Source organism: Salvelinus sp. IW2-2015, linkage group LG4q.1:29, assembly GCF_002910315.2.
Source record: "Salvelinus sp. IW2-2015 linkage group LG4q.1:29, ASM291031v2, whole genome shotgun sequence".
Lineage (NCBI taxonomy): Eukaryota > Metazoa > Chordata > Actinopteri > Salmoniformes > Salmonidae > Salvelinus > Salvelinus sp. IW2-2015.
This window is the reverse complement of record NC_036842.1, coordinates 70,238,273-70,310,361: the sequence shown is the minus strand read 5'-3', so window position 1 is coordinate 70,310,361 and position 72,089 is coordinate 70,238,273. Positions and strand designations below refer to the sequence as shown.

General features: G+C 43.2%; 2 protein-coding genes and 1 long non-coding RNA gene across 7 annotated transcripts; 2 read left to right on the top strand and 1 right to left on the bottom strand.

Moving 5' to 3' along the window:
* Positions 1–12,887: 12,887 nt before the first annotated feature.
* On the top strand, positions 12,888–26,818 carry tmem17 (transmembrane protein 17). Of its 3 annotated transcripts, none has more exons than XM_023985553.2 (6): positions 12,888–13,093; positions 13,313–13,416; positions 13,516–13,629; positions 14,989–15,132; positions 20,410–20,543; positions 25,913–26,818. In XM_023985553.2, exons 1-5 carry the CDS (start codon positions 12,979–12,981, stop codon positions 20,509–20,511), a joined length of 579 nt encoding a protein of 192 aa, XP_023841321.1. In that variant the 5' UTR covers positions 12,888–12,978; the 3' UTR covers positions 20,512–20,543; positions 25,913–26,818. The 3 variants fall into 3 exon arrangements, with proteins under 3 accessions (XP_023841321.1, XP_070299182.1, XP_023841319.1); XM_070443081.1 differs by lacking the exon at positions 25,913–26,818 and adding an exon at positions 22,052–25,394; XM_023985551.2 differs by lacking the exon at positions 25,913–26,818 and having other exon boundaries at positions 20,410–20,742.
* A 1,957-nt stretch (positions 26,819–28,775) lies between these two features.
* Positions 28,776–46,498, bottom strand: LOC111962457 (uncharacterized). 2 transcript variants are annotated; one of them, XR_002877108.3, is made up of 5 exons: positions 46,105–46,498; positions 45,340–45,707; positions 44,865–45,253; positions 31,618–31,673; positions 28,776–31,349 (listed from the first exon to the last, which is right to left on the bottom strand). It is a non-coding gene; the product is annotated as an uncharacterized lncRNA (long non-coding RNA). The 2 variants fall into 2 exon arrangements; XR_002896299.2 differs by having other exon boundaries at positions 44,865–45,201.
* Positions 46,499–46,507: 9 nt separating this feature from the next.
* LOC139022480 (zinc finger protein 329-like) lies at positions 46,508–48,579 on the top strand. 2 transcript variants are annotated; one of them, XM_023985550.2, is made up of 2 exons: positions 46,508–46,845; positions 47,255–48,579. In XM_023985550.2, the coding sequence occupies exons 1-2, from the start codon at positions 46,794–46,796 to the stop codon at positions 48,346–48,348; spliced, it is 1,146 nt and encodes a 381-aa protein (XP_023841318.1). In that variant the 5' UTR covers positions 46,508–46,793; the 3' UTR covers positions 48,349–48,579. The 2 variants fall into 2 exon arrangements, with proteins under 2 accessions (XP_023841318.1, XP_023841317.1); XM_023985549.2 differs by having other exon boundaries at positions 46,508–47,068.
* Positions 48,580–72,089: the final 23,510 nt, after the last annotated feature.

Below are 72,089 nucleotides of genomic sequence, written 5' to 3'. Positions count from 1 at the left end.
AGAAACCACTACTAAAGGACACCAATAAGAGGAAGGGACTTGCTTAGGCCCAGAAACACGAGCAATGGACATTAGACCGTGGCAAATCTGTCCTTTGGTCTGATGAGTCCAAATTAGACATTTTTGGTTCCAACCGCCGTGGCTTTATTAGACGAAGAGCAGGTGAACGGATAATCTCTGCATGTGTGGTTCCCACCATGAAGAATGAAGGAGGAAGTGTGATGGTGTGGGGGTGCTTTGCTGTTGACACTGTCAGTGATTTATTTAGAATTCAAGGCACACTTAACCAGCATGGTTACCAAAGCATTCTGCAGCGATACGGCATCCCATCTGTTTTTCAACAGGACAATGACCCAACATACCTCCAGGCTGTGTAAGGGCTATTTGACCAATAAGGACAGTGATGGAGTGCTGCATCAGATGACCTGTGCTCCACAATCACCCAACCTCAACCCAATTAAGATGGTTTGGAATGAGTTGGACCGCAGAGTGAAGAAAAATCAGCCAACAAGTGCTCAGCATATGTGGGAATTCGTTTAAGACTGTTGGGAAAGCATTCCAGGTGAAGCTGGTTGAGAGAAGGCCAAGAGTGTGCAAAGCTTTCATAAAGGCAACGGGTGGCTACTTGAAGAATCTAAAATCTAAAATGGCTAATACATGATTCCATATGTGTTATTTCATAGTTTTGATGTCTTCACTATTATTCCACAATGTAGAAAATAGTAAAAATAAAGAAAAACCCTTGAATGAGTAGGTGTGTCAACTTTTGACTGGTACTGTATATACTAATCATTGTGTCTGTGCCATTATAGCGTCTGTGACATCATGGGCAGCGCAATTTTAAAGTGGTCACATTTGTTCTTCTTCATTGGCTGATTGCTCCCAACTCATAGGAATCCTCACCCAGTTGACTACTTTAAATGGTGGATGCCCTCATTGGCAATGTCCATGCTAAAACAGGTTATATCCATGATGAGTCCTCAATCTAACTCTGCGTTCAACTTAAATGTATGCAGCTGGCTATACACTTCTGTCCCCCGGTGACCGGCTCATAATTAAAACATCCTTCATTCAGGCTGCAAGGGTGTCGGTTTCCTCCTTAACTAACTTTAATGGTGAGCCACCACAAAAAAAGGGGAAAATATGCATGCTGTCTTAATAAAACACAATTTACTTCCTAATGTTCAGCCAATCAGGTTACAGTAGTCTGTTGTGGGCGGAACAAAGTGTCACTAGCCTGCGGCTATGGAACCCTGACCTGTTCAACGGACTTGCTACCTACCACCTTGTTGTGTTGCTGATCAAGTTTCTGCTGTTCTGCCTGCGACTATGTAACCCTGACCTGTCGTGCTACGTTCTCCCAGACCTGCCGTTTATGCCCCTGTGTCTCATGTACTCTTATATTCTCCACCCGGCACCACCAGAAGAGGACTGGCCACCCCTCAGAGCCTGATTCCTCTTTAGGTTTCTTCCTAGGTTCCTGCTTTTCTAGGGAGTTGTTCCTAGCCACAATGCTACTAGATCTGCATTGCTTGCTCTTTGAGGTTTTAGGCTCGGTTTCTGTATAATCACTTTGTGACAACTGCTGATGTAAAAGGGGCTTTATAAAGATAGTTGATTGATTGATTGATCTTCAACCAGGATGGTCAAGGGATCCAGCTTTTGTAAGAATTTACTTTTTGTATTAGGTTTAGAACAACTTACACAGCAGGTTAGGATAATTAGGTTAAGGTTCAGAAAAGGGTTAGGGTTAGCTAAAATTCAAACAAAAATATATGTTTTTTACTTTTGAATTAAATTTGACAAAAGATGGATCCCGTCTAGACATGACCACCTAGGATAGCCGGCTGCATGCATACATTCCAGTTGGATGCAGACAATGATGTGTATACGCATCATTGGACGCAGATGACAAATGATGTAAAGTAAATAATATGGCCATCTGCCGGACGGTTGGGCTAGGAATTGTCCATGTTTGGCTTGGGTGGACGAAGAGGTCAGTAACTCATCAAATGTGATACAACAATAAATTTGTAGATATATCTGCGCAGTATGTTTGTTATGTTTGTGTATGGTTCTCATGACTTAAGATTGGGTGTTGCGGGACCACTTGTCACATTGTCCAAGGTGTGTTTGTGTTTTGATAAACAATGCGTTCTGTCCAGATAAAGATGGTAATACAGTATTGAAACAGACCTACCACTGGCCAAATGTCTCTTTGTTTTCCTGTCCAACAGGAGTGCATCCCTCATACCACCCTCAGATCATCCCTCAGACCATAACTACTTTATTTTAGTTGGCTACTTGAGCAAAACTTAAATGTAATATAAGCTATTCTAGGAGCCTATTGTTTGTGTATGATCTTTATTCATTGTTCACTTGTTTTCCAGCAATGTCAGGTACAGGCAGGGATGACTGGGGCCTTCAGAAAGTAAAACACAGGGCCTTGAAAGTAATTTGAACATCACAGATATTCAAAATTCAAAAGGCACTCAGACATCTGAGGTATCTAACATCACAGATATACATTCCCACTGTGCCCATGAWAAAGTTAACTACATTACTTTAGTTGGCTACTTTGAGCAAAACTTGTATGTAATATAACTTATTCTGGGAGCCTAGTGTGTCTGTATGAACTATGAGCAATATGAGTCTGTCAGAGGTCGTCACACTGGATGTGGATGGTGATGGAGTCCTTGGTGGTCCACACAACGAAGAAGCAGGTGTCCCTTCCAGTGATTTGGAGGTGACCTTGGACTTGGTGCCAGTATGCATGGTCTTCACAGAGGCAGTAAGACCCTCTCTCCTTGATATAGAACTCCTTCGACCTCACTGCCTCTTCAATGGTAAGGTCCCTTGCACCATAGGGACAGTTGACCTCCACCACTGCTGTGGTGCCCACCAGACTATCCGGTGAGGCACTAAGGATCCCAGACCCTTTGACCAAAGCAAATCCATCCCTGTAGCAATTTTGAATTCCTTGATGCCCTCCTCTTCGTTATCTGTGCCCCACTTTACAGACAACACCCAATCCAACAACTGTCATCTGAGGACCCTTTTTAGCAGCGACGGGGTAAAGCATTTGGCACTAACCACTGCTCCATAATTGCTGGCCATCAACCTCCCTCTCCTCATGGTGTGCCAGTTGGGGTTGGTACGCTGTCCAACTGTTGCCTGTCGTATAGCCTCCTGGTGCTCCACCGACAGCGGCATGCCAGCCAGGATGCCTGCGTGCCCCAGGTGCCTTTGTTTTTAATGTCTGGTACAGACACGGATGACAGGGAGGGTAGTGATTGTTCTGGCTCAGGTTCAAGGAGACATGCCATGCCATTCCAATGAACCTGCCCCGGAGACGGTTCCTTAGCCACTGAAAATCCTCCTCTGTGGACTCCAGGAACAGAGGTGTCACGTTCTGACCATAGTTCTTGTGGTTTGTGCTTGTTTTAGTGTTGGTCAGGACGTGAGCTGGGTGGGCATTCTATGTTGTGTGTCTAGTTTGTCTGTTTCTGTGTTCGGCCTAATATGGTTCTCAATCAGAGGCAGCTGTCAATCGTTGTCCCTGATTGGGAATCATATATAGGTGGCTTGTTTTGTGTTSGGGYTTMGTGGGTYGTTGTTTCCTGTCTTTGTGTTTTCTATGCACCAGCTAGGACTGTATCGGTTTGCCACATTTATTATTTTGTATTTGTTAAGTGTTCACGTTTATCGTTCGTATTAAACATGTTGAGCACTGGCTACGCTGCGTGTTGGTCTGATCCCTGTTATACCCCCTCTTCTAGTGAAGAGAGGGAAGGCTGCCGTTACAAGAGGGTTGTAGTCTTCAGCCGGGTACATATCCTCCACTGACTGCACCTGGTTGGGCATGGCTGTCTTCCTCCACATGCATTCCACATCCGTACGGTCGATATTGTGAACTGCCAAAATACGCTGCATGGCTACACTTATGAGCTCCACGAAAGCATTTGCATGTGGTAGAAAGAATCCCCTGGTCACCTGCCAAGAGGAAGGATGTTAAGTGCCACATGCCTTTCAATGCATGACTTTGAACACCTTGAAATGCATTTGTTGTAAGAAATGTGCTATATAAATAAAGTTTGATTTGATTGATGACATTACAGCTGTAGAATATTTAGTCAACTGTAATTTTCACGAGGACAAGTGCAGTTTTCCCATTTAATTTAATTGACATACAGTGCATTCAGAAAGTATTCAGACCCCTTGACTTTATCCACATTTTGTTACGCCACAGCCTTATTCTAAAATGGAATAAATGTTTTTTTCCTCTCATCAATAACCCATAATGACAAAGCAATAACACGTTTAAAAAAAACGGAAATATCACATTTACATACGTATTCAGACCCTTTACACAGTACTTGTTGAAGAACCTTTGGCAGCGATTACAGCCTCGAGTCTTCTTGGGTATGACGCTACAAGCTTGGCACACCTATATTTGGGGTGTTTCTCCCATTCTTCTCTGCAGATCCTCTCAAGCTCTGTCAGGTTGGGTGGGGAGCGTTGCTGCACAGCTATTTTCAGGTCTCTCCAGAGATGTTCGATCAGGTTCAAGTCCGGGCTCTGGCTGGGCCACTCAAGGACATTCAGAGACTTGTCCCGAAGCCACTCCTGCATTGTCTTAGCTGTGTGCATAGGCTTGTTGTCCTGTTGGAAGGTGAACCTTCGCCCCAGTCTGAGGTCCTGAGCGCTCTGGAGCAGGTTTTCATCAAGGATCTCTCTGTACTTTGCTCTGATCATCTTTCCCTCGATCCTGACTAGTCTCCCAGTCCCTGTCTCTGAAAAACATCCTCACAGCATGATGCTGCCACCACCATGCTTCACAGTAGGGATGTTGCCAGGTTTCCTCCAGATGTGACGCTTGGCATTCAGGCCAAAGAGTTCAATATTGGTTTCATCAGACCAGAGAATCTTGTTTAGCTGACTTTTGGCAAACTCCAAGCGGGCTGTCATGTGCCTTTTACTGAGGAGGGGCTTCCATCTGGCCACTCTACCATAAAGGCCTTATGGGTGGAGTGCTGCAGAGATGGTTGTCCTTCTGGAAGGTTCTCCCATCTCCACAAAGGAACTCTAGAGTTTGGGTTCTTGGTCACCCCCCTGACCAAGGCCCTTCTCCCCCGATTGCTCAATTTGGCCTGGCTGCCAACTCTAGGAAGGGTCTTGGTGTTTCCAAACTTCTTCCATTTAAGAATGATGGAGGCCATTGCTTGGTTTTTGTCAACTGATGGACCTTTATAGACATGTGTGTGTCTTTCCAAATAATGTCCAATCAACTGAATTTACCACAGGTGGACTCCAATCAAGTTGTAGAAACATCTCAAGGATGGTCAATGGAAATAGGATGCACTTAAGCTCAATTTTGAGTCTCATAGCAAAGGGTCTGAATACTTAGGTAAAGAAGGTATTTCTGTTTTTTATTATTAATACATTTGCAAAAATGTCTAAAAACCTGTTTTTGCTTGTCATTATGGGGTATTGTGTGTAGATTGATGAGGGAACAAATGTATTTAATCATTTTTAGAATAAGGCTTTTAACGTAACAAAATGTGAAAAAAGTCAAGGGGTCTGAATACTTTCCAAATGCACTGTATCAATCATATAGTGCCCTCAAACTCAACTCTGGACCTTGAAGCCAGTTCCACTGCATTCTCTCATTGTTTCTCACACCAGGTGGGTGCAATTAATTATCAGGTAGAAAGGAAAACCAGCAGGCGCCAGACCTCGTATGGTAAGAGTTGAGTACCCCTGATATAGTGGGAAGGATCCTGTAAATCAAGACTGTGTGAATGCATGTACCACTGAATAAACAAACATTGTGTCTTTGAAGATTTTTCTCTGGTTATGCAACTACAATACAGGATGGATGTCTAAACAAATTCAATTCTGAATGTCAATAGATTTTTTGATTCATTCTCATCAATGACACCATTCTAGAACTGAGTTATAACTCATCGAAGTCTGGTATCCGGGGTAATCTGGTTAATGATTATATGATCGAATAAGTGGCTCTTTCCTTGTAGAATGTTGACAGCTGTATAGAACACATTGTATTGCTAAGATGCTCAAACTTAACTTAATAGCTACACAGACACAGGATAAACTTAACCCTCATGCTGGCCCTGACAAAACCGGCAAATTGTCCCTTACTACAGCTGCACTTCTCCACATGGCCAGACTTATAGTGGTCTTTAATGCTCTTTTGCTCTTCTTTGAAAAATGCCATGTCTGAAATAGACACCAAAGTCGACATACTGTAAAAACATCTACTGATCTCCTGCTCTGCTAACTAGCTGAATCGTAGTCAGTGGCTAGCTAAGACAGAGAAAGGGGACGGAAGAAGTTCAACATTTTATTCAATTAATTTTAATACAGCAAATGGATTCATCATGGATTGGGTACAGGTCTCTCAGATCGCGCTGGTGACTGGTAGCTGACAGTGTCGGCTAGAGATGACTTGCAGGAGCTTCCTGCAGGAATTTGTAGTCTTGCTGAGGTCTTCTCAAAATGCTAATTAGCATTTTGTAAATTGAGACGAATATATTGCTAAAACTCAATTTGGCAGACAGAGAATTACATGGTTATCAAAACATCACACCAAGGTAAGCCTACACCAAACACATACTTAATTTGAAGTGTTTGTATAATTCACTATGTGAAAAATGAATGGTGGAAAGAGATTGGAAACATTTCCGTGTGTGACCGCTAGGTTTTATGGGTATTATGACATGTCCACTATGGCGGACTATTGCCACGTTCAAAACAACTGGGAACTCAAAATTCTCATACTTCCGAATTCAGTGCATTCAAAACAACTCTGAACTCGATTTGAACAGTCACCCAACTCAAGAACTCGGGCCTCTTTCTAGAGCTCCGACTTTCCGTCCTGAAGATCACTTCTTCTTCTTGTTTGGTGTAACGGTGTTGGCATTAACTATATGTGCATTCCACCACCTACTGTACAGGTGGATATTAAGGATCCAAAAAGGGTWAAAAAAAAAGAATCCATACAAACTATCAGTAACAAAATGTTAATTAAAGTAAATCAGCCTGCTTTTCTGTTTTAATAAAGCCCCTTCACAGGCTCAGAAGGATCCTGTGATGGCGGGACATTTCCTGGCGACAGTAGTCCTTGTAGTGCTTCTGCCGTTAAATCTTGGGAGGCCCAAAAACTTCTCAGCTGCAGATATAATGATGTCCAGCTTCTTGGACACTTGTGCAGTACAATTAATAACTGTGGCTATAAATGCTACAAAATCCACCTTCTTCACAATAGGTGTATCCAGATCACTTGACATATAACATTGGCAACTGGTTGTGGTGCATCCACCACCATATCTTCTTCAGAACTTTGGCCTCCTTTCCCTTTAACTCTCTTCACCGCCTCCACATAGGAGWTTTGCTGTACAGCCCTGATCCTTGACCCCTCAACCTCTTTCACCCTAACAGGGCACTCAGGGAATTCGGAAATATGAACCCCACCACAGTTGCAACATTTTACATTCACAGACTCATCAATAACATATTCTTTCTGTCTGCAAACACTTGACACATGGCCAAACTTTTTACACTTCTTGCATTGCATCGGGTTTTGCACGAACGCTCTTACGGCGTATCTTATATATCCAAACTTTACATATGGTAGTAAATACTCATCAAACATCAAATATACAGATAAACGTTTCTATTTTTTCCCATTCTCCATACTTGTCAAGTGTCATGCATGAACTACTCCTGTAATTTTTAACCTAAGATATTGATTATCAATGTCCAACGGGTGTCACGTTCCTGACCTTATTTCCTTTGTTTAGCCTTTGTTTAGTTGGTCAGGGCGTGAGCTGGGTGGGTGTCGTCTACGTTATGTGTTTCTTTGTTTAGGTTTGTCTTATTGGCCTGATATGGTTCTCAATCAGAGGCAGGTGTTTTACGTTGTCTCTGATTGGGAACCATATTAAGGTAGCCTGTTTTCACTGTTGGTTTGTGGGTGATTGTTCCTGTTCTTGCGTTCATCTGTTTTTGTGTTCTCTAGTTCGGGACTGTAGCTTCGTTGGGTTTTCGTCTGTTTATTGTTTTGTTCATTATTGAAAAAGTATTCTAATAAATATGGATACATACCACGCTGCGCTTTGGTCCTCCTCTCCTTCTACCGACGGAAGCCATTACAGAATCACCCACCACAAAAGGACCAAGCAGCGTGGTAACGGAAAGCAACAGCAGCAGCGGCCGAAATCTCAGGACTCCTGGACATGGGAGGAGATTTTAAACGGAGAAGGACCCTGGGCACAGGCTGGGGAATATCGCCGCCCCAAAGCCTGGCTTAGCCACACTCCCCGTGTTCCCCCCCAAAAACAATTATGGGGCTGCCTCTCGTACCTGTCGCACTGCCGTGCTGCCTCCTCATATCGCCGAGCGAAAGCTGAGCGGCGGCGATATGAGGAGGCAGCACGGCAGTGCGACAGGTACGAGAGGCAGCCCCAGAATTGTTTTTGGGGGGGGCACACGGGGAGTGTGGCTAAGCCAGGTAGCAGACCTGAGCTCACTCCTCGTGCTTATTATAAGCAGCGCGTTACTGGTCAGGCACCGCGTTATGCGGTTAAGCGCACGGTGTCGCCAGTGCGTGCCCATAGCCCGGTGCGCTATAGGGCAGCCCCCCGAAAGTGTKATGTGAGTGTGGGCATCCAGCCAGGGCGTAGTGTGCCTGCTCAGCGTGTCTGGTCTCCAGTACGCCGTTTCGGTCCAGGGTATCCTGCGCCGGCTCTGCGTGCTGGGTCTCCGGGGCGCTGGGAGGGTGCAGTGCGTCCTATGCCTGCGCTCCGCTCGTGCCGGGCAAATGTGGGAGTGGAGRCTAAGGGAGAGGTGCGTGTAGTAGGCACTAGATCTCCAGTGCTCACCCACAGCCCGGTTCAACCTGTGCCTGCACTCTGGAGGGTCCGGGCTAGAGTAGTATTCCAGCCTGGGGGAGTGGTGCCAAGGCTGCGCACCAGAGCTCCAGTGCTCCCCCACAGCCCGGTCCTTCAGGTGCCTCCTCCTAACACCAAGCCTCCTGTAGGTCTCCCCAGCCTGGTGGGTCCTGTGGCAGCCCCACGCACCAGGCTGTCTCTCCGTCTCCTCCCTACAGGTGTGCCCGTCTACCCAGCGCCGCCTGCGCTGCCCGTCTGCCCAGCACCATCTGAGCTGTCCGTCTGCCCAGCGCCGCCTGCGCTGCCCGTCTGCCCAGCGCCGTCTGAGCCGCCCGTCTATCCTAAGCCTTCAAAGCCGCCCGTCTGTCCTGAGCCTTCAAAGCCGCCCGTCTGTCCTGAGCCTTCAGAGCCGTCCGTCAGTCAGGAGCCGCCAGAGCCGCCCGCCAGTCAGGAGCCGCCAGAGCCGCCCGCCAGTCAGGAGCCGCCAGAGCCGCCCCTCAGTCAGGAGCCGTCAGAGCCGCCCGCCAGTCAGGAGCCGCCAGAGCCGCCCGCCAGTCAGGAGCCGCCTGAGCCACCCGCCAGTCAGGAGCCGCCTGAGCCGCCCGCCAGTCAGGAGCCGCCTGAGCCGCGCGCCAGTCAGGAGCCGCCTGAGCCGCGCGCCAGTCAGGAGCCGCCTGAGCTGCCATTCAGCCATGAGCTACCCCTCAGTCATGAGCTGCCCTTCAATCATGAACTACCCCTCAGTCATGAGCTACCCCTCCATCATGAGCTATCCCTCAGTCTTGACCTACCCCTCAGTCATGAGCTACCCCTCAGTCATGACCTACTTCTCAGTCATGAGCTGCCCTTCAGTCCGGAGCTACCCCTCAGTCATGAGCTATCCCTCAGTCATGAGCTGCCCCTCAGTCATGAGCTGCCCCTCAGTCATGAGCTGCCCTTCAGTCATGAGCTGCCCTTCAGTCCGGAGCTGCCCCTCAGTCCGGAGCTGCCTCTCAGTCCGGAGCTGCCCCTCTGTCCAGAGGCGCCATTCCGAGGAGGCCAGGGAAGCGGGGATTAACTATGGTGGGGTGGGGGCCACGTCCAGCGCCAGAGCCGGGGGTGATTGTTCCTGTTCTTGCGTTCATCTGTTTTTGTGTTCTCTAGTTCGGGACTGTAGCTTCGTTGGGTTTTCGTCTGTTTATTGTTTTGTTCATTATTGAAAAAGTATTCTAATAAATATGGATACATACCACGCTGCGCTTTGGTCCTCCTCTCCTTCTACCGACGGAAGCCATTACAACGGGACACCAGAGATAACACCTTTTACCGGTGCTCTGCTCTGAAAATCAAAGCTGTTCACTTCATGCTTCGACAATTCCGCGAGCCACAATGCACGCTCCTTTTGCTCTTCAGATACACACGATATCAACACCATACCATTTCTGGTTACTTTGACTGCATCCACTTTTCCCAACACCTTCTTCACCATCCTTCAAAATAAAATAAAATAAAATAATAAACATCCTTATCCAAACGTTGTCCAACAAGCAATGATTCATTAGACTAATTTTCCACAACAATTTTTGCCCTTTTTGTTCCATTCTTGGACRGTTGTCCACTCATCTTCCTCGCTAACTGTACTTGACGTGCTTTCAGTGTAACGGCTGTCAATGTCGTTCTCCTCCTCAGACGAGGAGGAGCATGGATCGGACCAAGATGCGGAGTAGGAGGTATTCATGATTTTAATGGCAAACCAACAAACACTACAAATAAACAAAACAACAAACGTGACTAACCTGCAACAGTCCTGTGTGGCCCAAACGCTAACACAGGAAACAAACACCCACAAAACACCCAACACAAAACAAGCCTCCTATATATGAGTCTCAATCAGAGACAACGACTACCATCTGCCTCTGATTGAGAACCCACACTAGGCTGACATAGAAACAGACAAACTAGACACACAACATAGAATTCCCACCCAGCTCACGTCCTGACCAACTAAACACATACAAAACAAGAGAAAACAGGTCAGGAACGTGACATTCAGCTTCAAACGACCCTTCTGCTTCCGCCATCTCTTCTTCTTCGATGAGGTTTAATGGCGGTTGGCATCCAATAAATGTTGCATTACCGCCACCTACTAGACTCCCTTATACTTTGCTTGAAAAAAAAATACAAAAAGAATATAGAAATAAACACCCTACCATCTAACACTACACTCACAAAAAAATACAAAAAATGAAAAATAACCATACGCTAGGCCAACAGCCTGAAAGGATGGGACACCACCACTTAACACACCCTATAACTCTTCTGATGTCTCGCACACCCAAATACCTCTCTGCAGCTGCCACCACAACCTCTTTTTTCTGTGACTTACGTTCCATCCCTGCAGTACAGTTGATAACCATTGCTATAAAGGCCAAAAATTKAATCTTACTGAAACATGTATCACTTGTCGGTTTATCCCTCTGTACTGGTACAGATCTACTACTCACAACACTCCTCTCAGGATCCCTCCCCCTTGACCCATCTTCATAAACTTTCTTCACTGCCTCAGCATATGACAACTTCTGCACTACTCTAACCCTGGAAACCTCAACATGCATCTCTCACACGGGACATTTCTGATCCCCAGCCCCATAGGCACCCCTACAATTAACACAGACCACTACTTTCCCCAATGCTACATATTCCTTTGTCTCATGCCCTTCTGCACACGTCTCACACCTAGGAACCTCCCTCCTACACACTGCTGCCACATGCTCATAAACTTGACACATGTAACAACGTAATGTATTCGGCACAAAAGCTCGTAGAGGATAACTTATTTTTCCTAACATCACTTTGTCGGGCAAAGACTCAACATCAAAACTCAAAAGAACAGACAATGACTCTTCTGTTTCTCCACACACGCCACCCTGTCTGCGTCGCTCCAAACGACGAGCATCACAAACACAGAGAATCTTCCCCTTCAGTTGGTCAGCTTTCACATTTACCACTAACCCAGTAATCACTTCTTTCAATGGTGCCCTTTTCTTGAGAGCAGAACAATTCACATCTCTTGCCCCCATTCGTTAAACACGGAGCACATGCTCCCTCTGACCAGCAGAAACACAAACAATTATCAGAAGACCACTTCTGGTTACCCTCACCGATTCCACAGCACACAAGTATATTTTCACTCACCCTGAAACCCCAAATGGATCAGCCAAAAGATCCCCTCCATTCCTCCTCCGTATTCCAAGTATAAGTCTCTTTATGATAACATTGCACTTCTCTTGACATACATCTTGTTCTTGCCTTGTCAAGGAACACCATTTAACCGGCTGTCACAATCTCCGTACAATCAGCACGACCCCTTGGGATGTAGCACTCAACAGTGCATCCCACTTGTAAAGCAGTTGCTTCTTCTTGATGTTCTTCTTTTCTTCCGCCATCTCCCTACCCTGAAGATCACTGACTTCATGATTTGACAAAAAAAAAAAAATCTTCAGTTGTTTTGAACTCGGCCCTCCCCCCAAAAAAGGATTAGGCAAAAGCACAAAACAATCTGAGACCAGGCTAAATTAAATGTTTTATTTTATTTGTTTAATCTTTATTTAACTAGGCAAGTCAGTTAAGAACAAATTCTTATTTACAATGACGGCCTACCCCGGCCAATGCTGGGCCAAATTGTGCTTCGCCTTATGGGACTCCCAATTACGGTTGGTTGTGATACAGCCTGGAATCGAACCAGGGTCTGTAGTGACGCCTCTAGCACTGAGATGCAGTGCCTTAGACCGCTGCGCAACAGTTGGGGAAAATGTTTGATTTGAAATTGATAGGACTGTCTTGATAAGTAGATTTACAGAGATTTGGGAAATTGTGGAGGTCTGCTGAATCAGTCATCATTTTGATATCAATGTATGACCACTGGTCATGAAGGAAAGGAAACGATGAAAGGAGGCACATTTGGGTCGCGAGATTTTGGGCAGAACGCGAGATTTCCTATGTGACCAAGGGAACCGTGTTTTGTTGCTGGCAGGCATGACTTTCTAAACCGCTGTCTTGCTAGCACAGGAGCATCTTTGCAATTCGCATGGAGCTTCCAGAACCGATCAGAAGACGTTTAGGACACTTTTCCAGAACTGTGTTTGTTGATCAGAGTCGTACTCAACCATCTCCCGAAGATCATGTCACGTTTTTGGGGCACAGTGAGTGGAAACTTGCATGGATTGGTAACTGAAGCGCTAGCTAGCGCTTGTCTCAGCTAGTACTGTAGCTAGACAAGCCATTGCCACCCCATTATCCATAGGTACCAGGCAGATATTATTTACATCTGTTGGCCCGGCCGTGTATAGGTTATATACTAACTAGCTTACTAGCAAGTAGGATACGGAAAGAACGTGAACCCTATTGTTTTACGTTCCCAGACAGTGAGGTTGTCTCCAGCCTGCCTCTCCAGATGTCACTGTTCTTCAACATGTGTTTTTTCCCACTGTGGTGGATCAGCGAGGTGGTGATGCTGCACCTCAAGGTAACTCACCTCTAGAATTTAGATGCACGCATACTCTATGTACCTAACTGTAACCAGTATCTAAATAAACCCCTTTGCCTTTTTTTCATATTGTTTCAGTATCCAGCCCTTCCTGATTACTATAAGTTCATCCTCATCACCATCCTCATCCTGATGACTCTTGTAGAGGCTATCAGACTCTACCTAGGCTATGCAGGAAATTTGCAAGAGAAGGTACACACACACACACACACACACACACACACACACACACACACACACACACACACTTTCACCGTATCCTTAATTATTAAAGGGCGACTGCACTTCCTGATTTGGCCTCGTTTTAGATTTGGTTCATTAAGGAATTTGTGTGGCCTTGACTGAATTCAAAAGTGAGTTGGTTTCAGGGTATGGTTTAATAGAGTGGGTATAATTTGTGGAACCTTCCAACAGGAATCTGTTAGAAACACTTTGTAAAGTACAAGGATTCCAACAAACAACGCATACAAAGTAGCATGATCAATTCACCTAGCTAACTAGCTGCCGAATAGGCATCAACTCACCACGTAGCTTATTCTTAATGTTTGTCCATAGGCTACAAGAGTGAGGACAGACATTTTTCGGAGTAAACGTGGTGAGTGAAAAAAAACGTAATTACATTGCCCACTCCCTACCCGGTATCTTAATCTGCCACTATACAACTTCATATGCGTTGTTTGTTGGCAACCTTGTTATTTACAACGTTTTTGGAACAGATTCCTGTTGGGAGGGTCCACAAATTATACCGACCCGGTTTAATATGGGTGTCTCGTGTGTGTTAGGCAAATTATTAAGGCAATTTGCTTCATCCAGCTGGTGTGCAACCCTGGCAAAATTGGTTTGGATAGCCGTGCTTCTACATCTGCATTGCTTGCTGTTTGGGGTTTAGGCTGGGGTTCTGTATAGCACTTTGTTACATCGGCTGATGTAAAAAGGACTTTATAAATACATTTTTGATAGCCTATTTCTGGGGCTAGTTAGGGACTGTCAATAAATTACTAATGTAAATGAGACGATGTTCATGTTGCACACCTTTTACTTTTCTCATTAAATGCTTTCAATATTTGTATATGAATTTCTACAATTTATAGTTGGAGATTTTTAAGTAATTGAAATTAGGAGCTATTGGAATTTTAACATATTGTCCCATGTACATTGTGTAATTTACAGATAGTCCCTAACTAGCCGCATAGGTATATCCAAAGTCAACCCAAACTTACCACAGGCATTACGATTTTTGATGATTACTTGTGTGCTGCCAGCTGTGAGCATGTGGGCAGGMTTGAAACAAACCCAACTTTCATTTACGTTTTGATGTAGTTGCGACCACAAGTGACTGACATTATGGCCAAAATGATCCTATTTACATTATGTAGTTAATTTTGACAGTAGACTTATATCAATACCACAGATTGTTTTCTAAATGAGAAGTTGTTTTTCATGGGCAGTTGCACTTTAAGCCATAGAACACCTCTGGGGTTGGCCCATGGTTGGAAAACATCTCAGAGAACTGGTCTTGGGTGATTGTTTACGGTCTCTCTCTCATGACAGGTCCCTGAGCTGGCTGGTTTCTGGCTCCTGAGTCTCCTGCTGCAGTTTCCTTTGATTCTGTTTCAGCTCTTCAACCAAGCCATTCTGATCCAACCTCTGGAGAGAGGGGTTCACTTCATTCTGGCCCTGTTCATACTCACACAGGTGAGGTTGCATGCCTGTTGCCTGTTCTTACCATGGTAACTAGATTAGTGTCCAATTTGACCACATTGGGGTAATTTAAACCCTGGTTTATTTTCTCTGTCGTGTATAAAGGTTGTGTGTCTGTGGCCTCCCGAGTGGCGCAGCGGTRTAAGGCACTGCATCGTGGTGCTTGAGGCGCCACTACAGACAATGGATTCCAAGATGGCGTAGCAGTCGGACGTGTGTTTGTCTTGTCCCGTGTAAATAGTCCTCGTTTTTTTTTTCGTATGCATTTCGTATATATTTTAATTTCACTTTCCATTTAGGAACTGAATATACATTCCGCCTCACCCAATGTGGTACGGATCTGCTATTTCTTTTATACTTTAGAACCGTAACCCCAATCAGAAGCTAGCCAGATAACTAGCTACTAGCTAGTAGTCAGTTAGCCACTGCTGCGGTCTTCACCCTTAACTCGGACACCAGCCAGCTTCAGCTCGGGCCAATACCTGCCAGTCTGCAAGCGCGATATCAACCCAGAGCATATAGGACTGCTTTTTCACTACCACATCACCGGATTTTTTTTCTTTTTCTTCTACTTCATCACCGGATTTCAGCCGCAGGCTCTGGACATTTCACCTTGATTTCGCAGCTAGCTAGCTGCAAACCGTGTGTCTATTGGCTTACGTCGATCCCGGAGCAAACGTAATTTATTCCGGAGCTAGCTGAGGAGCTCCATCAGCCATTCCTGGGCTACAGTCACCTATCCGGACCCGTTTTTTTTGTTTTTGTTTTTTGTTGTTGCTGCAGATACGGAGCCCCACCGGGCCTTCACGACTGACTGCCGACGTTATCTGCCCGAGGGAGTTATCCAACTGGCACCCCCGTCCCGACGTTACCTGAACGCTCATCTGGGGCCCGCTAATCGTTAGCTGTCTTATCGGCTGCTATCTGAATAAGTATATCGGACAATTATTATTATTATTATTATTWWTWTTWTTTTTTTCRTGGGCCACTATATKTATTTTGCCAATTTGGATTGATCCCCTCTACCACACGGAACCCCACTAACCTACCGACGGAAACGCACGAGGTATCTACAATTAGACCTCCATCCTATGCTATCTTGCTACCGATAGCCTCTACCCGGCCTACTGTCTGGATCGCCGTGACCCCAACCAACCTCTACTCACTGGACCCTTATTGATCACTCGATTAAGCATGCCTCTCCTTAATGTAAATATGCCTTGTCCATTGTTGTTCTGGTTAGTGTTTATTGGCTTATTTCCCGTGTAGAGTACCTCTAGCCCTGCTCACTATACCATATCCAACCTCTCAGTTCCACCACCCACATATGCGATGACATCACCTGTTTCAATGATGTTTCTAGAGACAATATCTCTCTCATCATCACTCAATACCTAGGTTTACCTCCACTGTATTACATCCTACCATACCTTTGTCTGTACATTATTCCTTTAAGCTATTTATCGCCCCAGAAACTTCCTTTTACTCTCTGCTCTAGTAGCTCTAGACGACCAATTCTCATAGCTTTTAGCCGTACCCTTATCCTACTCCTCTCTGTTCCTCTGGTGATGTAGAGGTGAATCCAGCCCTGCAGTACCTAGCTCCACTCCTATTCCCCAGCGCTCTCTTTTGATGACTTCTGTAACCGTAATAGCCTTGGCTTCATGCATGTTAACATTAGAAGCCTCCTCCCAAGTTTGTTTTGTTCACTGCTTTAGCACACTCTGCCAACCCGGATGTTTAGCCGTGTCTGAATCCTGCTTAGAAAGACCACCAAAAATTCAGACATTTTCATCCCAATTACAAGATTTTCAGACAAGATAGAACGGCCAAAGGGGCGGTGTTGCAATCTACTGCAAAAGATTGCCTGCAGAGTTCTGTTTTACTATCCAGGTCTGTCCCAAACAATTTGAACTTCTACTTTTTAAAAATCCACCTCTCTAAAAACAAGTCTCTCACCGTTGCCGCCTGCTATAGACCACCCCTGCCCCAGCTGTGCTCTGGACACTATATGTGAACTGATTGCCCCCCATCTATCTTCAGAGCTCGTGCTGCTAGGCGACCTAAATTTGAACATGCTCAAACACCCAGCCACCCTACAATCTAAGCTTGATGCCCTCAATCTCACACAAATTATCAATGAACCTACCAGTGACCCCCCAATTCGTAAAACACGGTACCCTCATAGATATCATCCTAACAAACTTGCCCTCCAAATACACCTCTGCTGTTTTCAACCAAGATCTCAGCGATCACTGCCTCATTGCCTGCATCCGTAATGGTCAGCGGTCAACGACCTCCACTCATCACTGTCAAACGCTCCCTGAAACACTTCAGCGAGCAGGCCTTTCTAATCGACCTGCCGGGGTATCCTGGAAGGATATTGATCTCATCCCGTCAGTAGAGGATGCCTGGACATTTTTTTAAAAATGCCTTCCTCACCATTGAATAAGCATGCCCCATTCAAGAAATTTAGAACCAGGAACAGATATAGCCCTTGGTTCTCTCCTGACCTGACTGCCCTTAACCAACAGAAAAACATCCTATGGCGTTCTGCATTAGCATCGAACAGCCCCCGTGATATGCAACTTTCAGGGAAGCCAGAAAACCAATATACACAGCAGTTAGAACAGCCAAGGCTAGCTTTTTCAAAGCAGAAATTGCTTCCTGCAACACAAATTCAAAAAAGTTCTGGGACACCGAAAGTCCATGGAGAATAAGAACACCTCCTCCCAGCTTCCAACCCTCTGAAGATAGGAAACACTGTCACCACCGACAAATCCACTATAATTGAGAATTTCAATAAGCATTTTTCTACGGCTGGCCATGCTTTCCACCTGGCTACCCCTACCCCGGACAACAGCACTGCCCTCCCCTCTGCTACTCGCCCAAGCCCTTCCCCATTTCTCTTTCTCCCAAATACAGTCAGCTGATGTTCTAAAAGAGCTGCAAATCTGGACCCTTACAAATCAGCCGGGCTAGATAATCTGGACCCTTTCTTTCTAAAACTATCTGCTGAAATTGTGGCCCCCCTATTACTAGCCTCTTCAACCTCTCTTTCGTGTCGTCTGAGATTCCCAAAGATTGGAAAGCAGCTGCGGTTATCCCCTCTTCAAAGGGGGGACACTCTTGACCCTAACAGCTACAGACCTATATCTATCCTACCCTGCCTTTCTAAGTCTTCGAAAGCCAAGTCAACAAACAGATTACCGACCATTTCGAATCCCACCATACCTCTCCGCTATGCAATCTGGGTTCAGAGCTGGTCATGGGTGCACCTCAGCCACGCTCAAGGTCATAAACGATATTTAACCGCCATCGATAGAAACAATACTGTCAGCCGTATTCATTGACCTGGCCAAGGCTTTTGACTCTGTCAATCACCACATCCTCATCGGCAGACTCGACAGCCTTGGTTTCTCTAATGATTGCCTCGCCTGGTTCACCAACTACTTCTCTGATCGAGTTCAGTGTGTCAAATCGGAGGTCTGTTGTCCGGGCCTCTGCGAGTCTCTATGGGGGTGCCACAGGGTTCAATTCTTGGACCGACTCTCTTCTTTTATACATCAATGATGTCGCTCTTGCTGCTGGTGATTCTCTGATCCACTCTACGCAGACGACACTATTCTGTATACTTCTGGCCCTTCTTTTGACACTGTGTTAACAAACCTCCAGGCGACTTCAATGCCATACAACTCTCCTTCCGTGGCCTCCAATTGCTCTTAAATACAAGTAAAACTAAATGCATGCTCTTTACCGATCGCTGCCTGCACCTGCCCGCCTGTCCAACATACACATCTGGACGGCTCTGACTTAGAATATGTGGACAACTACAAATACCTAGGTGTCTGGTTAGACTGTAAACTCTCCTTCCAGACTCACATCAAACATCTCCAATCCAAAGTCAAATCTAGAATTGGCTTCCTATTCCGCAACAAAGCATCCTTTACTCATGCTGCCAAACATACCTTTGTAAAACTGACCATCCTACCAATCCTCGACTTCGGTGATGTCATTTACAAAATAGCCTCCAAAACCCTACTCAATAAATTTGGATGCAGTCTATCACAGTGCCATCCGTTTTGTCACCAAAGCCCCATATACTACCCACCACTGCGACCTGTACACTCTCGTTGGCTGGCCCTCGCTTCATACTCGTCGCCAAACCCACTGTTCCAGGCATCTACAAGACCCTGCTAGGTAAAGTCCCCCCTTATCTCAGCTCGCTGGTCACCATAGCAGCACCTACCTGTAGCACGCGCTCCAGCAGGTATATCTCTCTAGTACCCCCAAAACCAATTCTTCCTTTGGACGCCTCTCCTTCCAGTTCTCTGCTGCCAATGACTGGAACGAACTACAAAAATCTCTGAAACTGGAAACACTTATCTCCCTCACTAGCTTTAAGCACCAGCTGTCAGAGCAGCTCATAGATTACTGCACCTGTACATAGCCCATCTATAATTTAGCCAAACAACTACCTCTTTACCTACTGTATTTATTTATTTATTTATTTTGCTCCTTTGCACCCCATTATTTCTGTCTCTACTTTGCGCTTTCTTCCACTGCAAACCAACCATTCCAGTGTTTTTATTTTTTTATTTTACTTGCTGTGTTGTATTCACTTCGCCTCCATGGCCTTTTTATATTTTATTTATTTATACATATATTTGTTTGCCTTCACCTCCCTTATCTCACCTCACTTGCTCACATTGTATATAGACTTATTTTTTTCACTGTATTATTGACTATATGTTTGTTTTACTCCATGTGTAACTATGTGTTGTTGTATGTGTCGAACTGCTTTGCTTTATCTTGGCCAGGTCGCAATTGTAAATGAGAACGTGTTCTCAATTTGCCTACCTGGTTAAATAAAGGTTAAATAAGTAAAATAAACAGACCCGGGTTTGATCCCAGGCTGTGTCGCAGCCGGCCGCAACCGGGAGACCCATGAGGCGGCGCACAATTGGCCCAGCGCCATCCGGGTTAGGGGAGGGTTTGTCCAGCCGGGGTGTCCTTGTCCCATCGCGCTCTTGTGGCGGGACAGGCGCATGCACGCTGACTTCGGTCGCCAGCTGTTTGGTGCAGCTGGCTTKCAGGTTAAGCAAGCAGTGTGTCAAGAAGCAGTGCGGACGCATGGTTCTCGACCTTTGCCTCTCCCGAGTCCGTACGGGAGTTGCAGCAATGGGACAAGACTGTAACTACCAATTTGGATATCACGGAGAAAAGGGGGTAAAAAAAAGTCTGTTCTAACAAAGTCCCTTTCTCTCTTAGGCCCTCTCTGGCTTTGTGGCTCTACGTGGGATGGTCAGACACACAGAGAGCCACTTCCACCTCAGACAGTTTGATGGGGTTCAGGAGCTGAGGGCAGCCTGACTGCTCTGCTGAGCTGACATGCACAGACAGAGGTACTCGGGTGTAAATCTTCTATTGATGTTGATTATGAGAAATTTGAGTTGCTTAAGTGCATCTCAAGTTAGAATTCAGCTCTGTGTTTTCAGTGGACCATGTTCAGACATTAACACAATGTGTTTGTGCCTTGAGTGATAATTTTTTGGGGTTGTTGTACAGATGTAAAGACAATAAAGGTTTGGGTTTTTAGACGTATCTGTTTCACAATGTTTATGCTACAATAACACCAAGTTTGAATTTTGAGAATGTAGTTTTCTAACAGATAATTTACTGCATAGATAGTGACTCAATCTGATTATGCCTTCAATCGATAAACGGAAAATAATTGACACTGAAATGTATACAAAATATTATAAAGTTAAAAGGTTAAATAGGTTTACAACGACATGAAGACTCAATAAGAACACAATCAAGACAAAAAATAAATGTAATTTCTATAGCCATCTGAAAGGCAATGTGCTGTACATGTTAAGGCACGTTCAGACTGCAACTTAGATCAGGACTAAGAGCAGTGTTTGACTTGCAGGAGCTCACGTTTAATTGGATATATCCATGCTAATAATATTGTTACGTGTTTTTGCCAGGATCAGAAAGTTGATGTCTCGTTTGTGCACAGCATTCTCTGTACAGGGGCAAGATCGAATTTCAAAAGTGAAACATTGTTTCCCATGTCGGATAGGCAGATATACTAACCATCACTGTTGGAAATCAAATGCAAGGCTAGTAGAAGCAAAAGGAAGTACTGTTAATAGATGTTTAATTCCTTATAACATTGGTCGCGTGTTTGTCCGTTAACCAGGGCTTTGGAATACAAGTGTGAATCCTTAGCCCAGGGCTAACAAATGCTGAAACATAGGCTAAGCTATCTCAGGGCCAGTCAAGCCTGGGGCTAAGCTAGCCCGGGGCTAAGAACAATGCAGTGTGAAAAGACCTTTTATTGTCCCATGGTCAAAATAGTTGCAGAAACTCCCTCTAGTCTCCATCCATCTTCAAGGGTTCATATCAGCAGTCTGTCAAATTTGCCAATGTGTTTCCCTGCCTGGTTCTCAGCTCCAAAGGTGCTTTATTGTGAGGAGGGGCAGACCCTGACAGTCTGGCGACCATCCTCTCCTCCAGATCTGCCTTTTGTTAAGTTTGATGGGGTGGGGATGTTCAGAGTGCATCAACCTATTAAGAACAGGTTTGGGAGGTCAAGGCCCAGGTTGTTGTAAAACACCTTGAGACAAATGTACCTGTAACAGTATTTTAGTAACACTGCAAAACTATCAAGATGCAGTAGGGCTTGAAGGGTAATTGGCAGCCATACCTTCTCTGACTCCTCCTCCTGCCAGAGAGTCACATGGCCTATGACACCGATGCGAGTAGTGGGATGGGGGATCCAGGAGCGTACTGTCTTTAGAAATGAGGTTCTTGGGTAATGCACAAGCCACAATCAGTCTAAACAAATGAGGAAGAGTGAGCTTCTCTCTCATCCATACCTTCTCTCTCTTCTCTCTGACCACAGCTACCGTTGGCCAAGATTTTCTTTAACTCAATGAGATTCAAACCTTGTCATTGACGTTCTTGCTCATCGTGGGAGCGAAGATTCTCTCATGGAGCCATTGTGTGGCATCATCGCGGTTGGTACAGTCGTACATGAAGACATTGTTCTTACGACTGTGACCGTGAAAATCCATACAGCACCACATCCCCCTCAGCCATCAGTTTTGGGTGCAATGACAACAACAAGGACAGAGGGGAAACCATAGCAACAAGGTCAGAGAAGGCAGACTGAACATACAAACCTCTCCGTAGGTTAGAGAGGCATGACTCTCTCACATCTGTTTGAGTATCCTCCCACTTCCCCCCTCTCACCTATTGACCATGTTCCTGGTGTGCCAGACGCAGGGGAAGGAGTCCCTCAGCAGAGTCTTGTAGTTCCTGTTCAGGTCCCTGCCGGCCAGAGAGCAGTAGTAGTTCCCCACCACTACCCTGTCTGGGTTCAGCATAGGCATCACCTGCAGGTCCGCAAGGGAGCAACTCAACAATCAACATCATGGGGTCTCTTTATGAGGTGTTTCTAATTCTGAATGGAAAACGAACATTAATCCCACATGGCAATCAAACACATAACTGAAATAGTTGGTTATTTTCAAAGATAAAAAGGCCCAAAGTGCATAAGTGACTTTAAACACAAAGATCTCCCTCAGCTGCCTGGTGTCGTCCGACTCCCAGCAGGAAGTCCAGGAATCCCTGCATCAACCAGGAGCTGTTGTTCTCCCTGGGTTGCACCCCGGCCGTCACCACCACCGCCTGCTTGGCACTCCTCTCCGCCCACCCTCCTCCCGTCGACGTCACTGTCAGCACATGTACAACGTTGCCGGCCAGGCTGCGGCAATGCACCCGCAGCTTGCAGTAGTCGGCGGTGGCCGAATTGGAGGTGAGGCGGCTGAGGTAGCACTGCAGGTGGGAGTAGGTGTTAAGGGTAGCAGTGGGCCAGATAGGTGTCTGTCATAGGGGAACTGGCAGGTCCAGGTGAGGGATAATAGTTGAGGGTAATAGTTTAGCACTTTGAGTCCATTCAGACTCATAATTCTGTACTGTATGCCTCTGGATCGTTCTATACAGTGTAGAGGTCAAAACAACATTGAGTGTTTGTGTTACAGCAAACAGATCAGTGGTATGTACCTATGTACATTACCTATGTCCAAGGACCCTGCCTATGTCCAAGGACCCTGGGACTAAACACGGGCGTAGCCAGATTTTTTTGGGGGTGGATAGGCCTAGAAAAATTTGGATAGGCATTTTTCTACTTGTTTATTACATTTATTTTGCAATGTGCACCGTATATTATTTCGTAATACAATCGTTTTATACTAGTGCATAGTACTTGGAGCAACCTCGTTACATATACAAATAATTACATATCCCAGCATATTAAAATAAGATAGTAACTTTAGACCAGTTGCCAACTTGCCAACAACATAAAACTCATCTTCAGGCGCACTTTAATCTCGATGGGCAAACAAGTCTATATTTGATGTTACCATTTATACCACAGCGGGCAGTAGTACTATAAGGTACCTTACCTTTAGTAGACGTATCATAAGGCGTGACCTACATCACAAGGCGCAGACGGCGAGACTTTGAGTTGAATATGGTGATGATTTCATCATAATCCAATGTATCTGTCTGTTCACGCTCAAAACAGCAAACTGAAGTGGTTCAGTCGGGCGCTTGTCATTGATGTGCGAACACGTTTTTTTATCCTAGTTGGTGTTGAGAAAAGTCTCTCCACACTGCGTGATGTCATTGGAAGTGTGACAGTGATCCTTAACATAGTTTATATTAGGGAAAATATCATCAGGGCAGCTGTCAAGTACACTCATTATGGAGGATACGTCACTCTTTCCCATGTTCATTTTGCAACTCAATTGCTGAATAAAAACAGTGAATTCAGCATCCTCAATTGATATTGCATAATGATCGCATGTGGTCTTCAGCTGCTCTTTAAGGCCGCAGGTTTGGGATTCTTTGGAAAAGGAGGCTGCCGCTTGCATGATCCCATGTGTCTCCTTGAAATCTTGAGTTTAACTCGGTAATCTGTCTGTCTAGAATATTGTTCCAAAGTTGCCTCAGGTCACTGTCACTCTTGATGCTGGATGTTTTCCCTAATGAAGTTGTGACTACACTGTCTGCCAATTTTACAGGCAGTTTTCGCTGCCGTGATGCGCTCACGTCCCAATTACTAATATCACGCTTAACCATCATCTCTTCAGTTAGCTTGAGAACTTTATCAAAGTCTCCCCCTGAGTTCTCTGAACGTAAAAAAGCTGCTTTTGAGGATTTCAATTAAACCAATACAGTCCGTCACAGATAATGTAGAGCTTTGTAATCCCTTCATAGCAAAATCACTAGTGTCAAACTATTTACTAAACGTGACTAACAGGAATAAAAACGTATTGTTCTGGATTTCTTGTAAGAGGGCATCAGCTTCTAATTTGGTTTGTCCACAAGCCTCTGAAAAATCTGCAAGAACCTCTAAAATGACATCTAGCAGTAACAGCACTTTACTCACAGACCCTGATTTTGAACTCCACCGTACATCCGTGGATCTTTCTAGCTCGATACATGGTCTATCGGGATGCAACTCTTTCTGTACTTCTATGAATCCAGCATGTCTGTGGGATCCACTCATAAATGTGTGTAGCTGGTTTACTGTGTCAAAAGAAGTACTGACATGTCCCGACACTTTTTCCGCGGTGCACAGAACCAAATTCAAACGGTGGGAGTTGCAATGCACATATACCGCTTGCTTAAATGTTTGCTTTAGTAGGACATGTACCCCTCCCCTCATCTGTTCCCTGACATGACTGAAGCGCCATCGAAACAAAAACCCACACAGAGTGGGATCCCAAACTGTTATAGACCTATATCCATCCTGCCATGCCTTTCTTAAATCTTCGAAAGCCAAGTTAACAAACAAACTTTTGCACCCCAGTATCTCTACTTGCACATCATCATCATCTGCACATCTATCACTCCAGTGTTAATGCTAAATTGTAATTATTTACCTCTATGGCCTATATATTGCCTACCTCCCTACTCTTCTACATTTGCACACACTGTACATAGATTTTTCTATTGTGTTATTGACTGTATGTTTGTTTGTGTAACTCTGTGTTGTTGTTTTTGTCGCACTGCTTTGCTTTATCTTGGCCAGGTCACAGTTGTAAATGAGAACTTGTTCTCAACTGGCATACCTGGTTAAATAAAGGTGAAATACAAAAAACAAATATGGACTTGGTCTTTTACCAAATAGGGCTATCTTCTGTGTACCACCCTTACCTTGTCACAACACAACTGATTGGCTCAAATGCATTAAGAAGGCAATACATTACACAAATTAACTTTTAACAAAGCACTCCTGTTAATTGAAATGCATTCCAGGTGACTACCTCATGAAGCTGGTTGAGAGAATGCCAAGAGTGTGCAAAGCTGTCAAGACAAAGGGTGGCTACTTTGAAGAATCTCAAATATAAAATCTATTTTGATTTGTTAAACAATTTTTTGGTTACTACGTTTCCATATGTGTTATTTCATAGTTTTGATGTCTTCACTATTATCATACAATGTAAAAATAAGAAAAACCCTGGAATGAGTAGGCGTGTCCAAACTTGTGACTGGTGCTGTATGTCTATATTTGGCCATAGTTGATCTACCCTGTTGAGAAAAACAAAGCCTTGTGGTGCTGGCAGACACTAATAATAAGAGACTTTACTGTAACTAGCAGAGGCATTTAACAGAGATCTAATCTGGTATTTTGGGATGACAGGCCTTTAAGAGATGACTCAACTGACACCATCCTCTGTGTCTTTTGATGAAGGTATTTCCTGAAGCATCCAACAGGTGAACTGGATTGCCTTAAACAACTGGATTACACTGCTGTATCACATCCAAGAGAAACACAACCCAGCATTGGAAAAGCTGGGGAATCACTTGCTATGTAAGATACAAGGCTTACCAGCCCTCTTGCTCATAGGTCATTCCAATGTGCCCATGCCACAAACTCCACGCTTAACACTTTTTAATCACAAATGCAATTTGAACTTTTAAGTAACCATACAGCCATACAGATGAAGAGAAAATAAGGAATAGTTAATATTACTAACTAAGCTTAAAATAGCTTTAGTCACTATATTGACCCATTTTCCCTTTGTAGCATGTCCATATTGTGGCTGTCATCTTACATAGCCTCCCGCCAGGGTCCTGCTCCTCATCCTCCATGTTGGAGTCATTACTGTCAGGGGAGTTGGTGTCTGGGTGGAGGCAGCCGGGGTGGTGGAAATCCTTCCATCTCCTTTGGCTAGAGGTTGCCTTGGAAATAATTATCTCTGCTTGAGGGGTGTATGTAAACATGTTATTGTATGTTAAAACTGGCTGTTATGGCAAGAGTAGCAGTAGCACAATCTCATTTACCATGTGAAAGTACTGTATAAAAGGTCACAACGACATCTTTGTTTGTTGGGGTAAGATTGATTCCCTTGAATGGATTAATTTGCAGGATAAAATTGCATGATCATTTGCCAGAGAGTGGAATGCTGTAGGTCAGCATCGTTCAGGTCTCACAAAGGGACATTTCTGTAAACAAATGATGCAAGGCAAGCCTCTTGAGTTTCCAGTAATTGTGTCAGGTTGCCAAGTGCCAACCTCCAGTAAAGAGTCCAACCTAAATTAAATGCATGTCCCTGTCCTCTTTCTCAAGATGTGGCCAATTTAAACAGCAAGAATACATGTTTTAATTAAGAAAGAAAAATGAACGAATCTTATGAAATTTAATTTGTGGTCTTATGCTTCCATCTATTGCAAATATTTTGCACTACCTTAAACAATGTGTTGATCAGACCATCAAAGCCTTATTCTAAAATGTATTACATAGTTTTTTCCCTCATCAATCTACACAAAAATACCCCATAATGAGAAAGCAACAACAGTTTTTTAGAAAAACTGAAATATCACATTTACATAAGTATTCAGACCCTTTACTCGGCACTCTGTTGAAGCACCTCTGGCAGCAATTACAGCCTCGAGTCTTCTTGTGTATAATGCTACAATCTTGGCACACCTGTATTTGGGGAGTTTCTCCCATTCTTCTCTGCAGATCCTCTCAAGCTCTGTCAGGTTGGATGGGGAGCATCGCTGCACAGCTATTTTCAGGTCTCTCCAGAGATGTTCGATCGGGTTCAAGTCCGGGCTCTGGCTGGGCAACTCAAGGACATTCAGAGACTTGTCCCGAAGCCACTCCTGCGCTGTCTTGGCTGTGTGCTTAGTGTCGTTGTCCTGTTGGAAGGTGAACCTTCATCCCAGTCTGAGGTCCTGAGCGCTCTGGAGCAGGTTTTCATCAAGGAACTCTCTGTACTTTGCTCTGTTCATCTTTCCCTCAATCCTGACTAGTTTCCCAGTCCCTGCCGCTGAAAAACATCCCCGCAGCATGATGCTGCCCCACCACCCTTCACCATAGGGATGGTGTTGGCCATGTGATGTGCGGTGCCTGGTTTCCTCCAGGCCTGACGCTTGACATTCAGGCCAAAGAGTTCAATCTTGGTTTCATCAGACCAGAGAATCTTGTTTCTCATGGTCTGAGAGTCCTTTAGGTGCCTTTTGGCAAACTCCAAGCGGGCTGTCATGTGCCGTTTACTGAGGAGTGGCTTCTGTCTGGCCACTCTACCATAAAGGCCTGATTGGTGGAGTGCTGCAGAGATGGTTGTCCTTCTGGAAGGTTCTCCCATCTCCACAGAGGAACTCTGGAGCTCTGTCAGAGTGACCATCTGGGTTCTTGGAACTTCCCTGACCAAGGCCCTTCTCCCCTAGTTGCTCAGTTTGGCCGGACGGCCAGCTCTAGGAAGAGTCTTGGTGGTTCTAAACTTCTTCCATTCAAGAATGATGGAGGCCACTGTGTTCTTGGGGACCTTCAATGCTGCAGAAATGTTTTGGTACCCTTCCCCAGATCTGTGTCTCGACACAATCCTGTATCTTGAGTTCTACGGACAATTCCTTTTGCCTCATGGCTTGGTTTTTCCTCTGACATGCACTGTCCACTGTGGGACCTTATTTTGACAGGTGTGTGCCTTTTCAAATCATGTCCAATTAATTGAATTTCCCACAGGTGGACTCCAATCAAGTTGTATTAACATCTCAAGGATAATCAATGGAAACACGATGCATCTGAGCTCAATTTTGAGTCTCATAGTAAATGGTCTGAACACTTATGTAAATAAAATATTTATGTTTTTTTATTTTTAATACATTTGCAAAAAAACGAATAAAAAACTATTTTTGCTTTGCCATTATGGGGTATTGTGTGTAGATTGATGAAGAAAAATGTTTATTTACTAAATTCTAGAATACGGCTGTAATGTCACAAAATTTGGAAAAAGGGAAGGGGTCTGAATACTTTCCAAATGCACTGCATAGCCAAGTTCACTGAATAAGTGTACAGTAATCCTTACTGAAGTAGTAATTACTCAGAATGGCAAAATATCAGATATTTGTTAGTTAATTTTATCACTTACAAACATAAAATAGCTATTTACAGCATAACAATTAACAATACAATTGATGGTCCATATGCTCATAAACAAAAAACACCATACATTTAGTTKATTATTAAAAAACACAATTTCTTAAGATGGGTAACATTATCTGCCAAAGTAACACCTTAAAGCGGCAATCAGCAGTTGAAACAATACCAAAGTCAAATCAAATGTTTTATTTGTCACCTGCGCCGAATACAACAGGTAGACCTTACAGTGAAATGCTTACTTACAAGCCCTTAACCAACAATGCAGTTTAAAAAATATGAATAAGAAATAAAAGTAACAAGTAGTCAAAGAGCAGCAATACAATAATAAAAGCAAGAATATTTACAGCGGGTACCGGTACAGAGTCAATGTGCGGGGGCACTGGTTAGTCAAGGAAATTGAGGTAATATGTACATGTAGGTAGAGTTATTAAAGTGACTATGCATAGATAATAACAGAGAGTAGGCAATGCAAATAGTCTGGGTAGCCATTTTATTAGTTGTTCAGGAGTCTTATGGCTTGGGGGTAGAAGCTGTTTAGAAGCCTCTTGGACCTAGACTTGGTGCTCCGGTACCGCTTGCCATGCAGTAGCACAGAGAACAGTCTATGACTAGGGTGGCTGGAGTCTTTGACAATTTTTATGGTCTTCCTCTGACACCGCCTGGTATAGAGMTCCTGGATGGCAGGAAGTTTGTCCCCAGTGATGTACTGGGCCGTACGCACTACCTTTTGTAGTCCCTTACGGTCGGAGGCCGAGCAGTTGCCATACCAGGCAGTGATGCAACCAGTCAGGATGCTCTCGATGGTGCAGCTGTAGAACCTTTTGAGGATCTGAGGACCCATGCCAAATCCTTTCAATCTCCTGAGGGGGAATAGGTTTTGTCGTGCCCTCACGACTGTCCACAAAGTGGTCTCCCGCCACTGTTTTGGTAAAGCTGGGATGGGGCTGGAGAAATGTAACCACTAGAATGGATAGACAGAGTTATGGATGCAAGGACTGACCATCCATGGTATAAAAATTATATTTGGAACCATGTTTAGAGGCTTTCCAGTGTTTGTTTACATTCACTTTACTTACAAACATTGGAGTAAAACAAGCTTGTATTTTGGGTTCAGATAGGGAATGACAGTTGAACTAAGCTCATGAGGCATTTATTCTTCTAGAATCAATGGGTAAATATCATTAATTTATAAGTAAAAACATGGATGCAGATACAAAAATGGATGTAGCAACTACTGATTGTCCTTTAACATATACACAGACACTGGAAATTAACTTTTTATAGACTTTTTAACTTTTTATAGACTAGCCCGCTGGCCTTACTGGGTCGATAGGAACATTAGCCTGAGCTATGATTGTCTAGTTCTGTTTTTCCTGCCGAGGGGTGCCCTGTACCTGCACCTAGAGGGGAGTAGTTCAAAGTCCGGGTACAGGGGGTGGCTTGGGTCTAAAATATTTTTGTGAGAATTGAGGGCCTTGACCTTAAAGATCTCATCCATGCCTGTCTGTTTGACTCCTWGTACCTTGCTTGCTGTGGGGGTAATCCTTCTCAGCATATTTCTCTGGCTGACAGTGGCATTGCCAAACCAACAAACAATACAAAAAGTTAAAATACTCTCAATGAAAGATTTGTAAAACAGAGTCAGTATAGTACAGTCTACATTAAAAGATCCCAGCTTTTTAAGAAAGTACAGTCTCTTTTGACTCTTTTTGTAGATCAGGTCTATACATTCACTCCACTGAAGCTTATTGTCCAAGAGGACACCCAGATATTTGTATTCCTCTACAATCTCTGTTCTGACCTCTGATAGATGTTGCAGAGGTAGGTGTTGTACACTTCCTGAAGTCAATACACATCTCTTTGGTCTTGTTGGTATTGAAGACCAAGTGAGAATCGCCACTACGCTCTACAAAGTCATTTAGGACCGGGCCATGGTGTTCCTCGTCATTATGCAACAGGCTGATCAAGACAGTGTCATCAGCAAACTTAACGAGGTGTCTATCAGGATGGGAAATATTACAACTATTAGTGTAGCTACAGGAGTGGGGACAAAACACATCCCTGTGGAGCCTGTGTTGGTGGTGCGTATGTTCGACACGTGGGGACCTACTTTGACCCACTGTGACCTCTGGCTCAGGAAGTCCAACAGCCACAAAACCAGCCCCCTATTAAAGGAGAAGTCCCTTATGAGTCTCTGACAATGTAAGGCTGGATTGTATTGAAGGCAGAAGAAAAGTCAACAAACAGAACCCTGACATGGGACTAGCCATGGATTTAATCCCTTGCCAGGCCACCCTTGAGTTTCCTGAGAGGGTCCTCTCCACCCTTTGCTTGTATGCCTCCTTGTCCACCAGTATCTGTCTTTTGATCTCACGTTGTACATCTCTTAAAGCCTGTCAATTACCCTCAGCATAAACTGCCATCTACCTATTAAGTAGTTATTTTAGATTTGTTGATACCCAAGGCTTCTTGTTAGGGAATATTTTACAGGTTTTATTAGGCACAACTGACAACACAGAAGTTTACATAATGAACTCACAGATGTTGTTTCAGACTAAGATCAGAGCTGCTGTCCTCAAATACCTCCCACATTGTACAGTCAAAACACCCCTGGAGACAAGTGATACTGTTGTCATTCCAGATCTGGACAGTTTTAAATGTAGGTTTCTCCCTCTCCAGGAGCCGACAGTAGGTTGGCCGGATGTAGACAACATTGTGGTCTGATGTCCCCAGAGGAGGTCTAGTGGTGGCAGAGAAAGCATTTGGTATTGTCCCATATCACAAATCATGAGTCTTATTTTTCCTAGTATGACATTTCATAATACTGGTGGTACGTGAGCAGGACCTTGTGCAAAGTACAGTTGTTAAAATCTCCTAAAATAAATATGGGTGCGTCGGGGAGATGGATTTCAGTTTCTGTGACAGATTATAAATAATCTCTGATGCCTTTGTTATATTAGCTTTTGGTTGAATGTACACAACGGTAATAAACATTTCAGAGAACTCACGGGGCAGATAGTAGGGTCACAATGACACAGAAAGCAGTTCAAGTAGAGGAGTAGACCTGTGAAAAATTAAAATGTTAGTTATTGCCACACTTTCACATAGATGCCAATTATAAACCACAAATTGTAGAACACAAAAAAGGCAAATAGTAGCAGATAAATAGTCAGCTGGTTAAATAAAAGACTGCTCTTAGACTGCCATTGTTTTGGGGAATTAGGGCTATGTCTGTCTATTTCGCAAAATTTTTCACAATGTGTATCTTTAGATTTTTTTGAGCCAGACACCATTTTAACTAGGAGAATATCATATTGGTAATGATGTAAGGCTGGGTAGCAAGCGCTGCTGTCATCAAAAGTTAGCCTTTAAAATGTCAGAAATTACCCATTACTGTTGGAACTCTGAGGCTGCCCCATTGTTTCCCTATGGGGAAATTCTACACGGACATGTCTGTCAAATCTCTCTCAATGTGTATATTTAGATGTTTTAAAAGTCAGACAGTTTTAAAATCAGGAGAATCTCCTCTTTGTAATGATGTAAGGCTTGGCAGCGAGCTCTGTTGTCATCAAACGCTAGCCCCAAAATACTTTTTGCCCTTGGAACCCTGAGCTCTGCCAATTGTTTTCCTATGGAGAGACATGCCGGGCTATTTCGCCAAATATCTCACAATGTGTATATTTAGATTTTTTGAAGTCCGACACAATTTTAAATTAGGAAAATCTCCTCTTTGTAATTATGTAAGTCTGGGCATCAATCACGAGACCAGAAATAGTCAGAAGTGTACATGTTTTCCCTACATCCTCATTACGCTGATGTAAACCCACTTGACACCATCGAGGTGTGCATGTTTACTTTCTACACAAGTTGTTATTTTTCAGTTTCGTCCTAAGAACAGATTGTAGTGGTAAAATAAAAAGGGAAATGGAATTCTAAGCATCACTCCAGTCAAAAGGGGGGGGGGGGGTGTAAAGTACTTAATAATTTGCATGTGCAAGCCAAGCACCACCACTACGGTCAGTAGCACCAAAGATTTGTATAATTCATCTCGTTGTTTTATCTGTGTTTGCACAGTCAAAGCTGGGGAAAAAAAGTCAATGCAACCAGCCTGAAAACAAAACTGCAATCATTTTCAATATTCTAAGCAATGACTTAGGAATCCATGTGACTAAGAATTAGCTATGCAGCCACTTGTTCTCCTATTGAAATAGAAATTCAGTTCATGAAAATAACTAGCTAGCTAACTACCTAGCCCTGTTCCCCCTAATTTATAATTTATAAATTATAAATTAGGGGTATTTTAGATGACACCTAGCTAGATACTGTAGTTAGCTACCTATAGCTACTGAATCAACGGATGTCGGGTGGCTATGTTTTGGGGGAGAACATTGTTTGCATTCATTAGCTAGTTAACTTTTGGACCAACACTGTCCACGAGCTTGTGGAAGTGTTTCTGCCTCGTGCAGCAACAGTAGGTGCGTGAGACAGAACTTTACCAGCATCATAGCATATATCAGTGAATCGCTGTGACATATGAAATAGGAGTGACTGTGTAATAACTATGTAAAAAATGTATGAACCTGCTAAATTATTATGACTTGTAGTTTTAGCTAAATCTAACCTTAACCTCATTCTCCTAACCTGCTAGGTTAGTTCTCCTAACCTCGAACGTTAGCCTAACCTGCCACGTTAATTATCCTATCCTGCCTAACCAGCTTAGCTAAAATGCTACAAGGAAGCAGCCATGCAAAACAGTCTGTTATGTTTCCATACACCCACTTATTTTTCAACACCCACTTTCAGACACTTCACCAAAGACAACTCTGACTCCACGTGCCGAGACTGATCTACAAAGAACCTTGCATCATAAACAACTACTACTTATTATTTGTAAGTCAGTCAATTTACCCATGACACATTACACCTCCGTTCCGCCAGCAAGAATAAGCAATACCTAGCAAGAATAAGGCCTTGACCTCTGCGATTTCACTTCCAAAATAGTGCTGAGCGATTAACTGTAATTTCTGTAATTTTTTGGTTTTTAAACAGCTCTTTGAGCAACGTCATTTTAATTATTTGAATTCCATTTAGTTAGATTTTTTCTGAGCTCAATGTGCGCATTGTGCAGTTTCTCTAGAGATAAATCAACTCAAGCCCAAACTGTGCTATGTTAACTCAGCAAAAAAAGAAATGTCCTCTCACTGTCAACTGCATTTATTAACAGCAAACTTAACATGTGTAAATATTTATATGAACATAACAAGATTCAACAACTGAGACAAACTGAACAAGTTCCACAGACATGTGTCCCTGAACAAAGGGGGGGGGGGGGGTCAAAATCAAAAATTAGTCAGTATCTGGTGTGCCACCAGCTGCATAAGTACTGCAGTGCATCTCTCTCGTCTTGAACTGCACCAGATTTGCCAGTTCTGCTGTGAGATGTTACCCCACTCTTCCACCAAGGCACCTGCAAGTTCCCGGACATTTCTGGGGGGGAATGGCCTTAGCCCTCACCCTCCGATCCAACAGGTCCCAGACGTGCTCAATGGGATTGAGATACGGGCTCTTCACTGGCCATGGCCAGAACACTGACATTCCTGTCTGCAGGAAATCATGCACAGAACGAGCAGTATGGCTGGTGGCATTGTCATGCTGAGGGTCATGTCAGGATGAGCCTGCAGGAAGGGTACCACGAGGGAGGAGGATGTCTTCCCTGTAATGAACAGCGTGAGATTGCCTGCAATGACAACAAGCTCAGTCCGATGATGCTGTGACACACGCCCCAGACTATGACGGACCCTCCACCTCCAAATCGATCCCGCTCCAGAGTACAGGCCTCGGTGTAACGCTCATTCTTCGACGATAAACGCGAATCCGACCGTCACCTCTGGTGAGACAAAAAACGCGACTCGTCAGTGAAGAGCACTTTTTGCCAGTCCTGTCTGGTCCAGCGACGGTGGGTTTGTGCCCATAGGCAACGTGTTGCCGTGATGTCTGGTGAGGACCTGCCTTACAACAGGCCTACAAGCCCTCAGTCCAGCCTCTCAGCCTATTGCGGACAGTCTGAGCACTGACGGAGGATTGTGCGTTCCTGGTGTAACTCGGGCAGTTGTTGTTGCCATCCTGTACCTGTCCCGCAGGTGTGATGTTCGATGTACCGATCCTGGGCAGGTGTTGTTACACGTGGTCTGCCACTACGTACACAATCAGCTGTCCGTCCGGTCTCCCTGTAGCACTGTCTTAGGTGTCTCACAGTACGGACATTGCAATTTATTGCCCTGGCCACATCTGCAGTCCTCAAGCCTCCTTGCAGCATGCCTAAGGCACATTCACACAGATGAGCAGGGACCCTGGGCATCTTTCTTTTGGTGTTTTTAGAGTCAGTAGAAAGGCCTCTTTAGTGTCCTAAGTTTTCATAACTGATCTTAATTGCCTACCGTCTGTAAGCTGTTAGTGTCTTAACGACCATTCCACAGGTACATGTTCATTAATTGTTTATGGTTCATTGAACAAGCATGGGAAACAGTGTTTAAACCATTTACAATGAAGATCTGTGAAGTTATTTGGATTTTTACGAATTATCTTTGAAAGACAGGGTCCTGAAAAAGGGACGTTTCTTTTCTTGCTGAGTTTAGTTGTCACACCCTGATCTGTTTCACCTGTCTTTGTGCTTGTCTCCACCCCCCTCCAGGTGTCACCCATCTTCCCCAGTGTATTTATACCCGTGTTCTCTGTTTGTCTGTTGCCAGTTCGTTTTGTTTCGTCAAGCCTACCAGCGTGTTTCCCGTGCTCCTGTCTTTCTCTAGTTCCTGTTTCATAGTTTTCCCAGTTTTGACCATTCTGCCTGCCCTGACCCTGCCTGCCGTTCTGTACCTTTCGGACTCTGCTCTGAATTACTGACCTCTGCCTGCCCTTGATCTGTCGTTTGCCTCCCTCCGTTTTTGTACTAAACTTTTGTTGCTTCGAAACTGTCTGGATTTGGGTCTTCTCCTGAGCCTTGACAGTAGTATGAAGTTGTATTTTCCAACAGGCTAATATTATACATAGTTTAGAGAAGAAAACATGGTTATTAACTACAATTACAATAATCCATTGCACGCCTACTTGTCCGGTCTGTGTTTCTTTTATACCTGCTACATAAGAGATAGAAGAACCCATGATCAAGAGAAGAGCCATTCTTATTATACCTCAGTGGAAGATAGCAGTTGCTTAGCAAGGTATCTCTACCTGAAAATACACGAATGCAGTGATTAATAGTTGGTATTTAACAGCCATTACATAAACATTACCTCTTTAAGGAATACCTAGGATAGGATAAAGTAATCCTTCTAACCCCCCCCTCCCCCTTAAAAGAGTTAGATGCACTATTGTAAAGTGGTTGTTCCACTGGATATCATAAGGTGAATGCACCAATTTGTAAGTCGCTCTGGAGCGTCTGCTAAATGACTTAAATGTAAATGTATTCAGCAGTCATAAAAGTATGCCTTATTTACTTTGAAGAACTACAAAAATAGTGATTTTGCCAGACAGCATAGGCAGATCTATAGAGATGAGATGATGACTTGGAATGAAAGAATAAAGTCATCAAATAAAACAAATGTAATATAGACAACTTAAATATTTTATCAAAATAAAGTAATGTGAATTAATGATGGTTAATAAGTGAAAAGCAGTGATGGGCAGTCACTACCATCAAGGGACTTTAATTAATTGTTTTAGTCTGTGTTGTTACACCTTTCAACCCACATAATGCATAGTGCATTTAATGCCCCCCAAAATTTTGAAACTGAAATGGAAAACCATGTTAATTTTGGTATATCAAACCGAAACCAAACTAAAAAAGCACTAATCGCTCAGCATTAACTCCAAATAAAAGTCCCGCAATGAAGATGGTAAAAATAATACAAATGGTCGAATTAGTAGCATTTTATTAGGAAATGTTAGACCTACAACTTTGTTAAAAAATATCAACAACAAAAAAGTGAACAAATAATATTATAGCATTGACAATATTGTTAACAGTATTAAAAGTAATGATTTACTGCCGTTCTGTACCTTGTCACACCACCCTGGATTACTAACCTCTGCCTGCCCTGACCCTGACTGCCGTTCTGTACCTTTCGGACTCTGCTCTGGATTACTGACCTCTGCCTACTCTTGACCTGTCATTTGCCTGCCCCTGTTTTTGTAATAAACTTTTGTTACTTCGAAACTGTCTGCATCTGGGTCTTCTCTTGAGCCTTGACAGTACGAACTGACCATGACGGACCCAGCAGACTCAGACCATATTCAAAACTTATCAAGAGAAAGACCCTGGTCATCCCTACTGCCTTTAATATGGCGGACTCCCTAAACACAAATGCTTAATTTGTAAACTATGTCTGAGTGTGTCCCTGGCTATCCGTAAAAAAAAWAATAATAATCAAAAATATATACACACACATACATACACACAGTTGAAGTCGTAAGTTTACATACACTTAGGTTGGAGTCATTAAAACTCGTTTTCCAACCACTCCACAAATTTCTTGTTAACAAACTATAGTTTTGGCAAGTCGGTTAGGACATCTACTTTGTGCATGACACAAGTCATTTTTCCAACAATTGTTTACAAGATTATTTCAGATTATTTCACTTAATCACAATTCCAATGGGTCAGAAGTTTACATACACTAAGTTGACTGTGCCTTTAAACAGCTTGGAAAATTCCATAAAATGATGTCTTGGCTTTAGAAGCTTCTGGTAGGCTAATTGACATAATTTGAGTCAATTGGAGGTGTACCTGTGGATGTATTTCAAGGCCTAACTTCAAACTCAGTGCCTCTTTGCTTGACATCATGGGAAAAATCAAAAGAAATCAGCCAAGACCTCAGAAAAGAATGGTACAAAAGTACAAAAGTATCTATATCCACAGTAAAACGAGTCCTATATCGACATAACCTGAAAGGCCGCTCAGCAAGGAAGAAGCCACTGCTCCAAAACTGCCATAAAAACGCCTGAATACGGTTTGCAACTGCACATGGGGACAAAGATCATACTTTTTGGAGAAATGTTCTCTGGTTTGATGAAACAAAAATAGAACTGTTTGGCCATAATGACCATCGTTATGTTTGGGGGAAAAAGGGGGAAGCTTGCAAGCCGAAGAACACCATCCCAACCGTGAAGCACGGGGGTGGCAGCATCATGCTGTGGGGGTGCTTTGCTGCAGGAGAGACTGATGCACTTCACAAAATAGATGGCATCATAAGGGTGGAAATTTTTGTGGATATATTGAAGCAACATCTCAAGACATCAGTCAGGAAGTTAAAGCTTGGTCGCAAATGGGTCTTCCAAAATCAAATCAAATTTTATTTGTCACATACACATGGTTACCAGATGTTAATGCGAGTGTAGCGAAATGCTTGTGCTTCTAGTTCCGACAATGCAGTAATAACCAATGAGTAATCTAACCTAACAATTTCACAACAGCTACCTTATACACACAAGTGTAAAGGGATGATGAATATGTACATAAAGATATATGAATGAGTGATGGTACAGAACGGCATAGGCAAGATGCAGTAGATGGTATAGAGTACAGTATATAAATATGAGATGAGTAATGTAGGGTATGTAAACATTATATTAAGTGGCATTGTTTAAAGTGGCTAGTGATACATTTTTTACATGTATGGCAGCAGCCACTCAATGTTAGTGGTGGCTGTTTAACAGTCTGATGGCCTTGAGATAGAAGCTGTTTTTCAGTCTCTCGGTCCCTGCTTTGATGCACCTGTACTGACCTCGCCTTCTGGATGATAGCGGGGTGAACAGGCAGTGGCTCGGGTGGTTGTTGTCCTTGATGATCTTTATGGCCTTCCTGTGACATCGGGTGGTGTAGGTGTRCTGGAGGGCAGGTAGTTTGCCCCCGGTGATGCGTTGTGCAGACCTCACTACCCTCTGGAGAGCCTTCCGGTTGTGGGCGGAGCAGTTACCGTACCAGGCGGTGATACAGCCCGACAGGATGCTTTCGATTGTGCATCTGTAAAAGTTTGTGTGCTTTTGGTGACAAGCCGAATTTCTTCAGCCTCCTGAGGTTGAAGATGCGCTGCTGCGCCTTCACCACGCTGTCTGTATGGGTGGACCAATTCAGTTTGTCCGTGATGTGTACGCCGAGGAACTTAAAACTTACTACCCTCTCCACTACTGTCCCGTCGATGTGGATAGGGGGGTGCTGCTGTTTCCTGAAGTCCACGATCATCTCCTTTATTTTGTTGAGTGTGAGGTTATTTTCCTGACACCACATTCCGAGGGCCCTCACCTCTTCCCTGTAGGCCTTCTCGTCGTTGTTGGTAATCAAGCCTACCACTGTAGTGTCGTCTGCAAACTTGATGATTGAGTTGGAGGCGTGCATGGCCACGCAGTTGTGGGTGAACAGGGAGTACAGGAGAGGGCTCAGAACGCACCCTTGTGGGGCCCCAGTGTTGAGGATCAGCGGGGTGGTGATGTTGTTACCTACCCTCACCATCTGGGGGCGGCCCGTCAGGAAGTCCAGTACCCAGTTGCACAGGGCGGGATCGAGACCCAGGGTCTCGAGCTTGATGACGAGTTTGGAGGGTACTATGGTGTTAAATGCTGAGCTGGAGTCGATGAACAGCATTCTCACATAGGTATTCCTCTTGTCCAGATGGGTTAGGGCAGTGTGCAGTGTTGTTGCGATTGCGTCGTCTGTGGACCTATTGGGGCGGTAAGCAAATTGGAGTGGGTCTAGGGTGTCAGGTAGGGTGGAGGTGATATGGTCCTTGACTAGTCTCTCAAAGCACTTCATGATGACGGAAGTGAGTGCTACGGGGCGGTAGTCGTTTAGCTCAGTTACCTTAGCTTTCTTGGGAACAGGAACAATGGTGGCCCTCTTGAAGCATGTGGGAACAGCAGACTGGGATAAGGATTGATTGAATATCTCCGTAAACACACCACGCGCATGCTCTGAGGACGCGACTGGGGATGTCGTCTGGGCCTGCAGCCTTGCGAGGGTTAATACGTTTAAATGTTTTACTCACGTTGGCTACAGTGAAGGAGAGTCCGCAGGTTTTGGTAGTGGGCCGTGTCAGTGGCACTGTATTGTCCTCAAAGCGAGCAAAAAAGTTATTTAGTCTGCCTGGGAGCAAGACATCCTGGTCCGCGACGGGGCTGGTTTTCTTTTTGTAATCCGTGATTGACTGTAGACCCTGCCACATACCTCTTGTGTCTGAGCCGTTGAATTGCGACTCTACTTTGTCTTTATACTGACGCTTAGTTTGTTTGATTGCCTTGCGGGGGGGAATAGCTACACTGTTTGTATCCGGTCATGTTTCCAGTCACCTTGCCCTGGTTAAAAGCAGTGGTTCGCGCTTTCAGTGTCGCGCGAATGCTGCCATCAATCCACGGTTTCTGGTGGGGAATGTTTTAATAGTTGCTGTGGGTACGGCATCGCCAATGCACTTGCTAAAATTCGAGACCCTGGAATACGCTCACCGAATCAGCGTATTCGTCAATGTTGTTGTTTGACGCAATGCGGAACATATCCCAATCCACGTGATCGAAGCAATCTTGAAGCGTGGAATCAGATTGGTCGGACCAGCGTTGAACAGACCTGAGAGCGGGAGCTTCCTGTTTTAGTCTCTGTCTATAGGCTGGAAGCAACAAAATGGAGTCGTGGTCAGCTTTTCCGAAAGGAGGGCAGGGGAGGGCCTTATATGCGTTGCGGAAGTTAGAATAACAATGATCCAGGGTTTTACCAGCCCTGGTAGCACAATCGATATGCTGATAGAATTTAGGGAGTTTTGTTTTCAGATTAGCCTTGTTAAAATCCCCGGCTTCAATGAATTTAGCCTCAGGATATGTGGTTTCCAGTTTACATAGAATCAAATAAAGTTCGTTCAGGGCCATCGATGTGTCTGCTTGGGGGGTAATATATGCGGCTGTGATTATAATCAAAGAGAATTCCCTTGGTAGATAATGCGGTCGACATTTGATTGTGAGGAATTCTAAGTCAGGTGAACAGAATGACTTGAGTTCCTGTATGTTGTTATGATCACACCACGTCTCGTTAATCATAAGGCATACCCCCCTCCCCGGCCCTCTTCTTACCAGAAAGATGTTTTGCGTGAAGAAACCAGCTGGCTGTACCGACTCCGATAGCGTGTCTCGAGTGAGCCATGTTTCCGTGAAGCAAAGAACGCTACCCTTGCTCGGATTTCATCAACCTTGTTGTCAAGAGACTGGACATTGGCGAGTAGTATGCTCGGGAGCGGTGCGCGATGTGCCCGTCTCCGGAGCCTYACCAGAAGACCGCTTCGTCTGCCCCTTTTACGGCGTCGTTGTATTGGTTCGCCGGCTGGGATCCGATCCATAGTCCCGGGTGGTGGGCAAAACACAGGATCCGCTTCGGGAAAGTTGTATTCCTGGTCGTAATGATGGTGAGTTGACGTTGCTCTTATATCCAGTAGTTCCTCCCGACTGTATGTAATAAAACCTAAGATTACCTGGGATAAGAGCGTCTGCTAAATGACTTAAATGTAAATGTAAATGTGGTACCAATGTAATAAATAACACGTAAAAAAACTAAATACTGCATAGTTTCCTAGGAACGCGAAGTGAGGCGGCTATCTCTGTCGGCGCAAGCATACTTCCAAAGTTGTTGCAAAATGGCTTAAGGACAACAAAGTCAAGGTATTGGAGTGGCCATCACAAAGCCCTGACCTCAATCCTATAGAAAATTTGTGGGCAGAACTGAAAAAGCGTGTGCGAGCAAGGAGGCCTACAAACCTGGCTCAGTCACACCAGCTCTGTCAGGAGGAATGGCCAAAATTCACACAACTTATTGTGGGAAGCTTGTGGAAGGCTACCCGAAACGTTTGACCCAAGTTAAACCATTTAAAAAGGTCATGCTACCAAATACTAATTGAGTATGTAAACTTCTGACCCACTGGAAATGTGATGAAAGAAATAAAAGCAGAAAAATAAATCACTCTGTACTATTATTCTGACATTTCACATTCTTAAAATAAAGTGGTGATCCTAACTGACCTAAGACAGGCAATTTTTACTATGATTAAATGTCAGGAATTGTGAAAAACTGAGTTTAAATGTATTTGGCTAAGGTGTATGTAAACTTCCAACTTCAACTGTATGTATATATATATATATTTTAGTGCCATTTGGTTTGATTAATATAAGGAATTTTTAAATTATTCATACTTTTGATACTTCAGTATATTTTAGCAATTACATTTACTTTTGATACTGAAGTATATTTAAAACCAAATATTTGTAGACTTTCACTTTTACTTGTCATTTTCTATTAAGGTATCTTAACATTTACTCAAGTATAACAATTGGGTACTTTTCCCACAACTGATAACCCATTTATTGATACGATTTTTATTGATGTGATGCTTTAGGTCATGCCCTTTTGTGCCCTATTCGGACTGAATTAGTTTTACTGGGGAGGTCAGGTCTGGGTTTAAGGGTCTCTTTTCCAAGCTTAAAAGGATAAACTTCATGACTTCTGTCGCGTTAACAACAATTGGAAACTCAGAACTGGGAAATCTCAGACTTCAGTGAGTTCAAGACAACTGGGAACTCTGGAAAAAAAACAAGCTCTGACTGGGAAAATAAGTTCTGAAAGGTCATCCAACTCGGAATTCCAAGTCATGGTTCAACCTGATTTCCCCCCCCCGAATTCCCAGTTATCTTGAATGCACCATATATCCAGAGAATGCCAGACTTTGATGACAAAGTTTTATGAAAAAATGTTCCCACAATGGCCGCCGTGCCACCTTCCTGTTCAAGTGAGCACAGCATAACAAGGTGAGTCAAATAATGTATTGTATGCTACTGCATAAATGATGTAATATGCCAGGGATGTATACTGTATACTGCTATGTATACTGTAGCTAAGAAAGTAATACTGAGTGTATGTTGTGTAGTAAGCTGTTAGTAGCCCACATAACTTAGCCTTCTGTTCTGACTTGGTGGTGCACATGTAGCCTAAAGCCTGTTTTAGAGAAATGTAACAGCATTCAACATGTACTGCACTGACACAAATGACTGATGATTGGTTGAAAGAAATAGATGAGAAGATTGTGGGAGCTGTACTGTTAGATTTCAGTGGAGCCTATGATATGATTGACCATAACCTGTTGTTGAAAAAACATGTGTTATGGCTTTTCAACCTCAGCTTAGAATCTACGATATGGCAATCTATCTAATAGAAGCTTCTCAAATGTTACCCATGGAATATTTGGTGTACCACAAGACAGCTCTCTTGGCCCTCTAATCTTTTATATTTTTGACCTGCCACTGGCAATAAACAAAGCCTGTGTGTCTCTGTATGCTGATGATTCAACCCTATGTGTGTCAGCAACCACAGCTGGTGAAATCACTGCAACCCTAAACAAAGAGTAGTCAGTTTTAGAATTGGTGGCCAGTAATAAACTAGTCCTGAACATCTCTAAAACTAAGAGCATTGAATTTGGTACAAATCATTCCCTAAATTTCAGACCTCAGCTGAATCTGTTAATGAATAATGTGGCTGTTGAGCAAGTCGAGGAGACTAAATTACTTGGAGTTAGCTTGGATTGTAAACTGTCACGGTCAAAACATATTGAGTCAATGGTTGCAAAGATGGGCGAGGTCACACCACACTCCACAAAGGAAGTCCTGCAGGCTCTAGTTTTGTCTAATATTGATTAATGCCCATTCATATGGCACCTTCAAAGGACCTAGAAAAACTGCAGCTGGCTGAGAACAGAGTGGCACGTCTTGCTCTTCACTGTAATCCGAGGGCTAATATCATTACTATGCCAGTCTCTCTTGGCTAAAAGTAGAGGAGACTGACTGCATCACTTATTTTTCTAAGAAACATTAATGTGTTGAATATGACTTTATGTTTTTGCATAGTCAATTTATTCACAGCTCTGACACACACACACACTTACTCCACCAGACATGCCACCAGGGGTCTTTTCACAGTCCCCAAATCCAGAATACAGTCAAGAAAACATAGTGTTATATAGAGCTATGATTACATGGAACTCCCTTCCATCTCAGATTGCTCAAGTGAACAGCAAACCTGGTTTCAGAAAACAGATAAAGCAACCTCACCACACCTCTCCCCTAATTGACCTAGATATGTTGTATGTATGTACTGATATGTAGGCTGTGTGTGATGTTTTAAATGTACTGTATGTATTTCTGTCCTTGAGCTGATCTTGTCTATAAATGTTCTGTGTTATGCAATGTTTAATATTTTGTGTGGACCGCAGGAAGAGGAGCTGCTGCTTTCACAAAAGCTAATGAGGATCCTAATAAAATACCCAATACTGATAGACCTTTTGCACAAAGTAGCAACGCCCACTTCCGCTCAACTTCCTACCCGATACCTAGCTTCCTGTCCCGATTGCGCCCTGTCAGCCTGATTGTAGCCATACTAGCCACGAAGTCGCTCGTTTTAATCATTACCTCAGTATATTAATATAATCATATTTCTATAGCGTTTTTTTAATCATTCTTTTTGAGAATTCTGTTTATCCGTTCAGTTAGTGATTTTTGTAACTCGATTGTGTACCGTCCTTTTTTGTCTCTTTAGCCAGCAAACGTTAGCTACCAGTACCTAGCTAACGTTAGTGCTAATGACGTCATATTATTAGTTGGTGCAGCATTTTTATTGAAAGTTAGGAAATTAAGAAGATTTCATTGAACTTTCTAGTGGGCTTCGAAGTCTGAAGAAGGGAGCAGTACCTTTGCTATTCCAGTGGAATATTACCATGTCCAAGAGATCCTCATGTCACTGATGGGAAGCATCAACTGCATCTGGGCTGTGGCTTGTCTTTTCACAAAACTAACAGTGTGGGCCTCTTGTGAAGGCGTGGGCCAAGGAGCAATGAGCTACTACCGCAATGGATCTTATCTTTTTTTGCTGTTACCATCCACATTGTCTAAAATCCTTTAGTCCATTTATTGATAAACACTTCTGCTTATACTCCAAACAAAATGTACGTTTCTATTTACATTGACAAGAGAACAGAAAAATGTACCTGAATTATTTAAAATTATTAATTAATTGCACAGGCAGATGTTGGTTTGTTTCTCTTTCATTAATTGAAAGATAAAGGAGCCTGTCCCTTGTTATTTAGTCTTTCCTGCCTAAGAACTTTTGCATGTACACATAAGTAGTACCAGTCACCCTTCTCTCTAATTAGTGAGAACACCACTGAGTCTCTATGTATTCTCTCACCTGAAGAGACTATGTGAAGCTGGTCTTCTTCACTGCGCACAAATGTGCAGCCTTGAAAGTTGCTCTCCAGTCTGTAGCCATCCAGGGGCAGTGAAGGAAATGGTGGTGTTTCCTTATGGTGAACTATGGTCACGTTGTGATTGGAGGCTGCTGGTAAGACAGGAGGCTCCCCACCTGTACCTTTCCGAAGTGGGAGTAGACTAAAAGCTTTTCAACAGACATCCCCACGCTGCAGATCAATGGCTTGGATAGAGGGTCAAAGTTATTGTATGCCTCTTCTATCTGGAGAACTGAGAGGTCAGGGAGCGTTCCAAGAAGGGCGCTGTAGAGTGTACTTCTGCAAAGCAGCCGCTGTGGTTAGCCAATCTAAACAATGTACTTGAAACCACCTGAAATTAAATAATTTTATATAGTCAAAGTGTAATAGGATATGACCAGCTACTACCTACTATACTGGCTATTAGGGAATACTCACCTAATCGTTCCTTCTGCCATGCGCTTTTTGGTGGGCTTGATGATGGACATTTTGCCTATGGGCAGAACCTGTAAAAAGACAGTACAAGGGCACCATTCTAAATCTAATCATGAGACAAATTTCACTAAATAATTTATTATGATGTGATTATAACCATATGATGTTGATATGTGGTACAGCTATTAAAACATAACATAGTCCTTGGCTTATGCCACTGCTGCTCGGCCTCTGTGCAGCTGTGCACAGGTGGGACGACTGGTGTTCCCATCTTGGAATATTAATGCAACTGTGTGGTTGCATAATGCAATGCCAGCAACACATGAACAGTGATGTGTCATTGTTACTGGCTCAGAGGGCTTCAGTACAACCTACGTGGGGATATAAAAATAAAATGATTAGACTATAAAATCACTCAACATGTAGTGACTGGTGCACCAGCCACTAAATTAATTACAGCAATACGGGTTTAACATTTTCTATTAAGAGTATATGCCCTTGTTTAAATGTAATCTAATGCGTCCAACATAACAGAACTTACATAAACAGCAAGGAAGACAACTCAACAATTACTACACTAAGAACGGTTTCATAGACATGGGTTAAGCCTAGTTCCTGTCCCTTTGTCCCTGTTTGAAACTGTTTGGAATAAAAAATAATGAGCAATCATAATGTTAGCTAGCTACTGTAAAAGGCATGTTTTAAACTACGTTACAGCTTTGAGTAAACGTCCMTGTCTGGTCTGATAGGCCACTTGGCTATACTTACCTTCATAGTTGAAAAGTTAACTGGAGACAAAGTTTGAATCATTTTTCCAACTTGGAGGTCGGTGCTTTGCTACTTGTCTTGGTCAGACGATGTACATCCTTTTCCCAGCTCTTGCAAGCGGCTTGAGTAAAACAGTGCCATGGTTGGTAAGGGATTGGCTAATTGCTAGCCACCTTACTAGTTAGCGTGTTAATAGCTAGCTAGCTAAGAGACAAAAAAAAGGACAGAACACAGAAATTTCAACAAGAAATATAAAAAAACGCTCCAGAAATATGATTATATGAATATACTGAGATAATGATAAAACCAGCGACTTCGATACAAGTATGGCTAAAATCAGGCTGACAGGACGCGATCGGAACATGAAGCGATGTATCGGGTAGGAAGTAAAGCGGAAATGGGCGTTGCTACATTGTGCAAAATGTCTATTGGCCCCTCTTTAATGGCCGCAAAATAGTTGTAAACTGTGGATTAGGAAACTAGAAGTGCCCCTGAGTAGAAGCACCGATCTTTTACTGTGACACAATGTACATGCAATAAGTGATTATTGTGACTTTTAATTATTCTTTGTGGGATAAGTAGTATAACATATATTGATAATTGTGCACATTTACCATCATTTTCTCCCTAATTATTAATTTACAAAGTATACAGGACAGGTCTCTTATTCTGAAAGATTCCAAAAATCCATGACCCGGAAGTACTTATTCTTGCCTGCTTTACGGCGGTTAAGGCACAAAGGTAACTAGCTGTAACTTGCATTATCTAAACATGTCTAAAATACAGTTGTTACGGGTGTTTCTCAACGAGCGATTAGCAGTTGCTGTTGATGAGATATTCGGAGCAGTTGAAAAAACAATAACTGAGTACCAGGAAGAAGTTTCCCGTTCAAAGGATGAAAACGACCGTCTGCAAAGGCTGCTTGAAATCGCCCTTAAACCAGAGTTAAAGCTGCACAGAGCAGGTTTGGGTCATTAGTTGGTTTGTCTAGTTACCTTGAATTGTATTTTGTATGTAACAAAATATACTGTATTTATAGGACGATTCTTATCAGCATTTGCGTTTTCTATTTCATGCTGTAAACTCACCTGCTGTCATTGTGTATGATGATTGCAGTCTCATGACAACGTTTGCGTTCTACTTTATTCAGACCTCCAGCAGCTCACTTTCCGTGTGCCTGAAGAGGTTCACCCTGATCAGCAGAAGTGTGTGCAGGAGTGGAGCCCCAGTCCGGGACAGGAGGACCCAGAGTTTACACAGATTAAAGAGGAGCAGGAGGAACCCAGAACCAGTCAGTGGGAAGAGCAGCTTCAAGGGCTAGAAGATGATACCAAAGACTCCATATTCACTCCTGCTCGTGTGAAAGGTGACTGTGATGAGAACCCAACTCTGCACTCATATCTTTATCATGGTCAAAATGAAGTTAACGGAGAGAGAGTCTCTCTACCCAGCACCTCAACTAAACCGATCAATACCGAACCATATGAAGAGGATTACCCGGTATCAGAACTAACCAGTGACTCTCATACTCTTGCTGCAGTAGACTGTTCTGCAGTTCAGAGAGAAAACAGTGCAACTGRCAATGGGATGGAAAGTGGAGTCCCTCAGTCAGGTTTTAAGCGCGGAAAATCAAATAAAACATGGACAGTAAAAAGACAGAGCTCTCGCGTCAATAATAAGGGTAGGAATTCCACAAAGTCCTCCATTCTGAAATCACCCAGTCAAAGTCATAATGCTCCTTGTCATTGTAAGGTGTGTGGCATGTCTTTTCATTACATGGGTTCTTTAGTGAATCATGTGCAAACTCATACAATGGATAAAGAACATCCTTGTGGTGTGTGTGGAAAATGCATCGAATCCACAGAAAGTATGAAAGATCACCTTCAAATTCACAGTGCAGCTAAGTTTTCTTGTAATGTTTGTAGTAAATGTTTTACAAGGAATAGTAAGCTGACAGTGCACATGAGGACTCACACAGGAGAGAAACCACATCACTGTTGTGATTGTGGCCAAAGATTCAGCACTGGGTCCCATCTTAGAGTGCACATGAGGACTCATACAGGCGAGAAACCATATGTCTGTCCTGATTGTGGCATAGGCTTCTTTCAGAGTGAACATCTGAAAGCACACATAAGGATCCACACAGGAGAGAAACCATACCATTGCCGTTTTTGTGACAAATGTTTCAGGACTGGCACCAATCTGACAGGTCACATGAGGACTCACAGGGGAGAAATCATTTAGCTGTGTTCTGTCTGAGAAAATAATGTTGGTGGTCTGAACTTAGCAGAAGTTGGATTTTGTCATTGTTGGACATTATGTATGTCAGTATCTAAGAAGCACTCATGGCTCAAAGATTAGATTGTATTCTTTATGAGAAAAAAAACTCAATATAAAAACATAAATCCTCGCTATATCTGCAACTGTTATACCCCTGAACAGGGGAAGTATAGAAATAAATCACACAGAGATGTAGCTTCGGCTTCAAGTCATTTGTAATGAGTGTTTTTCATATAAAATCATCAACCATTTACATGGGGCGGCAGGTAGTCTAGTGGTTAGAGCGTTGGACTAGTAACTGAAAGGTTGCAAGATCGAGTCCCCGAGCTGACAWGGTAAAAATCTGTCGTTCTGCCCCTGAACAAGGCAGTTAACCCACTGTTCCTGGGCTGTCATTGAAAATAAGAATATGTTCTTAACTGACTTGCCTAGTTAAATGGAGGTAAAATGTATATTTTGTTTTTAAATGTACAAAATAGAATGTTTCACAAATGCACAAAATATCTTCTCTCAAGCTGTTACAACTGTTCAATAAACCAGTAATTTTTTATTATCCCTCTTAGTATCCCTCTTTAAATGCTTCCTATCAAAACATCCAAGAGGATCATAATGGGACCTTCCTGGACTATGATCAATTTCTGCCACTGCACCCCTCTACTAGCTTGAACCAGAAAATGGATGCTCATTGTCTCGACTCCAGGTGAGCGTAAATGGATGCATGCCTTCTTACCCCGCGTCCGGACTTAAGACTTTCAAACCACTTAGAGCCCATGTACCAGTGGGTTTTCTGCCAGGGGCTTGGGTGTTCCCTCCTTGGCTGTGGATGCCCCTCCAGCTAACTCTCCCTGTCCTGGTCAATCAACTGCCTGGGCACAGCCTGGACCACCGCGGCCCCCCTCAGCTGGGCCGTGCACTCTGGATCAGAGCTCTGTCCCTTTGGCTGTTGTGTCCTGCACGCAACCGGCTTCTCAGCAGCCCTCAAGTGAGTTCTGTGGCTCTTTCCTCGCAATCTACTTCGAGACACGGCAGAGGCTGGATCATTCCGGCAATTGTGATAGGGAGTTCAATGGTGAGGCATATATCTGTACCTGGGGCAAAGACTTTGTGTTTTCCTGGGGCAAAAGTTCAGGATATCGCCAGGTTGCCTTCTGAGGCTGTGAGTTAGTCACCGGGGGCTGATACCTTCATGGTTCATGTGGGGTCAAATGACATTATGAAGGGCAGCTTAGAACAGCTGAAGATGGATTTTAAAGAACTGACAAACACCCCATAATATCTGGCCCTCTGTCGTAACGTTGTATTGATTAATGTGACGACTGCTGTTCATCGAATGATTAACTGTTTATAATTACGTGATTCAATTAATTAATATCGATTTTACAGCAGTCGCTAATTAATTAATTTCCTCTACAGTCTCATCCTGAACGTCGCATAATAAGTGAATCTGCACAAACCCGAGTCTCACTAAATCATTCCGTAGCACACCAATTGAGTTGATTATTTATTTACTAACAAGCTAAATGACAATATAAGATACACAAACACACAGTCTAGGCTTTTTATATAAACTTAGTACAATGAAACATGTCCCTAGTGGGCCAACACAATAGGACACGTGTTACCCAAAATGGGTAATTTAGAAAGAGAAAGAGAGTGCACGACAGAAAAGCACACTTGGATAGATTTGTAAACTATGCTTAGTTTAGCCCTAACACCTTGCCCCGAACTGCCGCTCTTATGGGTCAGAATATAATGGTGTAATTACTTGTCGAAGGTCTCCGATGGGGTGTCTCTTCTCCTCTGATGGCGGCACTTCTTTTGTTACCAGGTGTAAGTCTCTGATTGTCCACACGATGTCAGTGCCCTTTCTCTTAGTGGTTTGTTTCCTCGCCCTCGTTCTGAAAAGGGGTCTTCTACGGACTGCTAATCAGCCGTGTATAGATGGTTCCAGCGTGGGAATGAAAGCAGTGTAGACACACGATTCCTTAGATAGAATAACTGGCTGGTTCTGCTTGAATTCACCCACTTAGACACAGCTACTCATCCTTAGCATAAATTGTTAAGGGGTTATTTTGTCCTTTTCAACCTCATGTTGCATTTTGGGGTTGCGACTGTAACAGGGTTGGTTATGTTTCCACTTGCCTCTAAAGAAATGTGTATTTAATGTTCAAGCATTCTTATTGGTTGGTTCAACTCTGATGACAATAAGGTGTGTTGTGATTGGCCCCACTTGCAGATAGGGGCAACAGCGACGTTGTACTTGACGAGACAGAGGTTCTTCTGGCATGGTCTGGAGTCGGATGTGAGAGAGTATGTCAAGACCTGCAAGAGGTGTGTGTTCAGTAAGGCCCCCGAGCCAGAGGCCAGAGCTCCACTGGAGAACATCATCACGACTGAGCACCTCGAGTTGGTGTGTGTGGACTTCTGGTCTGCTGACTCCAACAACAAGTCCTTGGATGTTCTGGTCGTCACTGATCATTTTACTAAGATGGCCCATGCCTTCTTGTGTCCGAACCAATCAGCTAAAGCAGTGGCCCGTCAGCTGTGGAACAACATCTTCTGTGTGTATGGTTTTCCTCGTCGTATCCACTCTGACCAAGGGGCCAACTTTGAAAGTAAATTGATTGCTGAGTTGTTGAGTGCTGCAGGAGTCCAGAAGTCGCACACAACTCTCTACCATCCGATGGGTAACGGGGGAGTCGAAAGGTTCAATAGAACGCTGGGAAACATGATCAGGGCTTTACCTACGAGAGCGAAGCACAGGTGGCCCCAGAAGCTGAAGTCGCTGACCTTCGCCTACAACTGTACAGTCCATGAAACCACGGGCTACGCCCCTTTCCAGTTGATGTTTGGGAGAACCCCACGTCTGCCTGTCGACATGATGTTTGGGACTGTGCTGCAAGACTATGACGAGTACATCAAGTCCCTGACGAGAGACCTGAGGGAGGCCATGGAGATGATACAGGTGTCGGCAACCAAACAGCTGAAGAGGCATGCGGGCCTCTACAACAGGAAGATCAGAGGAGCTCCAGTGGAGGTCAGTGATCGGGTGCTGCTGGCAAATAAGGGTGAACGTGGAAAGAGGAAGCTGGCGGATCGTTGGGAGAACAACCTCTATATTGTTACGGTGAAGAATAGTGACATTCACATCTTCAAGATACAGGACATGTCGACTGGCCAGGAGAAAACGGTCCACCATAATCTGATAATGCCTGTAAACTTCTTGCCTCTCCCTGACACTGCCTTGGAGACACCGAATACGGGAGACCGTGAGGATCCGAGTGAGGAGATGGAGGACTCATCCATGAACGATATACCAGAAATGGACATCAGTGAGAGGACTAGTGTGTGGGTATCAGAACAGACCTCGGAGGAAACACAGTCGGATCCCTCTGAAAAAGAGACCCCAGATGTGCTGGAAGATGGGCCACTGGCGAGGGACCCTCAGAACTCACCACATTCTGAGGGTGCCACTGGTGGCACAAGCATGTCAGAGCTAACCTTTGGAGAAGAAATGTCCAGCAACAGTCACAGAACCCTTGACCTTGACTATCCACTGACTGTGGACAGTGACCCACCAGTGGTGGTTGTAGGTGAACAGGTTAAACGTAATGATAACTCTGTTAGGCCTGTGGCTGGCCAGGGGCTGGTCGGGTTAGGAAACGCCCAGTGAGACTCATAGAGACTATGCAGACACAGAGGGTTTTTCATACAGAATTCATTAGAATACCGGTGTAGGATTAGAATCCAAGTCTGAAGCCCATTTTATTTTTTTACATTTATTTTTTTACTTTCAAGAGACCTCATGGAGGTCATGGGTCAGAGGTCAAGTAGGCCAAGGTTTTTCTGTCTGAGGTTATTATTGTCACTGAGTGTACTGAACATGTAACAGGCATGTTTTCCTACGGGGTCTTTGAATTCCCCTAATTCACTTTAGAGAATAGTCTTTGCACTGGAATATTTGGTGACATATGTATTGCAAGGTATTACATACCTCATTTTGTTTCTTTATAGTATGCAAGTGTAATTCAGCAGGGGAGAATGTAACAGGGTTGGTTATGTTTCCACTTGCCTCTAAAAAAATGTGTATTTAATGTTCAAGCATTCTTATTGGTTGGTTCAACTCTGACAATAAGGTGTGTTGTGATTGGCCCCGCTTGCAGATAGGGGGAGATCGCGAACGTCAGGTCTTCCCAGTATGAAAATGTGATGCAAGGGGTAGGTCACGTTCTGAATATTGTTTTATATTTTACAATGTGTACAAGTTTGCTGTACGTTACTGATTTATACATGTGTGGGTATATNATGCAAGGGGTAGGTCACGTTCTGAATATTGTTTTATATTTTACAATGTGTACAAGTTTGCTGTACGTTACTGATTTATACATGTGTGGGTATATGGTACCTGTTAGGGATTGAGGGTCTTTCTGGTTTTTTAAGTGTGTTAGCTAGCATACACCGATGTAATGGTCACATAAGCCCACTGCTAACACAGTTATCTTCATGCTACAGATTTTGCCATCGGCAGCCATCAATATCGTTAAGCACTGCACAACTAACTTGCTGTTTCCCATTTAACAACAGCAGCAGAAATAAATGATGCTCAACTGGGACCACTGGCTGATGTGATTTATTAGGAGAAAACACAACGCAAGGAGAATACGATATACATCTGTTACACGACTACTCGAACCTTGGCTGCAGCGCATGGTCACCTTGTCTGAATTGTACATTCTTAACTCACAAGTTTTATACCCTTGGGTCAGAAAGGGGCGTTTCTGTCTTTATGGCAAGTTCTCTGGGCGTAACTAGTTACGAGGCAAGGTATGGATTTTACTCAGATCCAATTTAGACAACTAACTTAACATTTCATCTTTACAAAAACATTCTATTTGATCTGGACATTTTCCACACAACGTACAGGATACAAACATCAGATACATATTATGAAAACTCTTCAAGTTACAATGTTTCGTTATAACGTCATCATTAATAACATAACAAAAACAACATTCATTTTCATATTACATCTATCGTTGTTTCCACCATTTATGGCATGTTACTGTTCTGAGGTAGGTTCTCCACAGGGCCCACTCACACATTCCAATCCTCCATACTGAGAGGACAAAGGATTCGTCTGCTGTTTAAAAGATTTACAATGGGCATTAAACATAACACATAACACAGAAAACACAGTGCCAAACTGAATGTCTTTGAATCTGAAATCTCTGAGCTAGAGAAAACCTACCAAAGACGCCAGACGAAAGACCTTTTGGTAACAAAAAAACTGAAATATTATACTCTGAACACATATCAGGCTGAGAGGGCCCTCACTAAATCAAAACAGCGTTACTACGAACTTGGAGAAAAAGCACACAAAGTATTGGCATGGCAACTGAAAGCAGAAGAAAGTAAGAGGACAATTAATGCTATAGAAACTCTTACTAACGAGATAACTTTCAACCCTACTGAAATTAATGATACTTTTAAGAAATATTACAAAGACCTCTACTTCCCAATCAAGCGATGATCTATCAGGAGATAAACTCTTTTCTCTCCTCTCTCAACCTCCCATGCCTGTCAGAGGAAGACCGAGAGCGCCTGAGTGAACAGTTCTCAGTCCCTGAATTGTTGGAGGCCATTAAATCCTTACCTTCTAATAAATCTCCTGGGGAGGATGGCTTCCCTCCAGAGTTCTATAAAACATTTAAGGAGCTGTTGGTGCCCTACCTTATGAAGGTACTTAAAAAATCTGGGGAGGACAACTGCTTTCCAGAGTCTTTCTCTCAAGCGGTGATTACAGTAATTCACAAGAAAGGGAACCGCCTATAGACCAATCTCTCTCCTTAACACAGATTGTAAACTGGTCACCAAGATGCTATCTAAGAGACTGGAGTCATGTCTCCCCTTGTTGGTCAACCCAGATCAGACTGGCTTCATAATTAATAGATTGTCCTCCAATAATCTCAGAAGGTTCTTTGATATAAATCACCTTGCTAACAAAAACAAAATACCTAGTGTTATAGTCTCCCTCGACGCCGAAAAAAAGGCCTTTGATAGGGTTGAATGGCCATATCTCTTTCGCGTCTTGGAAAAGTTTGGTTTATGCACCGTGTTTGTAAATTTGATAAAATCACTCTACAAATCTCCTAAAGCTAGGATTGCTACCAATGGGATTACTTCCTCCTCGTTCCCTCTCTATAAGGGGAACAGACAAGGTTGCCCAATTAGCCCCCACCTCTTCGCTCTCGCCGTCGAACCATTGGCTGAGGCTATTAGAACATGCCCTGACATACATGGCTTTGAGGTGGGCCCCCATACTAGAGGTTGACCGATTATGATTTTTCAACGCCGATACCGATTAATCGGCTGATTTTAAAAATGTATTTGTAATAATGACAATTACAACAATACTGAATGAACACTTATTTTAACTTAATATAATACATCAATAAAATGAATTTAGCCTCAAATAAATAATGAAACATGTTCCATTTGGTTTAAATAATGCAAAAACAAAGTGTTGGAGAAGAAAGTAAAAGTGCAATATGTGCCATGTAAGAAAGCTAACGTTTAAGTTCCTTGCTCAGAACATGAGAACATATGAAAGCTGGTGGTTCCTTTTAACATGAGTCTTCAATATTCCCAGGTAAGACGTTTTAGGTTGTAGTTATTATAGGAATTATAGGACTATTTCTCTCTATACCATTTGTATTTCATTAACCTTTGACTATTGGATGTTCTTATAGGCACTTTAGTATTGCCAGTGTAACAGTATAGCTTCCTTCCCTCTCCTCGCTCCTCCCTGGGCTTGAACCAGGAACACAATGACAACAGCCACCCTCAAAGCATCGTTACCCATGCAAAGCAAGGGGAATAACTACTCCAAGTCTCAGAGCGAGTGACGTTTGAAACGCTATTAGCGCGCACCCCGCTAACTAGCTAGCCATTTCACATCGGTTACACAAGCCTAATCTCGGGAGTTGATAGGCTTGAAGTCATAAACAGCGCAATGCTTGACACACAACGAAGAGCTGCTGGCAAAACGCACGAAAGTGCTGTTTGAATGAATGCTTACGAGCCTGCCGCTGCCTACCACCGCTCAGTCAGACTGCTCTATCAAATCATAGACTTAGTTATAACATAATAACACACAGAAATACGAGCCGTAGTTCATTAATATGGTCGAATCCGGAAACGATCATCTTGAAAACAAGACGTTTATTCTTTCAGTGAAATACGGAACCGTTCCTTATTTTATCTAAGGGGTGGCATCCATTAGTCTAAATATTTCTGTTACATTGCACAACCTTCAATGTTATGTCATAATTACGTAAATTTCTGGCAAATTAGGCAGTCCAAACTGTTGCATATACACTGACTCTGCGTGCAATGAATGCAAGAGAAGTGACACAATTTCACCTGTTTAATATTGCCTGCTAACCTGGATTTGTTTCAGCTAAATATGCAGGTTTAAAAATATATACTTCTGTGTATTGATTTTAAGAAAGGCATTGATGTTCATGATTAGGTACACATTAGAGCAACGATACGCACCGCATCGATTATATGCAACTCAGGACACGCTAGATAAACTAGTAATATCATCAACCATGTGTAGTTAACTAGTGATTATGATTGATTGATTGATTGTTTTTTATAAGATAAGTTTAATGCTAGCTAGCAACTCACCTTGGCTTACTGCATTCGCGTAACAGGCAGTCTCCTCGTGGAGTGCAATGAGAGGCAGGTGGTTAGAGCGTTGGACTAGTTAACTGTAAGGTTGCAAGATTGAATCCCCCGAGCTGAAAAGGTGAAAATCTGTCATTCTGCCCCGTTCCTAGGCCGTCATTGAAAATAAGAATGTGTTCTTAACTGACTTGCCTAGTTAAATAAAGATGTGGTGTACATGATTTTTTTTAAATATTTTTTTTTTGTTGCCAAATCGGTGTCCAAAAATACCGATTTCCGATTGTTATGAAAACTTGAAATCGGCCGTAATTAATCGGCCATTCCGATTAATCGTTCGACCTCTACCCCATACCCATAAGTTATCACTTTTTGCGGACGACCTTATCTTATTTCTAACGAACCCAGAACATTCCCTCTCTCACTTACAGAACCTATTACAGTATTATAGTTCTTTCTCTGGATATAAGGTCAATTTTGATTAAAAGCTAAATTTTACCATTGTCTGTCTTTGACCATTAAGCATACGTTTCCTTTTAGATGGTTGCATATGGGCTTCACATATTTGGGCATAATGGTGGATGGTAACCTGAACAACCTCTTAACTATTAACTCAATCTGGCCAGCTTGTTGCAAAAGGTGGATGGTGACCTGTGTAAATGGATGGACTTGCCTCTCACTCTACTGGGTAGAATTTATGTAATTAAAATGAATGTCCAGCCCAGATTTCTATATTTGTTTCAATCTCTCCCCATCCCTGTGCCCGCAGCATCATTTTCCTCTCTCAACAAGCTGACCAGACGGTTTATCTGGCACGGCAAAACCCCTAGGGTTAACTTGGATAAGTTGACCCTTGATTACGGTCAAGGGGGCTTAAATCTCCCCAGTTTCAGAATGTATTACTGGGCTGTGCAGTCTAGATTCCTGGCTCAGAGGTTTGACAATGGTCCTTCTCTCTCATGGTTGAACATTGAAAAGTTTGAGGTAAATGAGGACACTGGAGCAGAATTGTTTTACAAAAAATGAAAATCTATACAAACCATCACAGACAGCCCTTTAATTATACATTCTGTCCTGGCATGGTGCAAACTGCATGAGCTGTTAAGACGAGAGGGATTTCTTTCCCCTAAAACCCCTCTATGGAACAATAGATTGATTCCTATGTTTTTCCAGAATAGTAACTTTAGACCATGGTCTGATAAGGATATCACTCATCTGGAACATTGTTATGAGGGAATTCTTATCTCTTGCGAACAGCTGAAACAGAAATACCACTTGTCTAACAGGGACTTCTTTAGTTACCTACAACTACGCAATTTTATTAGGGTGACTCAAGGGACAATGGGACCTACCTAAGATGTCACCTATTGAACAACTCTGCCATGCAGACCAACCACTGTTCAAGACCATTTCCCGTGTTTACGATGCTCTTATGTCAGGACTAACACTGCCTGAGCTAGACAAACCCCGACTTAGATGGGGAAAAGATCTGGGTATTAATCTTTATGAAGGACTATGGAGAGACCTATGCAGGGATGGTGTTACTTCCACATTGAACTCCAGATTAAAGGTTGACCGATGGCCGATTAATTAGGGGCGATTTCAAGTTTTCATAACAATCCGTAATCGGCCTTTTTGGACGCCGATTATGGCCGATAACATTTCAATTCACAAGGAGACTGCGTGGCAGGCTGACCACCTGTTACGCGAGTGCAGCATCAAAAGGACCTTGTGGCTGTAAGGAGCCAAGGTAAGTTGCTAGCTAGCATTACATTTATCTAAAAAAAACAATCAATCTTAACATAATCACAAGTTAACTACACATGGTTGATGATATTACTAGGTTAACTAGCTTGTCCTGCGTTGCATATAACCAATGCGGTGCCTGTTAATTTATCATTGAATCACAGCCTAACCAATTCAGTTTGTCCGCTTATATGTCCTGTGCCATTATTGTGTGTTATATGATTCTATAGTAAGAAGAATATAATTGAACTAGAAAGTATATTTTTTCCATTCCGGGGCAAATGCGCATATGAAGTGTCTATGTTTAGAGTAAAAGTGATCATTTGAAGCAGGTCCTATACGCTAGATTTAGAGTTATTTGGCAACTATAGTTGTGAATGATACAAACCTTAGAATGTCTTAGAAATTAAAACATATATGGGCTGCATGATGCGACTATAGGCTATTGACGATTTGAGAAAGCCTACTTCAACTTCGCCAAACGGGTGATTTAACAAAAGCACATTCACGAAAAAAGCACAATCGTTGCACAAATGTACCAAACCATAAACATCAATGCCTTTCTTAAAATCAATGCACAAGTATATATATTTTTTAAACCTGCATATTTAGTTAAAATAAATTAATGTTAGCAGGCAATATTAATTCTGGAAATTGTGTCACTTCTCTTGCGTTCAGTGCAAGCAGAGTCAGGGTATACGCAGCAGTTTGGGCCACCTGGCTCGTTGCGAACTGTGTGAAGAACATTTCTTTCTAACAAAGACCGTAATTAATTTGCCAGAATTTTACATAATTATGACATAACATTGAAGGTTGTGCAATGTAACAGCAATATTTAGACTTAGGCTTTCCACCCGTTCATTAAAATACGGGACGGTTCCATATTTAAATGAAAGAATAAACGTTTTGTTTTCAAAATGATAGTTTCTGGATTTGACCATGTTAATGACCAAAGGCTCGTATTTCTGTGTGTTTATTGTATTAGAATTAAGTCTATGATTTGATATTTGATAGAGCAGTCTAACTGAAGGTAGGCCTTGAAATACATCCACAGGTACACCTCCAATTGACTCAAATGATGTCAATTAGCCTATCAGAAGCTTCTAAAGCCATGACATAATTTTCTGGAATTTTCCAAGCTGTTTAAAGGCACAGTCAATTTAGTGTATGTAAACGTCTGACCCACTGGAATTGTGATACAGTGAATTATAAGTMAAATAATCTGTCTGTAAACAATTGTTGTAAAAATGACTGGTGTCATGCACAAAGTAGATGTCCTAATCGACTTTCCAAAACTATAGTTTGTTAACAAGAAATTTGTGGAGTGGTTGAAAAACGAGTTTCAATGACTCCAACCTAAGTGTATGTAAACTTCCGACATCAACTGTATATACATATGTACACAAACACAAGATAACATATGCACTATACACACATGTACACATTGATTTTGGGTTATAGATATGTGGTAGTAGAGTAGAGGCCTGAGGGCACAAACTTAATATGTTGTGAAATCTGTTATGAATGTATTGTAATGTTTTTTGCTGGACCCCAGGAAGAGTTGGGGATCCATAATAAATACAAATGCAAATACAAATTGGCACTATGAAATGCAATTACAAACCTTTTAACCTTTTTTAATTGCATCACGTATTTCACTATTTATTATCACCATGAATTATCCTTGTATATACTGTTCCTATATTTATTACATATGTATTCATTTCTATCAGTATACAAACTCATCCTAATAACAAAGAAAACATGTATAAACTTGTATTAATTCGTACTTAACTCTTTAGATTGCAGCGCTGATCACGAAATCACCTTGTGCAAGTGAGCAGCCTTCTAGCAAGCTAGCTAGCAAAACAGCTAATGGCTAATTTTCAAGTGGTCTAAACATACAAACAGTGGCGCCACTTTGGTTTTCGAAGTGGCGGGGGACACAACCTGGCGAGAAGTCTCGTGGTCCTCCCCCAGAATTGTTTTGGGAATCTAAATGTCAGGTTGTGGGTAACTGGTGCATGGAATCAGGCGCAGGAGAGCAGAGATTAGTGTACAAGGTAATTTATTCCACGAACAGCACCAGTATAAAACAAATACTAGAGGTGCCTGAATTTACCGGTCACTCGTAAATAACGGGCGTAATAACGATGTAACGCTCGTCGTCGGTGGAAGGAAGAGTGGACCAAAGCGCAGCGTGGAAAGTGTTCATGATATTTATTTACAAGAAACACTCAAACAAAAATAACAAATCCAAAAACGAAAACGGTCAGGCACAGACACTAAACAGAAAATAACACCCCACAAAACCCAAACGGAAAATCACAACTTATATATGATCCCCAATCAGAGACAACGATAGACAGCTGCCTGATTGGGAACCACACTCGGCAAAACAACAAAGAAATAGAAAACATAGATTTTCCCACCCGAGTCACACCCTAACCCAACCAAACATAGAGAATAAAAAGGATCTCTAAGGTCAGGGCGTGACAAACGAACCCGGCAAACAATACCAGCCAACAAGTAACGACCTGAACATTATATACAAACACGCACACAAACATGGGGGAAACAGAGGGTTAAATAATGAACATGTAATTGGGGAATAGAAACCAGGTGTGTAGAAAACAAAGACAAAACAAATGGAAAATGAAAAGTGGATCGGCGATAGCTAGAAAGCCGGTGACGTCGACCGCCGAACGCCGACCGAATAAGGAGACGGACCGACTTRGGCGGAAGTCGTGACACTAAAGCTTATTTCCTGCATTAAAAAAACAACAAAAAGTAAGCAAAAATGCTCACAGTCATCAAGCTAGGTAAGAGATCATTGTTAAATGTTTAACTGATTAACAAGACTGAACTAGATCAAAGGTAATTCAATAATAAATATTGTGTTGCACCTTTAACCAATAGCGTAACAAATGAACAACTCTTGAAAAAATACAAAGACCTGATCTTCTTTATTAAGACATCCTCTATATAAAATTTCAGCCAGACCGACCACCCAGCCCAAGCCGCCTGCAAGCCCGATCCCCATCAGTCTAATGAATAACTCAACTCAATTTCCTTCCCAGCTCGCACCATACATTTTTAAAAGTTCCCAAGGGAATGGTTTAGAAGCAAAAAAACAACAACAAAAAAACACACCTCAAATATACATTAATACACAAAAACAGCAAATACTTAATATCATTAATATCATAGGCCTAATAGTACTGTAGAGCTCTTTTTAACTGCACACAATATAGCTAGGTCGGCCAGTCCTGTCCTTTGGTGTCCACCAGCCTGCAGCGCCCCAACCCAACACACCCCACTCAGCTTTAGGATCTTAGTGAAACATTCATTATTTATTTTGAGTGAGTTTGGCCAAGGCCAGAGTGACAACCCACAGGACGGCAGACCACCAGGGACAGGTCTGAGCAGCCCAGCAGCTAGGAATTGCCTAAATAGGTATCTCGCCTGACGTGGGCATGTTTTCAATACAGGCTCCTTTAGTTGTACTGTATTCCATATAAGGCATCCAGACCTGATGAAAGTTGCCCAGTATACCCTTAGTCTGGTAATAAATCAAAGCTAGTGGTACACAACTTGACATTGGGGGAGGATAACCAACCTTCCAATTAATGACAATGCATTTCTTAGCCGCTATAAATGCTTGGTTACACATGTTCTTTTGATAACAGTCTCCAGTATCAACATTTCCAAGCAAACAAAAACAGGTAGAAGGGAGAATCTGTAGATTTGCTGAGATAAAATAACATACTCTTTGCAAGAATTCAGTCAGCCTTCACAAGACCATAACATATGCAAATATGTCCCCTTCTGTGTTTTACACCCCCAGCAGAGGAAGTACATTTCTGAGTGCATGATATTCAGTTTCACTGACATATAGTACGTTATATGGATGGTCTTGAACTGCAGTAATTTATGTCTGAGATTATATGAACATGACTAGGCATTCAAACATATCTGTATCCATTCATCAGCAATAGCTTCTACCATGTCTTCCTTACAATTTTGTTTTACACCGGACAAACCCGGACGACGCTGGGCCAATTGTGCGCCGCCCTATTACGGCCGGTTGTGATACAGCCTGGAATCTAACCAGGTCTCTGTAGTGACACCTCTAGCACTGAGATGCAGTGCCTTAGACCGCTGCGCCACTCGGGAGCCCCTAGCCTCTAGCAACCCTTGATACAGTTTGTAAATCAACTTTGGAGGTTTATCAGACTGCCTTTATCAGACTGCCAGACATTCCGTAATGTTCACAACTACATATACTTTGAATTCGCGAAAAGTGGGAGAGGTGGTCAAGAAACACTGGCATATTTTATCATCGGACCCAGCTTTGCCGGCTGAATTTAAATATCCACCACGTATTGTYTATAGGAGAGGTCGCAATTTACGCGATAAATTGGTTCATGCCAACTGCCAGCCACTTAAGAAAATTAGCCAAGCACTTTTACGCCCTCTACCAAATGGTAGCTATAAATGCAGAGGATGCGCACAGTGCAACAATATGATGAAGTGTGAATATTTCTGCCACCCACACACAGGAAAAAGGTTCCAAATAAATGACATTATTACGTGTTCCACCACCCATGTTATTTACATTATTAAATGTCCATGTGGGCTCTGTTATGTCGGTAAAACCACCCGCTCTCTCAAACAGAGAATTAGTGAACATAAAAGTTCAATCAGGAGAAACGACAGGGATTATCCAGTCGCTTACATTTCAATGACATGAAGCATGACATTTCCACCTTTAGATTTTGTGGCATAGAGAAAGTTAAGATATCAGACAGGGGAGGTGATATATTAATAATACTCTGAGTAAAAGAGAATGTTTTTGGATTTTCACCCTCCAGACATTGTTTCCAAAAGGACTTAATGATGAAATGCCTTTGTATGTTATGCTGTGAATTGGAACATTGAAATGTGTGTCTCTTGTAGATTATTCTGACGTTTTTCATATGATGTACCCAATGACTAATGAACTTGCTATGTCCTCATTGAGATTATACAGAAGTGTTCAATACGCCTTATTTATACACTTTTGTAATATTTATGAATTGCACATTGTTATATTTGGTAGCACTTATTTATTTTCCTTTGCCTCCAACCCCCTTCGATGTGTAGAACGGATGTGGGTGGAGCCAGGTCTACATAAGGGTGCAACTTTCAAAAAATCCCAAAAGCTCTGACGAAGGCCGTGTGGCCGATACGTAAGCTTATTAAATATCGGTGATACTATCAAGAGCAGTGTGCGGTTTCCTTTTCCTTTATCAGACTGCCTTAAAATAGAATCTGGCTTGTAAAGTGTTTGCTGCACAGAGAGAATAAAGTGTTGTATCTTCAAAAATTCCCCTCAGCTCTGTCACAGACTGGTCTTCCCCGGCTGCCTGACCCTGCTGAGACCCCTGTCACCATCTGATCCTCCTAAAATGAAACATGACAAAGATTGACCTTGGTGTACATGATTACATTACATTATCCAGGAATATAATCAATGGTTCAATAATTGAAATGACCATTATTCCCAGATCCTAGACTGTAGCTTTAAGCTTAAGCTGCTGTCCTGTAGCTACTGTAGGTCTACCCATCAATTCAATATGGAACTTTGTATCATTCACTGATATTGTTAATATACTGCAAAATTCACCTGAGCTCAGTAGACTGGTCTTCCCTGGCTGTGTGACCCTGCTGGGACACTGTCACCATCTGATCCTGCTAAGACATGATGAACATAGTGTTGTGTATTGACTGTGCAATAGAGGGCTGCATTCCTGCAGGATGCCTCAGGTCCTGACAGAGATCATTGCAACGATCTGTGGGCAGGAGCAGGGACTTTGGGATGAAAAAAATGTATTTTTGTTGTCCCACAGATTATTTGGAAACAGTGTCTTTCTGCTTTGTATGTGTTAGCCTACCTATTGTATTAAAAACACATATTTTTCACATTATTCATACTCAGAATTCACTGCTTCAACATCAGTAGCATATCTCTCCTAGTTGGGCGTGAGAGTTCAAGTGCGCCAACTATGTGTGGTCTCATTGAAATAGAGAAGGCTGCCTAAATGGGCGGAGAATCACATGGCAGTTAATTTAAATGAACTTAAATATGATTAGACTGTAGTTTACTACAGTGTCTGTAAATAAATATTGATAATGGACAGAAGTGGAGAGTGCTCAACTAACGTGAGTCGAAGTGCAATCGAAATGTAATCATCATTGAAAAGGAAAAGGCACAACGCGCACATAGGTTATACAGAACCCAAACCGGCTGCGCGCGTGTGCCATCGTGCATATATGTATTTTGTCCCCCCACACCAAGCGCAATCACGACACGTAGGTTAAAATATCAAAACAAACTCTGAACCAATGACATTAATTTGGGGACAGGTCGAAAAGCATTAAACATGTATGGCAATTTAGCTAGCTAGCTTGCACTTGCTAGCTAATTTGTCCTATTTAGGTAGCTTGCACTTGCTAGCTAATTTGTCGTATTTAGGTAGCTTGCTGTTGCTAGCTAATTTGTCCTGGGATATAAACATTGAGTTGTTATTTTACCTGAAATGCACAAGGTCCTCTACTCCGACAAGTAATCCACACATAAAACGGCCAACCGAATCGTTTCTAGTCATCTCTCCTCCTTCCAGGCTTTTTCATCTTTGAACTTATATGGTGATTGGCATCTAAACTTTCATAGTATTACCACGATGACCGGGAACACAGTTCATCTTTCAATCACCCACGTGGGTATAACCAATGAGGAGATGGCACGTGATTACCTACTTCTATAAACCAATGAGGAGATGGGAGATGCAGGACTTGCAGTGCGATCTGCGTCAGAAATAGAAAGGATTTCTATTTTAGCCCTTTGGCAACGCAGATGCTCGTTGACGCGCGCGAGCAGTGTGGGTGCAATAATTGAATAACATAGATTTCTACACCACACGCAACGCAAGCGGTGTAGTTAGCCTGTTAGGCTACTATATAGAGCAAACGTTGCGCCTTTTCATTTTCAATAAGTGTTATGTTGTTAATTACTGATGTCCTCTTTAAGAATGGAGCACCCTTGGTCATGCGCAGTGTTGTTCTATGTTATTCTGGTACTAACTCGTTTTTAGTAAATGTGAAGCTCCAGTTCAATTTCTTGTATTCAGAGTCTTTCTAATTATAGAAATAAGTAATAAGAGATAAGACACTACAATGGCAACGAGGATGATTACCTGCAGTGTACATCACGAATGCAGATGGAGCTCATAGGAAGAGAGGAAGATTTTGACCCTGTAGCACAACAGCTAGCAAGCAGTGACGACGAGGGGAGAGCTGACGAGAACGAGGCGGCAGATCAAAGACCCGTGGAGCCGGCGGTAAAGAGAATAGCTAGCATCGGGAAAATAGATGTGTTTGATGACTCGCAAGAAAACTGGGCAACTTACATTGAACGACTGGAACAGTACTTCATTGCAAACGACATTGCTGATAACAAGAGAGTACCAGCGTTTTTGAGTTTAATTGGCCCAAAAACGTAGTTTGCTAAGAGATCTGACTGCCCCTCTGAAGCCCTCCAATAAAACATTCACAGAGATTGTGGAGATATTGCAAAATCACCTATCACCTAAACCACTCCTCATCGCGGAACGTTTTCGTTTCCACAAGAGAGATCAGAACGAGGGGGAGGGTGTTAGTACATATGTAGCAGAGTTGAAGAAACTGTCTGAACATTGCCAGTTTGGAGAGAACCTAAATGACACATTAAGGGATAGATTTGTTTGTGGACTGAAACATGAACACATTCAAAAACGTTTGCTCACAGAATCAGATCTCATGTTTGCAAAGGTTGTTGAAATTGCTGTGATAATGGAAATCGCGACTAAAGATGCATTTGAGTTGCAAAGTAAAAGAAATACTGACCTATCACAAACTTCCCTGCACAAAATTTTCACGCAGCCGACAGCTCCCCTGTGTGGCCGAAAAATGCAACAGGTGTGACAGAGATGGTCACAGAGCAGAGGACTGCCGTTTCAAAGACATAATTTGTCACAAATGCAGTGGAAGGGGGCACATTCAAAGAGCATGCAGAGCAAAATTAAGTCACAACAGGAAAACTGAGAAAATTAAAGGGTCTGTGAATGCACTAGTAGAGAACAGTGGCAGTGATTCAGATGAACGATTAATTGGTACAATGGAGTTAAACACAGTGACTTCTCCCAGCAGTAGCATAATATGGGTGACACCAGAAATCGAAGGCAAACCCCTCCAAATGGAGCTGGACACAGGATCTGCAGTGTCTATAATTTCCACTACTGTCTACAATGAGCACTTCAAGGCTATCAAGCTGAAGAACACAAATGTGTTGCTGAAGACCTACTCAGGAGAGAGATTGAGCCCAATGGGGGTGTTGCAGGTCAGAGTGAGTTATGGGGAGCAAACACAACAGTTACACCTGTATGTGGTGCCTGGAACTGGCCCCCCATTATTTGGCAGGGAATGGCTTTCAAAAATAAAGCTGAACTGGTGTGACTTGAAAATGCTCCACACGTTCCAGTCCAAAGAGAAAGGCACAGACCAAACACTGGAACACTTGCGGAAGAAATACAYCACAGTTTTCAGTGATCAGATGGGAACAGTAAAAGGCTTCACAGCAAAACTTGTACTAAGAGATGACGCAACCCCAAAATTCTGCAAAGCCAGATCTGTTCCATACTCCCTGAGACCAAAGGTGGAAGCGGAAATCGATCGCTTGCAGGATACAGGGATCCTGACGAAAGTGCACAGAAGGACAGAAGCGAATGGGCCACACCCATAGTTCCTATTGTAAAGAAAGACGGGTCTGTTAGAATGTGTGGGGATTTCAAGGTAACTGTGAATTCAATGTTGCATGTGGACCAATACCCCCTGCCACATCTGGATGACATCTTTGCTGCACTAGCTGGTGGGAAACACTTCAGTAAAATCGATCTGAAACAGGCTTACCTGCAGCTACCGGTTGAAGAGAGCTCCAAACAGTACCTGACAATAAACACACACAAAGGTATAAGGTCTATACAGGTATAACCGCCTGGTTTTTGGCGTTGCATCAGCCCCAGACATTTGGCAACGAACTATTGACCAGATTTTGAAAGGAATCCCAGGAACCCAGTGTATCCTGGATGACATGATCATAACAGGACGCACCGACAAAGAGCACCTGGCTAACCTGGAAGAGGTCCTGAAAAGACTGAAAGAGTATGGTCTACAGGCAAACTTACAGAAGTGTGAGTTCTTCAAAGACAAGATTGTCTTCTGTGGACYTMAAATCGACRGCAATGYATTGCACAKAACACAGGACAAAATTGATGCAGTGGTACAGGCACCACGACCACAAAATATCACAGAAGTGAGATCTTTTACGGGACTGATCAATTACTACAGAAGACTCCTCCCAAACCTGTCAGCAGTACTCCAGCCTCTAAATCAGCTCCTGGAAAAGAATAGGACATGGCGGTGGACAGAACAGTGTGAAAATGCGTTTCTTGAGGCAAAACGGCTCATCACATCTGAACAGGTCCTGATGCATTACGACCCTGAACTGCCAGTGAAGTTGGCTTGTGATGCGTCCCCTTATGGCTTAGGTGCCGTCCTTTCACACACACTGAAAGATGGGTCAGAGAGGCCAGTTGCATTTGCGTCATTGAACATTGAATGATGCAGAGAAAAACTACTGACAAATCGACAAAGCAGCACTGGCGCTAGTGTGGAGCGTCAAGAAATTCCACGCATACCTATATGGCAAGCGTTTCACACTGGTTACGGATCACCAGCCGTTGCTTTCCATTTTCAGTCCAAAGAAAGGCATTCCGGCAATGACAGCAGCCAGGTTACAGCGATACGCCTTGTTCCTTGCCAGTCATATGTATGACATTGAGTTTAAGCCGTCGTCCCTCCACACAAATGCAGATGGATTATCTAGACTGCCGTGTACAAGAGAAAGACAAAGGAGTGTGGATGCAGTAGACATTTTCCATACCGCTCAGCTCGAGGCACTACCAGTCACAAGCACAGTTATCAAACAGGAGACAAGGAAAGATGTGACCTTGTCAAAAGTGTACACATACACCATGTCAGGATGGCCAGCTACAGGCAGAAAGGAGCTGACTCCGTATTTCCAGCAGAGAAATGAAATTACAACGTACCAAGGATGTTTGATGTGGGGAATGAGAGTCATGATACCCCAGAAATGGCAACATCAGGTTTTGCAGCAACTACATGAAGGTCATGTTGGAATTGTCAAAATGAAGCTGGTCGCAAGGAGCAACTTCTGGTGGCCCGGTCTGGACCAACAGATAGAAAACATGGCGAAGAACTGTAGCGGATGTTTGGAAACCCTTCACATGCCTGCTCCTGTCCCAGTCCACCCATGGGAATGGCCCACAGAGCCATGGCAGGGAATTCATGTGGACTATGCTGGTCCCTTTGAAAAGCACATGTTTCTGGTTATAGTTGATGCCCATTCCAAATGGCCAGAGGTGTTTTGCACTGACTCCTCCACCTCAGCTCAGACGATAGAGTGTCTCAGAACAACGTTTGCACGCTTCGGATCTCCGCTGCAGCTGGTAAGTGACAACGCGCAAGCTTTTGTAAGTGACGAGTTTACAAGATTCATGTCAGTAAATGGAATCAAACACTCAACCTCAGCTCCGTACCACCCTGCCACCAATAGCTGGCAGAACGCTTTGTGCAAACCCTAAAGCAAGGACTCCGTGCAGCAAAACGAGACGAAGGGACTTTGCAAACAAAACTGGCCAAGTTCCTGGCCTCCTACCGAAACACCCCACATGCCACGACAAATGAAAGCCCAGCCGCACTGATGTCCGGGAGGCCTCTCCGCACACAGCTGGACATCATGAAGCCAAACAGGTGTAATGAAGTGCTGAACAAACAAGCCAAGATGCTCTCCGGTGGCCGGGAGCGCCATCTCCAAACAGGACAGGAAGTGATGGTGCGAGACTACAGAAGGGGAGGGAAATGGACAAGTGGGACCGTACATACACAAACGGGACCCAGAACTTACCAGGTTCAAGTGAGCCCAGACATAATGTGGCGGCGTCACATTAACCAAATGCATTCCACGGAAAACAGCACAACAATCGAGAGAGAACAGGCACAGAGAGCTCCTGAGAGTGACACACAAGGAACTGTAGAAGACGGTGGGGCAGTAAAGAGACCCCAGGCTGAAAGAAGGGAACGTGTTGATGAAGGTGCTGCTATAGCAGAAGCTATAATGGAACAAGCACACACTGAGGATGTTCAGGAGCCTCSAGACAATCCTAGYCGCTACCCAGAACGAAGGCACCGTCCAKCAGACAGACTGGACTTATAAACAAACAAACAAAAACMAACTGTTCAAGTTCAAATCAAAAGATGCAAAATAACTACAACAAGTTCTGGGAAATGTTTCAGTTGTGGTTTGGTAAAAGTAACTCTGATTGTATAAGAGAAGGAATGTTATGTTCTGTTAATTACTGATGTCCCCTTTAAGAATGGAGAACCATGGTCACCCGCAGTGTTGTTCTATGTTATTGTGGTACTAACTCGTTTTTAGTACATGTGAAGCTCCAGTTCAATTTCTTGTATTCAGAGTCTTTCTTATTATATAAATAAGTAATAAGAGCTAAGACACTACAATAAGTATTGATTACTAAGAATTGTCACTGCCTGCAAAACATCCACCTAAAAGGTAGGCTATATCCGATAGGCCTATACAAAACGTAAGGGTTGCTTTTATCATTCTTGCTGCTGTAACAGTATAACTTTAGTACGTCCCCTCGCCCCGACACGGGCGCGAACCAGGGACCCTCTGCACACATCAACTGACACCCACGAAGCGTCGTTACCCATCGCTCCACAAAAGCCGTGGCCCTTGCAGAGCAAGGTGCAACACTACTTCTAGGTTTCAGAGCAAGTGACGTAACTGATTGAAACGCTAGTAGCGCGTACCCGCTAACTAGCTAGCCATTTCACATCCGTTACACTCACCCCCCTTTCAAACTCCTCCTTTTCCGCAGCAACCAGTGATCCGGGTCAACAGCATCAATGTAACAGTATAACTTTAAACCGTCCCCTCGCCCCGACACGGGCGCGAACCAGGGACCTTCTGCACACATCAACAACGGTCGCCCACGAAGCATCGTTACCCATCGCTCCACAAAGGCCACGGCCCTTGCAGAGCAAGGTGCAACACTACTTCTAGGTTTCAGAGCAAGTGACGTAACTGATTGAAACGCTAGTAGCGCGTACCCGCTAACTAGCTAGCCATTTCACATCCGTTACACTGCTTCAAGTTCAGTATCCATACCTGCGCGATCATGTGGGCGTGTGGTCTCAATTAAATTGAGTAGGCTATAGCCTATGCATGCGCGGAGAAGAACGGGACAGTTAACTTTTCAAGGAAATGTAATTCCTAAATAGGCCTATGATTAGGCTATAGTTTACTACATTGCCTAGAAATGCCTAAATATTAATCACCCATATTTCTCCTTCTGAAAATCTTCACACTCCTAAAGGATGGGCTATATAAATAGCTCAAGAGAAAGTGCATGTCTCTCCAACTCTGCTCTCTTCAAACTACATCTAGCATATTGGCTGATCTTGACAATGTGAGAATCTCTATTAAAGGCTTGCAAGTGAGCTGCGTCACATACGCCTAAAATAGCATTGTGGGACTGTGGTTGGGTTTGGGACCAGTTCTTGCGGTAGCGGGTGGGAGTCGGACAGAAAGCCAGCTGGTGCTGTATGAAAAGCTGTGGGTGCAGGCAGGAGCGGGATGAAGAAATCAGTCAGGCGCAGACCTCTACTGTGCACCATGACAGAGAAGCCTGTCACGTTAGAGCTGTTTATTACTATGTCAGTGTGAAGTGTAGGGAATTAGCTAGAGAAACAGACAGATCAATAATGTTACCATATTGACTAATAAAAACTCACTGCATTGAAAAAATTTCACAATATCAATCTTCAGTCGTTTGGCCGATTGTCACATCGTTTGATTCAGGTCTAGTGTGATTGAAGCAAAAGAAATAGCTAACATTTGCCAACTTTTGGGCAGCTCTCCCTCTAACTGTACATCAACTGGCGAAAGATAGCTAAGTTAATTTACTTCTGTTGAAACGGACGAAACAAAGGCTACAAAACAACAGCTGTTAGATATTAGTAACAGTCACCTCATATCGCTATCTGACAGATAGCTAACTTAGAGGCTAGGGCTGACCTGGCTGTGGTAGCTACTACTAGCTAGTGTAGCTTATTCATTAACCTCAGACAGAGAGGGGATGAAACATTAGCTAACGTCACATGTCAGTTACAATACTAGCTCAACACTGCGAATAAACACTAGTTTAGTTGTTTTCAGCAGTTACCTTTCCAGCTACATCAATCAACTAAAGAGTAGCCAGTTTCTGCTCTGCTTCCTTTTACAACTCGGTGAAAGAGCGCAACACATACACACTATGTTTAACTCTCCCGTGCTGGTCCAGCCAGCCTTCCAGAAGTTTTGCCTTCACACAGCCTATCAACCCTCTCTGTGGTGTCCGCTTGGTCTTAAATCCAGCCTCCTGAACACTCCCAACAGCCTACCTGACCGCTCTGAGGCGCCCACATGGTCCTAAAGCACACCCGCCAATTTTTGTATCACATTGAAATGATAAAACTGGGGGGGCACAAAAATGCAATTTCAGAATGTGGGGGCGGACATGACCTCCCCATCCCCAGTGAAAGTTGCGCCCCTGCACACAAATAACACATATCGTTTTAAACAAGTTTTCTACTGCCTAAATAACACATAGTAACATCCGTAACATTCTGATATTAACAAATATGTTCGACATCACATTCATACCTAAAAGGGGGAAAATATAGAAATAAATCACACGGAGATGTGGCTTCTGCTTCAAGTCACTTGTAATGTGTGAGCGCCCTATACAGGGTTGCCAGGTCTAGTAAAAATGTTTACACAATGATGACTCAAAACCCACCCAAAAGGCCTGAAAACTAGCCAATTGTTCCCCCCCACATCAAGAGAGGATTTGCCACGTTTATACAATAAACAATTTCCCCATAATGTTATGGAAACAATTAAGAAGGAATATCGACATAACCTGTAACTAGGTTAGAAGCAAAATTCGGTTTTCATCAAAATAATGATTATTGTGAACTATGAAATGACGTAATAAACTCATTTGAATATGTTGCAAGAGAAAATATAATTTGCCCTTATTAAACTC

Bases quoted from the DNA above. Each gene is read 5' to 3' on its own strand.
- tmem17 (XM_023985553.2), top strand. From the start codon at position 12,979: ATGGAGCTTCCAGAACCGATCAGAAGACGTTTAGGACACTTTTCCAGA. The intron at 13,094-13,312 runs GTGAGTGGAAAC...TTACGTTCCCAG, and splicing joins TGTCACGTTTTTGGGGCACA to ACAGTGAGGTTGTCTCCAGC. The intron at 15,133-20,409 runs GTGAGGTTGCAT...TTTCTCTCTTAG, and splicing joins CCCTGTTCATACTCACACAG to GCCCTCTCTGGCTTTGTGGC.